Below are 72,089 nucleotides of genomic sequence, written 5' to 3'. Positions count from 1 at the left end.
TAGCATAGTAAGTGACATCCCAGTCAGCCGAACCTCAGCCTCCGGCTTCGATCCTTCAAATGTTGGCGGGTTGACTGATCGGTCACTATGATCTTATGAAGCACTCAATGTTGTGTACTATTTCTTTTTCACCCTTACCAACTCTAAATATCTTAAATGACCATGCCTATTTTTCATTCTGGTCAAACCCATTTCACATTTCTAGTGAAAGTTTCATCTGATCTTGGTCTTGCACTGGTTGCATAGCAGACTTAAGGCTAGTTATGTAACATGATACATACGGTTAATCTTGGTCTACACTTTTCGTTTGGTAAGAATAAACTACAACCAGCAGACTAAGTGTTAATAACGTGACTTTTATTTCATATTATTACTTTCTGTTTTATAAATATAACAGGATGAAAACTTACCCTTTGTTTGAGGACCGGGGTAATATCAATGCTTTCTCGTCCTTGGTACGGCTCTAACATATCATACAAGTTGATCCAACTTTGAGCCCACATGTTCCCTACAAAAATATTGATACATGTATATAAAACACACTTTTCTTTCATTCATTGATACGAGACAACCGCATCAATTGGAAGCAGTACTGTTATCGTCTGATGACAAACGGTTTGATTTTAGCGCTGATATTTTGAGCTCTTCTGCAAAACTTAAGCGGAAAGTGCATTTTTCTGCCATGTGTCTCCCTACATTGTCGTCTGCTGTAAAATGTTTTCATCTTATGATTCTTAGAAATAACATTATACATTTCCAAATTCTAAGATGAATACGCTCATTACAGAAAAGTTGGCGGTACCGGGTAAGGATTTTTTGTTATGTTTTTATTTATGTCAGACTTTTTTCTTTCTTTCTTTCTTTCTTTCTTTTTTTCTTTCTTTCTTTCTTTCTTTCTTTCTTGCTTTCTTTCTTTCTTTCTTTCTTTCTTTCTTTCTTTCTTTCTTTCTTTATTTATTTATTTATTTATTTAGTTAGTTAGTTATTTATTTCTATTTAGTTATTATAAGGCGGTGGGCGGGGCAAGTCAAACCGGCACTGCCAAAGCCATATGTTGACTTTCCAGGTTTAAATCATGAAGGAAAACCAGGTTCGAACAGTTGATTCAATACATTTTTTTAACATTTTCTAAAACTTATAACACAACATTCCAGAAAGAACTCATCAGCTCATCTCGATAGTATGTATAATAATTGATGAGCTGTAAATCACTCCGTTTCTGTCTAACAAGTATGTTTTATCGACAAGATCAGGCCATTAACGTATCGACTCCAGTCTAAATTGTTATAAAGGTACGCCCATTGAAAGCAAAATGTTTAGATTATCTTTTCTGTTAACAATAAAAAAATTGAAATCACAAAGTGTATTGTTGTTATGATTGGTATAGTTTTACTGCGAAAATTCGCCTTTACAGTCACACAGTTCCCTCCCCGCTCCAATAAGTAGTTGTTATTTTCATGTAATAAATTATATGTCTTTTAAATAATACTTGAGCACTTCTTTGGTACCATGGTCTCGCGTATTTATTTATTCGGACCCCACAAAATCTTAATTACAAAAAAATTAAAACAATCATGTTGCTTTTTAAATCACATAACAGGACATCGCTCTAAATATTTTCGTAACTATCTCGTGAGTAAATGACAATGTAGATCTGCAGGTGTTTTGTAATTTTAATATATTGTTAAACACCTGCTAAGAAATGTTTATCTATAGTCCAATCTCGTCTAAACAGATTTAGATATACGATTATAAACACAGGTGGCATTTAAGAGGAGAAATACCTTGTTGTTCAGAGTACGAAATATTTCATGCGAAGTATTACGTTTGTATACTTTACTTTCAGCTAATTTTCTGATAAAGTTCATGGTAGTTGATATTTATCCGTAATGCCAGTGTCATTTTTGTCAAATTGGAACAGTTGAAATTATTTTATGTTTAGTTACATAGAATTAAATATCAAAAATAATAAAACCAACAATACGTCTGCTAAGTCTGTTTATATAAGATACGACTGGCCTAGTTCTGTCCTCGAAATGAGGTGTGCAGTAATATCAGGGATTGATTTAGACGTTAATATCCACCTGTCACACATATATTTGGGACCAAGGTCCAAAATATGATTTGAGCCGCGTCACGACAAAACCAACGTAATGCGTTTGCGACCAGCATGGATCCAGACCAGTCTGCGCATCCGCGCAGTCTGATCAGGATCCATGCTGTTCGCTTATAAACCCTATTACAAGAAAAGAAACGGATAGCGAACAGCATGGATCCTGATCAGACTGTGCGGATGCGCAGGCTGGTCTGGATCCATGCTGGTCGCAAACCCACTATGTTGGTAATGTCGTGACGTGGCTCATTTAACCTTTGTCACCAGTATACAGCCAGGTCAGCCTGAACATCTGTGCATTCTGATCAGCCTCTATACTGTAGCTCATTTCTTATGTGTTTTGATATTGAAGCCCCTGAACATTAAATATACTGTTCCAAATTTTTTTTCAAAGCATGTCAAATTCATTTTATGGATTATGGGTAAATAAACTTTAAATAAAACAATTTTAAAACATATAAAATGATTTTTTCTGAAGTGATGATGATGATGATGATGATATTAATGATGAAACAAGTTAAGTTACCAAAGAGATGAGCTGGAATGTGACCACTAGCAGGAAAATGTTCGGGACCGTAATGTTCCTTCAGCCTCTTCCGTACGTATGCATGAAGTTTGCTATACAAGGGCTTTAACTCTTCCAGCAGTGTCTTTAGGTCCTCTTCAAACGTATCACTCTCATACCAGCTGCGCCAGTACTCGCCGGTGTCATTATGTCCGCCATCTGTGGAAGAAAATTACATATATTTGTGCCGCGTCACGACAAAACCAACATAGTGGGTTTGCGACCAGCATCCGCGCAGTCTGATCAGGATCCATGCTGTTCGATATCAGTTTCTCTCTGTAAGGGTTGGAACCCAAGATGGACCCTGATAACACGGGATGCGCAGGCGTTGGATATGCTAGTCGCAACGCACAAATGTTGGTTTGTGGACGCGGCTATTTAGCATGAATGTTTAAAAGAAAACATCTGTACCGGAAAGAAACCCAATTAATTAGGTTATATTTTTATTTCATTTCTTTTTTTGAAGCTTATCTGCAAATGTTTACAGAACCAACGTCACGTGAAAGCTCATAGAATTCTCTTTATGTAAGTATTCATAAACGTGTGTATGAGTGACCGAAGTTGTACTTCATGAAATTTATTGAACCCTAAGCCTGCAGGTCTCCGCTGATTCAAACCATATACCACCAGTGCAGACCAAGACCAGCTGGTAGTCGGTACTGTCTGATCATGATCTGATCTGCACGGCTCGCTATTCAGTCAAAATATACTTTTAAAAGTTTCGTGAAATAATTAATGGTTCTGTCAAGATTGAAAGACGGACAAGTCCATTTAAGATAAAAATCGGGGTAAGGGTTAAAAAAAAACATGTACATAAAGTTAGTTCCCTATTCCTTATTCATTTTTCCTTTTTCGAATAAGGAATAAGGAATCAGTTCCTTATTCCTTTTTCGAATAAGGAATAGGGAACTAGTTCCTGATTCCTTATTCAAATCTAAATAAGGAACAGCAGAATTAGTATTTATTAAAAATAAAATTATCAGAAAACTAGAACGGTTCTTTCTTTCACAAATCTGTTGAAAATGCACACATCAATCATCAAAATCATAGAATAAAGCACCCGCATCGACCTTTTTTTAAACAATATTCAAATCGAACAAGGATAAATGAACCCGTTCCTTATACCTCATTCAAATCATTGCATAAAAAAATCTGCATAAATTATTTTGAAAAAAATGTTAAAGTCGAATAAGGACTAGGGAACCAGTTCCTTATTCCTTATTCAACTCCGAATAAGGAACAGAAGAAAATACGTAAAGAAAGACACCAGTTGCAATTATTTTTGATAAATCTGCATTAGAATTGCCAGGATCAATCATTAAAATCATGAAATAAAGCATTAGCATAAAAATATTTTGGGAAAAAAATGTTAAAGTCGAATAAGGAATAGGGAACCAGTTCCTAATTCCTGAATAAGGAATCAGGAACTAGTTCCCTTTTCCTTATTCGAAAAAGGAATAAGGAACTGATTCCTTATTCCTTATTCGAAATATGGAACTAACTTTATGTACATAAAAAAAACATCCATTGTACATGTATCTATGTAACAGCCGTTTCGGTATTGCAACAGATATTTTAATGAAATATTTCTATTTCTCTGAGCTATAACGATTTTATATTCACTGCATAACCTTTGTAAATGTATTTTCATTGTTAATAATAAAGATGATCACCAAGGATAAGAATTTTATTATCTTACATGATTACATCAAATGAGCATTGCAGCTGCAGATGATGTACGCATGTAAATATGATCTCAATTCAAGCTTTAATTAATACTTGATTTGATTTTAAAGGCCCATTATGCCGAATTAATGCTTTTAATTTTATTTCTAAAAAAACTTGTTTATTTTAGTGTACTATTAAAATTTCCGAAAACTTACTCATTAGTCAATTATCTGAACATTCTTTTTCTTCTGTTGCTTTTTCTGGGGCAATTAGTACAAAGAAAGTGATTTAGTATTTTGTATGAAAGTCAAAATACTCCTTTTTGCTACATGTTTAACAAATTATTTCACATTACGTGCTAATTTCTGACTCCGTACGACGGTAGACTGCTATAGCCCCTTACAGAACTTCCGGTTCTAGTGACCTTACAGTCGCCGCACCCAGAAACAAAGAAATATTTCTCCTTGTTCTTAGGCGCGAACTATATATACGTAATGTGAAAATATTTATAATTTACTGCTTTTTTCAAATTCTAGTCAATAATCATGAAAAACCCGTGCAAGATTTACGCCCAGATTTCGCAGATTTTTAACATCATAGTTTGTGTCTGCTTACGTTTAATATGTTAGCTCCCTGATGGTTTAATCTCAAAATGTTACGATATCATTTTGATAAGAAGATTTATTTCGACTTTTAAATCACAAGCAATTAATCTTCGCTGACAATTATCAGGTTTTCTAATTTATGTTTTTCTCAGAAGTAAAATTAAGATTAAAGGTTCCCAGAGCTTTTTTTCTTTTCGTTTTTAAATGTTACCGTCATTTATTCGTTGATCAGAATTTATCGTATGTCTTGCGCACGAGATAAATAAAAAAACACACATGTCACCTTTGTGCCACCGTACGTATGTTACATAACCATTGGTATTTTTTAGGGTTTAGCCTTTGTTAATTACGCAATGATTTTTATTGATAGGTTAAGCAAATTATTACAGAGGGGACAACGTGATTTTTTTATTATTAGTAGTAAAATATAATAGTCTGACACGTGCGCACGAAAAATTTAACAAGTATGCACTTTGTAGATCATACGTGCACACGTGGTAGTTGAAAAAATATCGGTCGCTCTGTGCCACTGTAAAATGTAACATGATTCCACACTTTAAACATCACATTTTACAGAGATTTTTTCACAAATTTCTATTGTAATTTACGCAGCAAACATGAAATAATACTTCAAAAGAAAAATGGTTGTTAAACGTTCTTAAATAAGGAGCACTACAAAATCACCTTTGTTAAACGACCCTCTCTGGAGCATTAGCCTCTTTATAAAAGACAGTATCAGATCTTCCTAAAGTAAGACCCTTATTAGAACAACACTTTTCTACAACAAACACATAAACTTTGACTCCCAATAAAAAGTACATTGCACTGCAAAGGTCGAACTGTATATTGTTCCTTTCGTAACACTTTCGTTTTAATCTATTTATCTATTTATTTCAGTCATTCTTGAAATTTTTACACTAAATATACGTGCCTTTTTAAATTGACAACATAACATTAAAACAAAAAGGAATGCCATGTATTTCAACGACGTAATTTTGTTTGCAAAAAAAGAAACAATAATGGCTGTGTAATATCGAAAAAAAAATCATTCAGATGTGAGTCATTTCAAACCACTCATAATTATATCTTTTAATTTCATGTATTATATGCTAAACATAAGACATTTGCCTCTGCCTTTTATAAATATATCACTAGACGTTTGCCCATCTCTACTTTTTTCCTTGTGTCAGTTGTCCAAGGATGCATTTTTAGACGGGAGTGGGGCAAGTGTATTGAAGGGCACATTTCCCTGATTCGGTTAATATAAATACAATCTGAAAATATTACTTTTGGACTCTGAACTGTTGAAAGTGATACTAAATCTAACATATTCAAAGTAGATAAATCGCTCCTGAAAATTTAAAACGTTCGTTTTGAACCTATTAGAAAAAGAGCAATTTATTCATAAAATTAATTGGAAAAGTTAAGATGTAATAAAATAAAACATTATAAGATATGTTATTAAGAACCAATTAAGTCTATTTCTAATAAATTTCTAAATTGTGCACTTAGTAAGACTTAATTACTCACTGCACTATGGTAGCGGATTTGGGACATGCACAGTTTGCTGTTGCTGTTGATGATGAGTTCAATTGTATTCAGTTATTTTTGTCTGCTTTTTTTTTTTTTTTTTTTTTTTTTTTTGGTTGATTTTTTCTCTTAATATGTAGGGTCACATTCATGTTCAAGTCGGATAGGCAAAGGACGTAAAAACGAACGGTCAAAAACACAGTAAAACATGACTTCCACATTTTAGTTGTTTTTAATCTTTCACTTGTTGGACCTGCCCCACGAATATGCTGCACATGGCCTAAATAAGTCTCCGTACTATTTCATTTTTTTTTTACTTTATACATATACAATATTTTTTTTCAAAAACCACATCAAGAACATGAAGTTAAAGAAGGGATAAACAATCGTCTGTATGAGCGGCATTTTCCTATATTTTTAATGCTTTTGATTTTGTTTGCTTTTTATGCGATCATTTAGATACACGAAAAGTGGCATGGTATGACAATTCTTAAAAAATAAGATATCACAGTCAATACTTTTGTTGTCAGAATACCTTTAACGTGCAAAGCTCAAACAATACAGAACTCGTATATAACACAACGTTTCATTAAATAAATCAACCTTTCAAATGAACAGGGTTACCTTTTAGGAAAGGTAGATATTACTGCGGATACATATCTATATTTGAAAGGTTGATTTATTCAATGAAATGTTATGTTACTAGCAAACCCACGTTTTGATTTTAAACGATTTTTTTCTTCTCCAAAACAATGCATTCTTAACGTTTGATTCCTTACAACAAAAGTAAACATCAATTACTCCTACCTAACACGTATCATAAGATAAAACGATAGCAAGTTCATTTTGTTCATTCCTTGCACGAAATTCTCGAACTTGCTTTTCGGTCTTTAAGTATTAATAATTACCGATACTTATATTTCGCTTAAACATAATGAAATATCATTTTCTAAATTATGAAAATCACCAAGATCAAAAAGAAAATAACTCGAGAATTTATAAACCGCAATTGAAATGTTGAAGAACGATAAATGAGAAGCTACTTCGGGTTTGTTTACTTGTGTTTCGGTATTATTTACTTATCTATATATTATTATTTTCGTTACTTACAGTACATCTTGCATTTTCTACAGTACATCCTGTTTGTGGGTTTGCCTTTTATACCGCTGATACACGTAGACAAATCGCCCTTTGTCTGGATTGTAATCAATACCGTCTTTTCGAGACAATCGGGTCTTTGAGTATATTTAGTGTTTAGATGGGAAAAAGACCAACCCAAAATGCAGCAAAACCACGTAGTGCTGCAACAAACATTTTCAGATTGTTTGGGAGTGGAGTTCTTAAAAATATGTACATACACATGCATTTTAATCATACTAAAATGTATGGATTAAATCAACAAATTTTCTTAAAGGACCATTAAACCTTAAAAACGCAATTATTTTTATTCTTCAAAAAATGAGATTTTTTTTTAGTTTTGTTAAGTTTCCAAAAAGGTTACTAAATGACTGTAAACGTATCGTAGTCATCATTTGCATCTTATAGATTTTTTGCAATAAGTACATTTAATGTGATTGTGTAATTATGTATGGAAGTCAAAATTTTTGCTTACATTACGTGCTACCTTTATTACAGATTATTTCACATTCAATGCTATTTCTTTCAGGTGATAAGCATCTTACATGTTCTCAATCCGTTGTATAGTACATATGAGCCGCGTCATGACAAAACCAACATAATGGGTTTGCGACCAGCATGGATCCAGACCAGCCTGCGCATCCGCGCAGTCTGATCAGGATCCATGCTGTTCGCTATCAGTTTCTCTACTTGTAATAGGGTTGGTAAGCAAACAGCATGGATCCTGATCAGACTGCGCGGATGCGCAGGCTGGTCTGGATCCATGCTGGTCGCAAACCCATTATGTTGGTTTTGTCGTGACGCGGCTCATATATGTTTGCCCTTTCTTAGGAAGGAAAAAATATTCATTTCTGAGAATGTCTAAAATAAAAATGTACTGTCTAAAAATACAGATACAACTTACTGAAATACTTTTTTGCATAGAATAACCTTACCCGCAGGTTTTTGTAGCTTAAAAGGCCCATTATGCCCCAGATATGCTTTAATATTTCTCAAATGTGGTTTAATTTTGTTAAACTTTTATAGCATCCAAAATGTTACTCTTTGGCCAGTTACCTTAATCGATCTTTGTCATCTGTTGCTTTTTGGCAAAAAGTAGAGTTATAGTGATTTTTGTATTTTGTATGGAGTTCAAAATACTATTTTGCTTACATTTTGCTACTACTTTTATGACAACTTATTTCACATATATCGCTACTTTCTTCAGGTAGCAAGCATCTAACATTCACTAAAACCATTATTTAAACATTATAAATTGAATGTTTGCCCTTTTTAAAGAAGTAAAAATGTTTTTGTTTCTGAGGCATAATGTGTGTGCCTTTGAAAGTAGGCATTCGCCTTATATAAGTTAATATACCGTTAGAGAGTACATTTTTACTTTAAATAGTGCAATTGACAATAACGCTGATACTGAAATATAAATTCACACAGAAAGGAAAAACCTGTACAGGTGGAATGTAAAATGTACACATTTTTTCTTAAACGTGTATTTCTGTATTTCTAAATAGCTCAGCATTTTTTGCTGACATAATCTTAACAGCTCTGTGATATTATTTCGATTAGTCGATTTATTTCAGCACTATTATCTACAGTAATCAATCTTTACTGACAATAATCTGACAATATTCTGACAATAATCGCAGTTTCCCATTTATATATCGGTAGAGGAGATAACCTACCAAAAAACATAATAAAAATATCCTGGAAATAGTCTGCAAGGTCATTGAATCGTTTATATTCAAATAAAAAAAATCTTTATATCAAAAACAGAGGTGAAAACTTTTAATGCATTATTAACCGGGGCTTAAACTTTGGCAACAGTACATAGCCGTGCCAGCCTGCATATCCGTAGAGTCTGACCTTGCCCTTTACTGTTGGTAGCTCCTTTTTTTTTGGGGGGGGGGGGGGGGGTATTTTGGTATTTTGATGAAATCCCTATAACATCGAATGGACTGTTCCAAACTCAACAGGTTAAAGGTTAAACGTGCATTGAAATAACGAGTTTTACATTATTTATCTTAATTGTTAATGCATTACATTTTATTGACAATGCCTCAAGTAGAATGTCTTTAAACTCCAATTTATCTCCAAGTTAAATATCATTTTGTTATTTTTTTAAATGTTCACATATCAAAATGAAGTGTTATCGTCTAAATCAGTGCACGATGCCAAAAGAAACTGCTGTCTGAAATAAGGCTGATCATCTATTGATAAATTGATTGTAAACGTTTTCAACTTTTACCCAGGATTATTCGTAGAAAGATACTGTATGAAGAATTGGTGTGCGGTGTTTTTAAACCTGGAGATGTGCTGCTTCAAAAATGTATGTCGTTCAAATATAACAAATGGTAGGATTATGGTTAATGTTACTCAATTGAAAACGATGTTCTTGTAAAATGGCAATATGTCATAGTAAAATGGCGATGTCATAGTTAAAATAGCGATAAGCCATATAGTAAAATGGCGATTTCACAGTTAAAATAGCGATAAGTCAAATAGTAAAATGGCGATTTCATAGTAAAATGGCAATATGTCATAAAATAATGACGATATGTCATATAGTAAAACGGTGTTACGTCATATAGTAAAATGGCAATACGTCATAATAAAATGGCAATATGTCATAGTAAAATGACGATTTGTCATATAGTAAAATGGCGATACGTCAGATAGTAAAATGGCGATAAGTCAGATAGTAGAGTGTCGATAAGTCAGATAGTAGAGTGGCAATACGTCATAGTAAAACATCGGTACGTCATATAGTAAAATGGCGATACGTCATATAGTAAAATGGTGATTCGTCTTAATAAAATGGCGATGCGTCACACAGTAAAATGGCGAATCGTTATGGAAAAATGGCGATACGTCATAGTTAATTGGTTATAGGTCATAGTACAATTGTGATACAATGTACAAATGATTCGTCCCGTCTGCTGTAAACGGGATGTCTTCTTCTTTTTTTAAATATACATTTGTATTTTTACTATATTGATTGACAAATTCACAGTGGTTAAACGCGTCTATATCCTGCGCTCACAAGCAATGATAAAAGTTGAAATAAGGATGCAATAAATCATACTGTGATAGAAAGTAGTACTCAGTATACATAGAATTTTACAGGCTCGCAATAAATGATACACTTTTTTTATGTTCGTGTCATCAGGATGATTTCGGTGAGAACAACATTTTCAAATTAAACAACTTCAAATGTGTTTTTATTTTCATATCAGTTTAATTGTGATACCGTTGTACAAAACATGTTGGCAGTACATGATTTACAATCTCTTATAAGATATTTTAATATGACAAAAATTAAACCACACAACTTGCAGATTCGTTTCTACCACAAAGATATCTTGTTTTTGTTTGTTTGTTTTTGTTGTTGTTTTTGTTGTTGTTGGTTTTTTTTTGGTTTCTTTTTTTTTTTTTTTTTTTTTTTTTTTGTTCTTTTGGATTTTTGGTTGTTTTTTTTATCGTTTTTTTTTTTGTTTTGTCTTTTTTATCATTATCTTTTCTTTTTTCCTTCTTTTTTAGTTGGGGGGGGGGGTAATTTGTCTTTTATAATTATTATGTTGTTTTTTTGTTCGTTGGTTGGTTGTTGTTTTGTGTGTGTGTGTGGGGGGGGGGGGGTTGGCCTTCAGTCAATACCATTTTACGCATGAATTCTACGTTAAGTTGAAATCGTTTACTGTTAAACTGTTCAATAAATGATCAGCCTATTTTCAGACAAAGCAACTTGTCTGTTGGCATTGTGCACTGATTTTTTGACGATAACACTTCAATTTGAATATGTGAAAATTTCGTAAAAATAACAAAATGGTATTTAACTTACGAGATAAATTAGACGCTGAAGACAGTCGACTTACACCGTATACTCAAAAAGTCTTTTTAAACTATAATACGTTAATAATGGAGGTAAAAGAGCCCGAAAGAAGTATCAAATTTAAATTTAGTTCAATCACCATTTTAAATGAGGATTTAAAAGTTTTATGTACCTGTTAGCATAGAAAGGGGGTTATGTGAGAAGTTTAGCAGTTAAACAGTGAGCCAAAAGCAAAAAGGCATTACGATTTATATAGGGAAATCAATGATTCTGCCCTGTTATGCAACAGCTTGGGTAAGCAATCTTAAGCCGAGCATTTCCAAAATTGAAAGTGCTAAGAAATGCCCCTTTCTCTCAGGTATGCTCAGCTGGGTAAAAAGCAATCTAGCCCGGGGCCCGTTCCAAAATTTTTATAGTGTAAAAAATTACTCTTGCTGTTATACTAAGCTGGCTAAGCAATCTAGCGGGGCATTTTCCAAAAATACTTTAGCATTAGTGTTTACAAAGCTCTTCTGTTATGCCTCAAGCTGGCTAAAGCAATCTTAGCCCGGGGCATTTTCAAAATTTATGTGTAAAAATTTGCTTCTGCTGTTATGCTCAGCTGGCTAGGGCAATCTAGCGGGGCATTCCAAAAATATAGTGTAAAAAATGCTCAGCTGGTATGCCCTCAGCTGTCTAGGCAATCTAGCGGGCATTCCTAAATATAGTGTAAAAAATACTCTGCTGTTATACTAAGCTGGCCTAAGCAATTCTAGCGGGGCATTCCAAAATACTAGCATAGTGTACCAAAGCTTCTGCTGTTATGCTCAGCTGTGGCTAAGCAATCTAGCGGGGGCATTTTCAAAATATAGTGTAAAAATGCCTCTGCTGTTTATGCTCAGCTGGGCTAGGCAATCTAGCGGGGCATTTCCAAAATATAGTGTAAAAATGCTCTGCTGTTTATGCTCAGCTGGCTAAGCAATCTAGCGGGCATTCCAAAATATAGTGTAAAAATGCTCTGCTGTTATGCTCAGCAGGCTAAGCAATCTATCGGGACATTCCAAAATAAAGTGTTAAAAATGCTCTGCTGTTATGCTCAGCTTGGTAAGCAAATCTAGCGGGGCATTTCAAACAGTGTAAACATGATTTTGCTGGTATGCTCAGCTGGCTAGGCAATCTAGCAGGGCATTCCTAAAATATAGTGTAAAAATGCTTAGCTGTTATGCTCAGCTGGCTAAGCAATCTAGCGGGTCATTCCAAATATATGTGTAAAAATGCTCTGCTGAATTGCTCAGCTGGCTAGGCAATCTAGAAGGGCATTCCTAAATATAGTGTTAAAAATGCTCAGCTGGCTAGGCAATCCAGCAGAGCATTTCCTAAATATAGTGTAAAAATGTTCTGCTTGGCAAGCTCAGCTGGCTAAGCATCTAGCAGAGCTTCCAAAATATAGTGCGAAAAATGCTCTGCTGGTATGCTCAGCTAGCTAAGCAATCTAGCAGGGGCATTCCTAAAGTATAGTGTTAAAAATGCTCAGCTGGCTAGGCAATCCAGCAAAGCATTCTGAAAATTAGTGATGTAAATAGGGTTCTGGCCGGAATGCTGAGCTGGTTCTAGGAAAACTAGCAGGGCATTCTTAAATAAAGTATAAATTTCGTTGGTCTGCAACTGATTATTTGGCACTCGTAGACTTTCTGAAATATTAGTGCCAATGCAGATAATGACATTTTTGACTTCTACGGGACCCTCAAGTGTCCATTTCTTTGGTCTCCGACTGATTCTAGGACGATCGAAGACTTTCAGAAATTTTTGGTGTTAATGCAGATAATGACATTTGTGAATTTTTAGGACCATCCAGAGTCCATTTCGTTGGTCTGCGAATGTTTCTGGAACACTCGCAGACTTTCAGAAATGTTCGTGCCAATGGAGATAATGACATTTTTACTTCAAAAGGGACCCTCCTGAGTCTATTTCGTTGGTCTGCGACTGATTCTGAGTCACTCCGCAGACTTTCAGGAATTTTTGGTGTCAATGCAGAAAATGATATTTCTGACTTATTGGGACCTGTTCTGAATCCATTTTTTGGTCTACGACTGATTCTGAGGCACTCACAGACTTTCAGGAATTTTTGATGTCAAGGCAGATAATGACATTTTTTACTTCTAGGGACCATCCAGGAATCCATTTTTTTGGTCTGCGACTTAATCTTGGACAGTCATAGACTTTCAAGGAATTGTTGGTGCCAATAGAGATAATTACAATTTCAATGACATTATTGACCATGCCAGGAGTCTATTTCGTTGGTCTGCGACGATTATTTGGCACTTGGCAGACTTTCAGGATTTTTGGTGCTACCCATGCAGAGTAATGACATTTTAGGGTAAAAAATGCTCTGCTTATGACTAAGGGTCCTTTAAAAGTAAAAAAGTCATGATCTGACAATGCGCACTAAAAACATCTGAAAGTCTGCGAGTCTCAAGGAATCATCGCAGACCCGAGAAATGTTACTCTTGGTCGGTTCCCTAAAAAGTAAGAAATGTCATTATCTCTCCATTTGGCATCATAATTCTGAAAGTCTGCATAGTGTCCCAAAATCAGTCGCAGACCAGCGAAATGAAACTCTGGCTGGGTCACTAGAAAGTCAAAAATGTCATTTATCTCCAGTTGGCACCAGTAGATTCCTGAAAGTCCCTGCGGAATGTCCCAGAATCAGTCGTCAGACCATCAAAAAAATGGAACTCTGGCGGGTCCCTTGAAGTAAAAATTACCATCATCTCTATTTGGCAACCAAAATCTTTCCTGAAAGTCTGCGAGTGTCCAACAATACGCTGCAGGCCAATGCAATGGACTCTTAAAGGTCCCTTAGAAAGTCAAAAATATGATTATATTTCCATTTGGCCCCAAAACCATTCCTGAAAGTCTGTGAGTGTCCAAGAATCTAGTCGCAGACCGACCAAAAATGGACTCTTGAGGGTCCCTAGAAGTCTTAATTGTCAATATCAGCGCATTGGCACCAAAATTCCTAGAAAGTCTGCGAGTGTCCTTTTCAAAAAGTCGCAGGACAATGAAATAGTCTCTTTACGGTCCTTAGAAGTCAAAAAATGATCATTAATTTCTATTGGCACCGAAAATTCCTGAAAGTCTGCGAGTGCCTCAGAATTGCCTAGAAGTCGAAATGTCAATAAAAATTTGGCAACAATAAATCCTGAAACTCAGAATCATTCTGCCAACTGAGCATTCCACCAGAGCATTTTTTACTATATTGTGGGAAATGCCTCTGCTAGATTTGCCTAGCCAGCTTAGCATTCCACCAGAGCAATTTTACACCATATTTAAGTAAGCCCTGCTAGATTGCCTAGCCAGCTGAGCATATCCACCAGAGCATTTTTTCACTATATTAAGTAATGCTCTGCTATGTGCCTAGCCAGCTGAGCATTCCAGCAGAGCATTTTTACACTATATCTAGTAATGCTCTGCTAGATTGCCTAAAGCCAGCTGAGCATTCCCAGCAGAGCATTTTTTTTCACTATATTAAGGAATGCTCTGCTGATAGTGCCTAGCCAACTGGAGCATTCTGCAGAGCATTTTAACACTTTATTTAGTAAGTGCCCTGCTAGATTGCCTAGCCAGCTTAGCATTCCAGCAGAGGCATTTTTACACTATATTTCGTAATGCTCTGCTAGATTGCCTAGCAGCTAGCATTCCACCAGAGCATTTTTACACTTTATATTTTAGAAATGCCCTGCTAGATTGCCTAGCCAGTTAGCATTCGAGCAGAGCATTTTTACACTATATTTTAGTAATGCCTCTGCTAGATTGCCCCAGCCAGCTAAAAAGCATTCCAGAAAAGCATTTGTTCACTATATTTTAGTAATGCTCTGCTAGATTGCGCTTGCCAGCTTAGCATTCCAGCAGAGCAATTTTTTACACTATATTTAGGGAAATGTCCTGCTAGATTGCCTACCCAGCTTAGCATTCCAGCAAAGTGCATTTTTACACTATATTTAGTAATGCTCTGGCTAGATTGCCTAGCCAGCTTTAGCATTTCCAGCAGGGCCATTTTTTCACTATATTTAGGAATGGCCTGCTAGATTGCCTAGCCAGCTTAGCAATTCCAGCAGAGCATTTTTACACTATATTTAGGAATGCCCTGCTAGATGCCCAAAACAGCTGAGCATTACAGCAGATCATTACCTTCCCTATATAAATTGAAATGCCTTTTTGCTTAGCTCACTCTTCACTGCTAACTTCTCACATACAGAAAGGGGATAATATGTACAGTGTCCTGTTTGGGCCAGTTAAAAAGTCGCCAAAATACGTACGAGAGTTTGACTAAATCTCTTGTGTCCCCCTTTTTTATTTTAGCAGATCAAGTTTCAGAGATTTAAAATTCGTGAGAAATTAACAAAACATTCAAAGTTTAATTTGTTGCATATTTAACTTTTATCACGGTGTGTTTGTTTGAAACGCTGTCGAGGATTAATCTGATCTCTCGTCTGCTTGTTTTAATGAATTTCGACTAATTTTTCAGTACCAGGTTACACTGCTGAAGTTATCCGGAAGATAATTGTGAGCCTCGCAAAAGGTCCTTAAGAAACTCGAGAGAGAAAATTTGACTCAGCAGAAATCCTAAGATAAATCATGGAAAAAAATATTTCAAAGATGAGTGTTGTGATTTAAAAGAAAATGATAAGAAAATGTTATAGACGAACCTCTCACGCCTTCGTTGGAAAGTTCCACAAATTCTTCATACAACTGTTTCATTTCACCTTTTGCAACATCTCTCCACCTTTTCCATCCCAGCCCTAATGTTATTATTTCCCAAATTTTCCGCCAAATAAGGGGCCCCCCCCGTTTTTTTCAAACCTTTTCTTTAAAAAAAAACTTTTAAATTTAAAGCAAAAAAAATTTGTATTCATAATTTCTCCCTTTCTGTCATAAGTTGTTTTTAGATTTGGTAAAAAAAACCCCGGGAACAATAAAAAGCAAACAATGTATAAATTTGCCCAAACTTTTTCCCAAATAATGGTTCGTGTCAAACCTGGTAATAAAAATAACTGACAAGAAAAGCACCTTTATATCATATCCCCTACTTTCCCCATTACTTGTGTAAGACCTGGTTATAAAACAACTGACAATGTATCATAATTTCTACTTTTTGCCATTAGTCGTGTCAGACCTGGTAATAAAAACAACTGACAATAAAAGCGACAAATGTATCATAATCCCTACTCTATGTCATAAGTCGTGTTAGACCTGGTAATAAAAACAACTGACAATAAAAAAGCAAATGTAACATAATCCCTACTTTACGCCAGATCTGGTTATAAAACAACTGACAGTAGAAAAGCAAATGTATCATAATTCCTACTGTCTGTCATAAGTCGTGTCCGACCTGGTGATAAAAACGACTGGCAATAAAAGCGAGTTGGATATTTTTCAAGAGTTTTATTACTAATGATTTAATAGATTTTGTAAAAAGCTTGATAAAGCTTTTAATATTACATAAAAAATTCTGACCGCACACCAAATATTTACACCGTTGATTTAGCATGTGTTGCCACAATTTAGGTAATTTATGCGAATTGTACGTGCGTAAAGCTAGCTTAATTTGATGTTTACTGCTATCAACAACACTTGAAGCAATTCAAAATTTCATTTCGTGAAAATTGACATAAATCTTGATGCGTAATAAGGATTTAGTCTCAAAGTTTTATTAAAAAATATCCATTTTGTTCCATCTTAGGTTGTTGTTTTTGTTGTTCTTGTTGTTGTTGGTGGTGGTAGTGGTAGTGATGACGTTGATGCTGCTGCTGTTGCTGTTATTGATGATGATGTGTGTTGTTGTTGTTGTTATTGTTGTTGTTGTGTTCAACAACAATGTAGAGGTCAAATGGCGATTTTCCAGCTTTAAGTGATACAAAATCGAAAAGTCACTGCAAACAATTGAATAGATTGTTTATTCTATACAGATATTTTTAACGGGGTTATTATGGGGCCAGTTTTAAAGGGTTAAATTTGCAATATAAAACCCCCAATCCTAAATTTTTTTTCCGGTTTTTGGATATAGCAAACAAATGGTTATAATTCAAATAAAAATATGAAAATTTACAACTTTTTGGACTTTTCCTTTTTAAAAATTAAATTATATTTATACCGGGGGGCCAAGTGACATGCCCCGGTAGTCCAGGGGTACCCCCGGGCATACCTTCCCTTTACTTGAAAAATACCTTTTTAAACTTCGTTTTGAAAAAACAAACCCCAAGCTAAAAAATAAAAAAAAATAAAAAGATTTTCCGAACAAAATCAAAACCTGCTTATAGTTTTTATTGATTTCACGGATTATATTGATATTGGTATGCTTAAACAGAAACATCATCATTTAATAAAACATCCACGTGCCAACATATAACCAAACAACACTTTTAATGTGTTTTGTTTTTTTTTTCTCAAGAAAAACAGACAATTTCTGCAAATAGTTGAGAACGAATCACATTAGGAACACTGACGTCAACCAACAGGCAATAGAAAATAATTCATTATGCGCCATGTCCAGGACTCGAACTCTAGAATGCAAGGTTCGCTCTCAACTTTGAGGCTATGCTGAATCTCTTTATCAATCTGGCTTGACTTTTGCATCAATGATCGCGATGGCAAATCAAACTGAATCGAAACATGCTCGTTCACATTTTGTCACGTGACAAGGTCACCGTAGGGAACGTGTTACAGTATCGCGTTTTTCGGGTTACAGTATAGAATTTTCAAGATGGGAAGAGAGGTAGGTGATTTTTATTCAGGTCCATACTACTAGTAGTGTAGTTTCTTAAAAAATGTTTTTTGTGCTTTGCTTGTAAGGAACAAGAATCCGGTATCTAGTCATATATTTCTTCAGACCCTGCAACCGCAGATTAATCGCTATATTGTCTCATAAATGTGCAGATTTGACGGTTTTTAAAAAATTTGAATCGAGAGACCAACGCATTTTTCGTCCTTTTCCGATATTATCTAAGCATGCCTAGATAAAGTAAATCTACAAAACGTTAGTCCTTTATGTTCAGAAACGTTTATTATAGTAAATGACCAGTTGAACCTATTTTCCTGTTGGTAAAATGCGTTTTGAAAAAATAAACAATGTTACAGTATAGAGCGAGGTTAATTTTGAAGGGTTACAGCATAGACCTAGCGACTTTGATCCAATTTTGTTACAGTTTATACCCAGATTTCTGTTACAGTTTAGATACTTGCCAAATTTCAAACAAAGTTCGTGTATCCATTATCTTTATGAAATAACTCATACCTTTCTATTTAATACATTCTTGAAAGGTTGTATTACTTTTTTTCTTCAGCAGAAAAGTTTTTAGTTTGCTATTTTTCTTACTTTAAGTTTCAGATTGAGACTTTTTGCAGAATAAGTAATGTCCTAAGTAAGGACTGTTTTCACGAACTTTTATCGAATTGTAATGAGAGAAGAAAGATTATTGCTTGATTTCATTACACATTATAATAATGCCTATTAGTAATAAAATAGAGAAAAAAGAAAAAGTCCAACACGGGAAACATGAAAATGTTGCAGGCTCAGTTTGTCTAAACCTGTTCATGGACGGTAGTGGTAACTGCAAGCTACCGTTCACGCCTCCTAGCACCGGCTTCAGCAGAATTCACATTAAACATGAACTGGTACACTTCAGACTTTTTAACATCTGTGGATGTGTTCATATGGCGGTTATAATGGAACCGTCAATGTGACACGTTATTGCCATTCTATGAAAAGCGGCATATTACCCCCAGGTTAAAACTTGTGTGTGCCCTAAACAAGAAAACAATGAGTGAAACTAAACAAAATGAAATTTTGAGAGGAGATCGGAGGTTATGAAGCCTGCATACCATAGATAGGCTGTCAAAAGACACAAATTAACAAGCATGGCAATTACCCCTAGGAATGATTAAACATATTTTAAAAGTTTGGAAATACTGTTTAACCCTAAATTCTATTTAAGTTTGGGAATTTTCCCTGCCATCTACCATAATGGTTTTTTGTAAGTATTAAAAGGTTATGAACACTTTTTTCAATTTTGTTTGTGTTTGGAAATTTTTCTTAGGGGATTGTTTTAACCTTTCTATTGTTAAAAAATTTTGGGTTTTCTTGGTTTTAAGGGGTTTCCCACGACATTGAGGGTCATGTGAAAAATAAATTCCCTGTTTTTAGTGTAAAAAAAGACACCAGATACACATTTTGGTGAAAGCATTTTCAGACACGGAGCGGCCTACCGTGAGACACCCCCCGACCCTTCCGTAAATATGTAGGCTTTAATTAGAGTTCCTCAGCATGGCAAAAGAATAAAGTCATGATGTTGGATTTCAACTACACACAATTTTGGGAAGTTCGACTGCCTTATCCCGAATCTGCCACTATTATGTACCGCCATCAGGCTCACTAGAGAAGGTATTGTAATTGTCTGACCTTAATTTATACTCTCTTAATTTATAACTTTCAATATTATTTTCTTTTTCAGAAACATGAAAACTGTTATACAGGATGTCTGAAATAAAAGAAAGACTCTTTATTTAATAATGACAAAATAACTTCAACAAAGAAACATTCGAAATGACGCCATGATCATGATTTGATTTAAATGCTTTTGGTTCGAGATGAGAAGGGTCTTTAAACATTGCCTTTTTTTTAAAATCTATGTTTTGGGTTTTCGTATGAAACCATTTGAACAACTTAATTGGTAGAAAGTCATGTAAATTTCATCACATTTAGTCAAGTAGTTACTGAGCGGAAGAGATTGCACACACATGTGTACGACAGACGGACGAAAAGACATCGGGCCAATAAGCTCACAGAGATTTAAAAGTCTATGTAACATTCATACATTTTACCTAGTATACTTATATATATAATATCGAAGTCTAAACTGTAACAGAAATCTGGGTATAAACTGTAACAAAATCGGATACAAATCGCTAGGTCTATGTTGTAACCCTGCACAAATTACCTCGCTCTATACTGTAACATTGTTTATTTTTTCAAACGCCTTTTACCAACAGGAAAAAAGGTTCAACTGGTCATTTACTTTAATAAACGTTTCCTAACATAAAGGACTAAAGTTTTGTAGATTTACTTTTTCTAGGCATGCATAAATAATGTCGAAATTGCAGAAAAATGCGTTGGTCTCTCGATTCAAATTTTTAAAAATTGTCAAATCGGGCCATTTTTTATGAGAAAAATATACCCGGTAAATCTCGGTGAAAGGGTCTGAAAAAATATATGATAGTACCGGTTTCTTTTTCCTTACAAGCAAAAGCACAAACATTTTTTTTAGAAACAAAACACTTGTAGTATGGACCGGGAAATAAAAACCCTCTCCCCCCCCCAACAAATAACTTTCCTTTCTTAAAAATTTCTTTTTACGGGTAACCCAAAAAAAACCAATCTGTAACCCCTTTCCCCAAACGGTGAAGGTGGTTTTTTTCACTTGACGTCTTTATTTTAAGAAAAAAACCAAATTTTGGGGGCCTGGGAATTTGAAAGGGCTCACAGGAAAAATTTGGGCCAAAGGGTTTAAAAGAAAATTCATTTTTTAGTTAAAAAATGATGTGTTTTGGGTAAAAATTTTTTGAATGACCAACCCTGTTTCAGGGTCTTTTTATTGACGTTAAGAACATTGTTTTAGTACACAAAAACTGAACCGTTCTCGAACTAACCAAAATGCAGAAATCACGTTTTTCTATATAGGCGGACACTTGCTTTTATTTTCAAGCATCAGACTTCAAAAATGTATTAAAAATTAAGTCTTTGTTTGAGATAAAATCATAAATTGCGGCTTTTGTTTGAAGTGGGTTGGCTTCACGAAATAGATAAAAAGGTTTTTATTTTGTAATCTTGTTGCAATTTTCGGAGGGAACATTATTCTATTCATTTTAAATGATGGTTCAAAAAGTTCTATCTATAACAAGATAAGCTGGCTTTCAAGAAATCAGATGAACAAGATGTTGCAAAAATATATTTGTTTATTTATTTTTTTTATTCTCTATTTAAAGAGTATCAAAGGGGCGTAATCGTAAAATAAATAAATTTAAACAAGTTCAACTGTATGAAAGAACACGAGATTTATAGATATGATGACATTGTTTTTGAAGGAAGACAAGTAACGATTTGTGAAATATTTTGCGAAAAAATGTTTGCAACTTTTCCAGGAAAATGAAAAAATTTGAGGGGGAAAAAACAAACAAATAAACAAACAAAACAAAATAAGAATAAAAACCAGTTCACTCACACTACAAGTATTTTAGAAAAATATTAGGGGGAATATTGTACTTCGGTAAAAATACGTTACGTCGGTTACGATAAGGGTTTTTTCTGTTGTTGTTGTTGTTGTTGTTTTTTTTGTTGTTTTTTTTTTCTTTCTCGGTACTCGGAATGGACTCCCAGGTTCGACTATCAGTATATTTTTTTGCAAAATAATATACTTAAGTCTCATAGTATTTTGTACAATATTTCTTTTAGAATTCTAGTTATGTTGTAAATATCAAATCTTTAAAGAAGAAATATGTCTAAATCAGTTTACACTTAATTACTTTGAGATGCTTTAAAAATGCACGTGTTTTACTATGAACGCTGCAAAACGTGCAACATTCACGATAAGTTAAATAGTATAAATAAAACACTCAGATTTGTTCAAGTTTAAAATTTTAAACACTCGTTAACTGTTTCCAAATTCATTTAAAAAAATTTTGTTGTTGTTGAACTCTATTTCTATTTCGAATATTAAAGGAAAGCCCGGCTGTTTCTCCTTATAGCGTTTATTGAGATGAATTTATTCGTTATCTTTTTTATTTGACTCAAAGAAAAATAATTATGATAATTTATAGTCACGAAGTAAACCGAAATATTTCAATAAACGGAAGGTGGGAAAAGAACGGAAGGAAAGTTTAAGTAGCTATTCTTTTAAAATAGAATTGTCTGAAATGTAACCCGATGTTAAACAGGTGTTTCTGTTTTTTCTGTTTTTTCTTTTTTTTTCTTTTTTTTTCTTCTTTCATTTTTGTAAATGCTTTTGTTCCTGAGCTTTCATCATGAAGAAAGGTGTTAACATAAACTTTTTTCTTTTGAAGCTCAAGACCTGTGTAACATTTTGAAAATGCTTAGATCTAGAAACAATGTGGATATCTTAACACAGAGTACTTCTGGTGTTAATATATCGTAAAATGAGCCGCGTCATGACAAAACCAACTTAATGGGTTTGCGACCAGCATGGATCCAGACCAGCCTGCGCATCCGCGCAGTCTGATCAGGATCCATGCTGTTCGCTATCAGTTTCTCTACTCGTAATAGGGTTTGTAAGCGAACAGCATGGATCCTGATCAGACTGCGCGGATGCGCAGGCTGGTCTGGATCCATGCTGGTCGCAAACCCATTTTGTTGGTTTTGTCATGACGCGGCTCAAATAGAGATTATTCTATATCACACGCGTGTATACCTTGTCACGAAGTCTGATATACAATGTATATTACGAGATAAGATGAGATGTTAGATATAAGATATACATTAGATAATACCCCTCCCGTTTTCTTATATAAATGAAATGTTATTATAAGACGTTTCCCATAATGTTTTTATATAGGCAAAAAGCAAAAAAATTTAAACTCGTGTACAGAACGTTTTTAAACTTTGCAAGATTAAAGAGAATCACTTATAAATGATAATAAATGAAACATTTTTTTAATGTTCTATTTATCACATACCCAAAGAAAAGAGTGTTTAAACTGAAAAAAGAATCATTTTTCAATTACGCGCCTGTAGTGTAACGCTTACATGTAGCGCGTTCTTAACACTGTGTTTGTATAACGCAAACGACGTCACGTTAAAATACGATACCGTTTTTACGCAAAAGCGGCACGAGCATGTAGTGGCGCCGATATATGTCGCAAAGCCGCTAAATGTCGCACAATTGCCGCAACCACCGCTAAATATCGCAAAATCTTCTGCCGTTAAATGTCGCAATAGTAACATTAAATGTCGCATGATGTTATAGACTAGTATCCATCTACTTGACCATCGCCGCTGTGGGTTAGAATCCCGCAAGGGACTTAGAATTGTGATTATTTCACATGGGGAAGCTATCCAGTTAGCTTAAGGAACGTCGGTTCTGCTCAAAGTCCATTTCGTGCAAGGAGGGGCACCAGATGTCTTCCTCCACCATTAAAGGTGAAAAATTGTTATATTGCTATATGATTTTATTGTGTTGTGTGACGTTTCATGTCTTAAAGCTAATTAGGCCCTGCAAGTTTTAGAAACTTATTAGGAGAAATAATTATAATTCTTATTTGTTCTTTGCATAAAAACATAATTAGAAGGTACAAAGTTCAAATTAGGTTTCATTGGTTGAGAGCTGAGAAATAAAATCTTAATTAGGAGTTCAATAGACTAAACTTATATGAAATAGAAACCAGAGCTGGTTCAGTCTGCAAGGATAAGCATACATGTAACTCTATACTGGCAAATTCTATTCCAGCAGTTTAAAGGTGCAGTGTTGATAACAGTGGTCATATTTATACAACTGCTTTTGATCCAAGTTCATTCAAAGTTTAAACAAATTCTATTATTTTCATCCTGCCTGTATGTCTATGTAACGGTAGCATATGCCTTTAAACATTCATTTGTTATATTTTCTCAAGATAGAAAAGTTGTCAATGCGATAGGTGCATCGGAAAAAAAACATTGTTCAATGACACACATAAACATAATTTCAATTCAGATGAAGTCCATTAATTAATGCATTTGTCATTTCACATTACCTGAAAATATAACGAATGAACCTTCACAGTGAGAAACATGACATATTTCTTACATACATATAGAAAAATTTGATCGTACATTTTTTCTATATGGAAAAAGATTATTTGGATAAAAACGATTTTATAGGACTACTGATTTAGACGAATAATAAAAATATCATAACCGAACTTTTTTACGGATGAGTCATCAAATTAAGCACGCTGGCATATTAGGAGCTTTTAAGCGAAATGCACGTAGTATTTTCGGAACAGGTGATTCTTTATTCATTTCAAGTATATTTTGTACTTGATCAGCTGTCCCAGAAACCATAATTATGTATGTGCTTGTAATTTTAATGTATTACTGAACTCATATTACATTTGATTAAGAGAACAAGTTAATAATGAATATCCTTTGGGCAAAATAACATTTTAATAATCAATTTGAATTTTTATAAGAATTTAACTAGAACAAGAAGCATTATGAACCTAATTGGCCTATAGGAATATAAAAATCCTTCTTTGATATAATATCATGTAATAAGTTCAAATATAATATTAAGTAAGAACGGCTGAGAAATACAATTAATGATAAATGTTGTTTTAATAAAGCATTTTGTATTATGAGATTAATATACATTGTTGAGTACAATACTGAATTCTAATGAACGATTAAACAGCTGTCAAAACTATATTGGACGAGACGCTAGCTAAGTCTGATATCGGTTTGACAGCTGTGTACGAGTCCAATAGAATCAGTATTGTTCTCAACCATATTTAATGACCTCTTTATTTCATACCACCATTTCTTGACATTTTGACATAAACTTATTGTACTTTAAGTACAATATGGATTTTCGGAGTCTCAAAACGAAAACGAGGCTAGATGGAGCATGATATGCATTTAATATAGATAGTTTGGACTCTTAAAATGAAAAGGAGTTTATATAGGGTGTATTATGAATTTGATATTAAACTTTTGGACTATGGACATGAAAACGAGGCTATATGGGTTGTGATATGGATTTGACATGGGTATTTTAAGAATCAATTTGAAATTTTCAGCAGCTTTATCAGTCGGGAAAATACTTAAACTTATGTTATGCCAAAAAATGTCACTGACTTATTATAAATGACTTGTAAACTTTTCATGATCATATTGATATTCTTAGCTTGTTTCACGCACATTCGAAAATTCGTTCGTGAGAAAATGAGATATCTTATAAAATCACGAAAATTGACACGAAGATATACTTGCATTTTATCCTTCATACGTCAAATCATTCATGTCATTTTTATGCACCGGTCAACACGATAAAAGACTTGAGTTATCAGCATTCCGATGGTAAAAAAATTGACCGATGAACCATTTTAATAATTTTACAGTAAACGGAATTCAATGTGCTATTAATGACAAATGTTTACATGTTTCCCTGAAAAAAATTGCATGTATTTTATGAATTGATTTATGGTTTAAAGGCCTATTGTGCTTCAGAAATGCTATCATTCTTTATTTGTTTGGGTCGTCAGACCAAACAAATAATGGAAGAGAAATTTCAGACCCTGATATGCTTATTTGCAAAATCCGAAAGTAGTCCGAACTCCTCGAAGCGGTTACATCCCTTTATAAGTACACTAACGCCGAAAAATTAAGAAGAGATCACTGCGTAAAGATTGTCCAATGACAGGCGCATTAATTTTCAAGCCTTCTCTGGGAAGAAAAATAGTTCCCGATTTGTCGAAGATTTCTAATATTGAGTAACTCTTTACAGACAGATATACATGCTTATATCAAGCTCCATGACTATTTTCATCAAGTTTACCGTTTTACTCGTTTAGGAAGCAAGAGGTCTGGAGTTCAAATCCCAATTAAGGCTACTCATGTTTTTTTTTGTTTTTATCTATTTTTTAATTGTTTAGGCCAAATAAACATTGAATTGAATATCAGTGTTGCAATTAGCCTCATAGCCAATTTACTACAGTTATAACACTGGAAACAGCATTGGTGGCACTTTTCAAAAACAAATTGGTTTATAATCTCACAACCTTCAACTTTCTGACATTCTGAGACACAAACAAATTCAGCTCCTTCTGTGCTTCGATTTATCTTGTAACAGTTTATAAGAAATACTCATTGGCAACAAAGGCGAATTATATTTTGCTTCCTTTGCTCTTTTGGAAATTGGTCTAATAAAAGAGACTAAGTATTTTGTAATGTATGGAAGTCAAAATACCGCTTTCTTTACATTTTGCTACCGTTATGACACATTATTGCATGTTCAGCGTTGTTATAAATCTAACATAATCTAAATCCAGTATTTAACCATTTTTGAACACATATTTGACATTTCTAAAGAAATTGAAAACATGGATTTCTAAGGCAATATGTACCTTTAATGCGTTTTTGTGCAAGAAATAAGAGTAGAGACACCTGTTAGGGAAAGTTAATATGAACAAGAAAAATATGATAAAAATCTGGAAACAAAGTGATCCCTCAGAAGCATTAATCACAACAAAATTACATTAAAATTGTAGACTCATATTGATTGAGTCTGTACATGAGGGTACATGAGGGATAATGAAAATGTGCAACAACCCTCGCCCCCCCACCCCCACCTCGCCTCAGCACCGGCTTGAGCCGTACTCAATTCTCAACACTTAATAGTGCTGGCATCAATGATCCCGAAGGACCAGAAAATAACAACACTGAAGTCAAATGCGGGGCATCTTTTTACAGCTGCCACACAGCACTTGACACCTGCTGTTGTGAAGTAAAAAAATCTGGAAACAAGGTGATCCCTCGGAAGCATTTATCACAACAAAAAACAGAACAAATTAAGTTCATTTTATATTAATAACTTACTCTCTCAAGTTTTGCTGGATCTTTCATAGCCTCCCTTCCTTGTTCAGCAATAAATCTAAACATACGTTTCAAATCTTCATCTTTGAAATTTTTGTAGTCGAATTGAGAAGCTTCCGCGGCGGACCGCTTGGTGAAATTTGCCGACACAAGATCTTGGGCAACCTGGAATAAAGATATATGTATATCATTTGAATTGTATGCAGTTTGTACCATAAAAGAAATGGTTGGTGTGGTTGTTGTTTTCTGAGTCAAACCAACATTGTGTGTCATGGTCATGTGGCAACTGTTTTAGCTTTCCATGTTGAAGAGTTACTAATGTGCTCCCCTTTATTTGCTTATTTAAGGCACTGGCGGTCTGGATAAAAAACATCAAATGCCTACGTCTCGTACCCAGTAATACCAATGGTGATGAATGGCCATGACTGGATTTGAAGCGCAAGCTTAACAGCGTCGGAATAGTACGGCAATAATTTACTACGTTACACTACGTTGTATACACCACCCAGGTATTCTGTAAATGATGTTTTCCTCAAATGTAAACAAGATTTAGATTTCGTAATAACCATTATCTATTAGGTAGATTACTAGATTATATGAAACCAGATATTAATAAACAGTCGGCGAGCCTTATATAATTAGGCCATATCATAGCCAATTGTATGTATTACAACGTATACCATGTTCACCGTCATGTTACCCATAATGCATGTCAATAACTATCTAATGTAACTGGTGTTTTGAATGCATTTCTTTCCGTGTGTATAGCTAACGTTGATTGATTCGTATTTATCGTCTGCTTACGTTCTGGTACCGGTGCTAAATTACAGCCAATTTATTGGATGGAAAAAAAACTAAAGAAAAATATTTTTGATTTTTTAAAGAAATGTTTAGGCATTCACAATTCAAGTGGAACACACAATAAGACAGAGTTTACTAACTCTACCCCTTTAAAACAGATCAAGAAAATTGTCTGCATATTTTTCCACATCTTCGTTTATATGTTCTTATAATAATGTTATCTTTCTGTTAAAGACGCACATGTTATAACAAAAAATATTTAAAAGGCCTGATTGCAAAACGTCTTCAAAACAGGCAATGATGTACAAATCACCATCGCAGAAGACAATGAAACTGTTTTTAATGCAGACAAGAATGCAAATGGCATTATTACAGATGAGAGTGAATATGTACATTCAGACAACTTTAAAGATGTCTTCATCAAAGGCGAGATTGAAAATATCTCTATCGCAGACGACGATGAAACTGTCTTTGTTGCAGACGATAATGCAAATGGCATAATTACAGATGAGAGTGAATGTGTACATTCAGACAACTTTAAAGATGTCTTCATTCAAAGGCGAGATAGACAATATCTCTATCGCAGAAGACAATGAAACTGTCTTTGTTACAGACGAGAATGCAAATGGCATAATTACAGATGAGAGTGAATATGTACATTCATACAAATTTAAAGATGTCTTCATCAAAGGCGAGATTGGCAATATCTCTATCGCAGAAGACAATGAAACTGTCTTTGTTGCAGACGATAATGCAAATGGCATAATTACAGATGAGAGTGAATATGTACATTCAGACAACTTTAAAGATGTCTTCATCAAAGGCGAGATTGACAATATCTCTATCGGAGAAGACAATGAAACTGTCTTTGTTGCAGACAAGAATGCAAATGGCATTATTACAGATGAGAGGTAACATGTACATTCAGACAACTTTAAAGATGTCTTCATCAAAGGCGAGATTGACAATATCTCTATCGCAGAAGACAATGAAACTGTCTTTGTTGCAGACAAGAATGCAAATGGCATTATTACAGATGAGAGTGAACATGTACATTCAGACAACTTTAAAGATGTCTTCATCAAAGGCGAGATTGACAATATCTCTATCGCAGAAGACTATGAAACTGTCTTTGTTACAGACGAGAATGCAAATGGCATAATTACAGATGAGAGTGAATATGTACATTCAGACAACTTTAAAGATGACTTCATCAAAGTCGAGATAGACAACATCTCTATCGCAAACGACAATGAAATTGTCTTTGTTGCAGACACGGATAACAAGACCTCAGGCGCCCCTCCGTGCAGAATCTCAGGCTTTGATGCATTTGACAATCTAAACCTCTTCATTGCTAGCAAGATTGTAGATGTTTTAATTGCAGACGTGAATATTTTCATTTAAGTCTATATGTAAATGTGCATTTACTGTTTAATGTCTGAATTGTAACCAATAATGTCAATGTTCCGCAGACGAGAAAGTTAATGTCTTCACTGCATTCAACAATATAAATGTCTTAATTGTAGACGATGATGCCAGTGTCCTTATTGTAGACGAGAATTTACATGTCTTCAATATAGCCGGGAATGTTAATGCCTTTTTTTGCAGACGACAATATAAATGTCTTCATTGCAGACGAGATTGTTAATGTTTTAATTGCAGGCGATAATGTGAGTATTTTCATCATGTTGCACGTAAAAACAATGAACATAACTTTTTTTCAGATGAACAAATGTCTATTATTAATGAAAAAAACATGATCTGAACTAATCGAAGTACATGTAGTTACAACGCTGCGTTTTGCATAACCCAGATGTCCCGGAAATACCGTGCTAAATCATATCTTTAATTAACGCGCTGCGTGTATGCTTTGTATTACGAAAGGAAAAAGTGTTTATTTATTTGCACCAGCGGAGAAAAAAGTAAAACAATAAGTATGGTGTACAGTCTATGCCATCTCGAAAGAATAAATAGCTTTATGATATAATAATGATAACTATGTTACAATCTAGCTTCTTCTTTTTTTTTTTTTGATCGATATTTCATTTTGGAAATGATATTTATTTTTGCGCTCATGCGAAGATAAAGGCTCTCGTTCATTACCTTTAAAAATGATAATGTTGAAAATATCTAAACTGCACTTATTTGTATCTTAAATCTGCTGTTCAACCATGCATTCAATTAATAAATTTCCAAGACGTATATTGTAGAAAATTATGTTCAAATCTTTACAATCATTTTAATGGCAAAATATGAAAATTACTTACAGAAAGTATGAAAAAATAGAAGCATTACTTAATTTACAACACATGTATTGAGATGTTAATTCAGCTCGTAAAGTTACTGTATATCATTAGTTCAATCTCAATCACGCGGAAACAAACAAAAACTGATTTCCATCAAAGTTTAAAAATATTCTTATTTTGTAGAATATTTTAAATGAAACAGTTTACGTTTCAATCACGCGGAAACAAAGAAAAACTGATTTCCATCAAAGTTTAAACATATCTTTATTTTGTAGAATATTTGAAATGAAACGATTTTAAGTTTTAACAAAAATTAGAGTACTGTAAACTCAAATACATGTATTGGTATATTAAGTCAAGTTCAAATTCATTTAGATCAGGAGACACATTTTAGAGATCAGGAGACACATTTTAGAGATAATAATGGCCAATGGGTATCAAAATCAGTGGCTTGTATAAAGCCCATACCAATCAAGTTGAACAACATTTCGCTGTCCTAGATAAATCTATGAAATAACATCAATTTTGGTCCCGCTGGTACACCATAGTTATTAGTATTATCCCGAGTATGAAAAAATGTACCAGGATCAAAATGTCAAACTTTTCGAAGTAAAACATATATACATATGGCAGTTTTATCTTGACAGTTGTTCCATGAAGTTTGGTTTGTTGGCAGATTCATTCAGGAAATGATACAAAAATGAACAATGCAATTGTCTAAAATAGAGTCATAAATATATAACACTGAAAATATCCATCTGTTAAATGGAACATCCGCCCACCCCTTGCTTGGCCTACGTGTTCTTTTTTCCTAACTACTTTTGACAGAAGAACGTGTTCGAGTAATTTACGCGTTGGGTTTTTAATATAAGAATTGCTGGCCGCTTGGGTTCAAATCCCGTCAGGGACAAGCCGTGGTTCCCATGAGCAAGAAACTTTACACTCATTGCTTGGTATTGGTTGGTACCAGGAACGAGAATAAGTTCGTATGCACTACTAAAGAGGAACAAATAGTCACAATTCGTTAAATGATATATGCTAAATGCAGAAGACTTAAAGTACTGTTTTTTTTATTAAACATAATTTGCTCGATAAATTTTATTTGCATCATTGCAAAAAAAAAGAAGAAATGTTTCTATCCATGCCATTTGTAACGTCCATTGGTCAAAATATGAACGTCTAGCGTTGTGGGAAATAACATTTAGATCTATGTAAACTAAAAATAAAACTTACCATTTGTTCACTGTTGTAGTCAGTGATGTTGGTATTATAAATCCATGATTTCAGAGCCGATTCATATGACACTTCGACAGCTTCCTTATCATACTTTTCGACAAATTGACGCGCGCGCGCTTCTTCATTGTCGTCTGCGGCGAAAGAGCGACAACAACAAAAAACTAAAAAGAACAAACTATATCCAATAATTTTCATAATTCCTGGTACACTATTTTCACAACATCGATCACTTTTTTTCATTAAGTTAAATTTTAATTTAACTAAAAAAATATCCAGGGCAGAAGATTATGAAACGTTGTAATAGAACAATTTCTGGGACAGTCCAATGGCAACGATAGTTGGTGATACCTAAAGATAATTAACGAGTATTTCAACCACGATTCTTATTTATACATCCCGATAAAAAAAAGAAACGAATGGGAAGTAACCATTTGTTAGTACATAGGTAGAGATATATCTTTACGTGAAACAGGGTAGTCGAATACACAAGTAGCTTTTGCACAGTTACTGTACCACTTTGAAATAACAGAACAACAGAATCAGATGCGCTGATCATATGCGATTAACAGATTAATATTTCGATAAGATCATTTTCTCGAACGTTTTACCACTTAACATTTTTGTTCTTTTAAATGAATACGTTAAGCCGCTTATAATGTTATCATTCTGCTTTTCAAAAGAGTTAACAAGTTTATGTTTCAGGTTTATGCGCATATGGTCCGTAGACGTGATTTATAAAATATTTATCGAATTTGTCGGCCAAATTATAAACAATTGCATCAAAAATGCGTAGTTTTAGGCTCAGAAGGTCCTAAATGACTTAGACCTCGAAGAGGTAACGGCAAGCGACCTGAACCACTTAAACAAATAACCCCACCCTCTCAAACCCTCATTTCCACGCGTACGTCGACTGCACTGAAAAAAGTAAGATGAACATTTGAGCCGTGTCACGACAAAACCAACATAATGCGTTTGCGACCAGCATGGATCCAGACCAGCCTGCGCATCCGCGCAGTCTGATCAGGATCCATGCTGTTCGCTATCAGTTTCTCTACTTGTAATATAGTTGGTAAGCGAACAGCATGGATCCTGATCAGATTGCGCGGATGCGCAGGCTGGTCTGGATCCATGCTGGTCGCAAACGCATTATGTTGGTTTTGTCGTGACACGGCTCATTTTATGTATACACATGCACTTAAAATGCGATCTTCAAATAAAGCAGTTCATCTGCACGAGTACGTCTGCTCTGAAATTTACATTAATTACACTCATCAATAAACAAACACATAAACAAGTGTTGTTAAGTGTATCATGTAATATACATAAGGTTAAAAGAGGATTGGTCTGCAATGGGCACATGTTCCATAATTATTTCGAATATTGATAAAAAAAATGTATTATTTAGATACCGTATTCTAAAAAAAATAGTAATAAAGAAATATTGGATTATAGTTCTACGAACATTAAAGGGACTCCACTGAGAGTTTTTAACATGAAGGGACTGGAAATATTTTTCAGATATTTGATAAGAATTGACGTTGGTCTGGACGAATAAATTTTGTTCAAATTTTCAAACGATTTTTATTCAAGTCTGACCAAAAAAACAACGATTTTTTTATTCAAATCTGGCTATGAATTGGACAAAAACTCAGTTTGCAAATTAATTCTGGGTATATTTCTTTGTTGTCTTTTACAGTTTTTTTTAATTTTAAGTCCGTAACGTAATATTTCCAAGATTTTCAAATTTTAGTTTTTATGTGACCAATTGTTTTAAGTTGATAGTGAGCAATCAACCAATAGGAAGTGTTGGTTCAGCTTATAGCAGCATGCCTCCATATTCATGATTATCTTCATGAAAATTTTGAAAATGTATTAAAAAGTAAAATTTTGTGAATTAAACAAATATAGTAATTTACACATTGAAAACGGCACATTCAGTCCATCAAAATTACGAAATAAATGCCAAAAGATGCCAAAAGCCCTCACTGAAGTAGTCACACAGTAGAAAATATGGATATAAATACTGTAAAATTAGTCATTAGTCATTCTTTGCATGTAACATGTAAATAATTATTTAAAATGTAAATATTTTTGCTTTTCTTAAAACCTTAGTACAATTTTCTTTAGGTCGATTATCTTGTAATTCTTGGTCTCACCTGGAGGCATGCACCTTTAATAAACATTGTATATTGTAAGGAAAACAGTTCACGTTCCATCACTTATTGAAAAGATAATGGTGCTTGAAAATGAAGTCATAAACCGCATCTGTTTCGTTGTACAATAGTATTACATTTCAAATTACAAGTTAATTTTTCTTAATATTTTTTTTCAACAATACCTAGTGATCTAAGGAAATACTCTTATCACCATAACATTTTTTTTTTGATGTACAAAAACATCAAAGTGTCAATATCGAAACAACAAATATCGTCTTGATGGTGAAACGTTCCTACTACTCGTGGCATCGTGATCTAAAGATTGAAACATTTATTTAACTACTCATGGCATCGTAATCTAAAGATTGAAACTTTTGTGAAACTACTCATGGCATCGTGATCTAAAGACTGAAACTTTTCCTTGAAAAAACTCATGGCATCGTGCCTTGAAGATTGAAACATTTATTAAACTACTCATGGCATCGTGATGTACAGATTGAAACATTTATTAGAATACTCATGGCATCGTGATGTAAAGATTGAAACATTTATTAGAATACTCATGGCAACGAGATGTAAAGATTGAAACATTTATTAGAATACTCATGGCATCGTGATGTACAGATTGAAACATTTATTAGAATACTCATGGCATCGTAATGTAAATATTGAAACATTTATTAGAATACTCAAGGCATCGTAATGTAAAGATTGAAACATTTATTAGAATACTAATGGCATCGTGATGTAAATATTGAAACATTTATAAGAATACTCATGGCATCGTGCCTTAAATATTGAAACATTTATTAGAATACTCATGGCATCGTGATGTAAAGATTGAAACATTTATTAGAATACTCATGGCATCGTGATGTAAAGATTGAAACATTTATTAGAATACTCATGGCATCGTGCCTTAAAGATTGAAACATTTATAAGAATACTCATGGCATCGTGATGTAAAAATTGAAACATTTATTAGAATACTCATGGCATCGTGATGTAAAGATTGAAACATTTATAAGAATACTCATGGCATCGTGCCTTAAAGATTGAAACATTTATTAAACTACTCATGGCATCGTAATGTAAATATTGAAACATTTATTAGAATACTCATGGCATCGTATGTAAAGATTGAAACATTTATTAGAATACTCATGGCATCGTGATGTAAATATTGAAACATTTATAAGAATACTTATGGCATCGTAATGTAAAGATTGAAACATTTATTAGAATACTCATGGCATCGTGATCTAAAGATTGAAACATTTATTAGAATACTCATGGCATCGTGATGTAAAGATTGAAACATTTATTAGAATACTCATGGCAACGAGATGTAAAGATTGAAACATTTATCAAACTACTCATGGCATCGTGATTTAAAGATTGAAACATTTATTAGAATACTCATGGCAACGAGATGTAAAGATTGAAACATTTATTAGAATACTCATGGCATCGTGATGTAAAGATTGAAACATTTATTAGAATACTCATGGCATCGTGATGTAAAGATTGAAACATTTATTAGAATACTCATGGCATCGTGATGTAAAGATTGAAACATTTATTAGAATACTCATGGCATCGTGATGTAAAGATTGAAACATTTATTAGAATACTCATGGCAACGAGATGTAAAGATTGAAACATTTATTAAACTACTCAAGGCATCGTGATGTAAAGATTGAAACATTTATTAGAATACTCATGGCATCGTGATTTAAAGATTGAAACATTTATTAGAATACTCATGGCATCGTGATGTAAAGATTGAAACATTTATTAGAATACTCATGGCATCGTGCCTTAAAGATTGAAACATTTATTAGAATACTCATGGCATCGTGATGTAAAGATTGAAACATTTATTAAAATACTCATGGCATCGTGATGTACAGATTGAAACATTTATTAGAATACTCATGGCATCGTGATGTTAAAGATTGAAACATTTATTAGAATACTCATGGCATCGTGATGTAAAGATTGAAACATTTATTAGAATACTCATGGCATCGTGATGTAAATATTGAAACATTTATTAGAATACTCATGGCATTGTAATGTAAATATTGAAACATTTATAAGAATACTCATGGCATCGTGCCTTAAAGATTGAAACATTTATTAGAATACTCATGGCATCGTGATGTAAAGATTGAAACATTTATTAAACTACCCATGGCATCGTGCCTTAAAGATTGAAACATTTATTAGAATACTCATGGCATCGTGCCTTAAAGATTGAAACATTTATTAGAATACTCATGGCATCGTGCCTTAAAGATTGAAACATTTATTAGAATACTCATGGCATCGTGCCTTAAAGATTGAAACATTTATTAGAATACTCATGGCATCGTGATGTAAATATTGAAACATTTATAAGAATACTCATGGCATCGTGCCTTAAAGATTGAAACATTTATTAGAATACTCATGGCATCGTGCCTTAAAGATTGAAACATTTATTAGAATACTCATGGCATCGTGATGTAAAGATTGAAACATTTATTAGAATACTCATGGCATCGTGATGTAAAGATTGAAACATTTATTAGAATACTCATGGCATCGTGATGTAAATATTGAAACATTTATTAGAATACTCATGGCATCGTGCCTTAAAGATTGAAACATTTATTAGAATACTCATGGCATCGTGATGTAAATATTGAAACATTTATTAGAATACTCATGGCATCGTACCTTAAAGATTGAAACATTTATTAAAGTACTCATGGCATCGTAATGTAAAGATTGAAACATTTATAAGAATACTCAAGGCATCGTAATGTAAAGATTGAAACATTTATTAGAATACTCATGGCATCGTGATGTAAAGATTGAAACATTTATAAGAATACTCATGGCATCGTAATGTAAAGATTGAAACATTTATAAGAATACTCAAGGCATCGTAATGTAAAGATTGAAACATTTATTAGAATACTCATGACATCGTGATGTAAAGATTGAAACATTTATTAGAATACTCAAGGCATCGTAATGTAAAGATTGAAACATTTATTAGAATACTCATGGCATCGTGATGTAAATATAGAAACATTACTAAACTACTCATGGCATCATGATGCAAAGATTGAAACATTTATTAAACTTGGAAAGTTATTATCATCTTTTTAAAAAAAAGGTACAAAATTATAAATCTATTACCTTTTTTACCCCCTTTACTAGCAAAACCGTTTGATTATTTATCATGAAAAATAACATTTAAAACATTATAATTCTATCTGTTATAGAATATGCACTTTTATTGTATCTCATTAACAAACCAAATGAAACGAGTAGGCAAGTTTCATAATAGCTCTAGATGGATACATTTTTCCCTCTCTAGAATATTCTTAGGGTTATTTATCTTGGGATTAGACATCGTGGTGTGGTACATCATAGTATATGCAACGGTTTGGATAAACACAAAATAAGACCATCGCATATTTAAGTCATCATTCGACAAGTTTTAGCCCCCCGCCCCCAACGCACCCCTCACGTACACACCCACTTTCCTCCTCTCCCGCCGTAGGTTAAAGCATTTCCTGAAATCTAATTTCGCCTGACTCTTCTTTGTGAAACACACTTAAAGCAGGCAGTTCAAAGAAAATGACAAAATTACAAACACATAAAGATGGTATGCTATACAACAGTGTAACAAATTAAAATTTGTTTTGTTTTATAAAGAAGGCACATACGCGCACAGTATATAACGAAATTTACAAAATATTTTAATTTAAAAGTGCATACACTCACCCGACACTATGTCTAACCTATGGCTATAACAACGTAAACACATGTCTCATGGACGTAGTTCTCATGAAAGCTTGAGGAATATTTCTCCATTATTGAATAAGGGCTTGCTCGAGTTCCAGTAACTCCTGCCTCCCAAGTCACCAGATCTAGACATCACACTTGTGGGCTAAATTGAACACGCTTGTGAGAAAGCGATCAGAAGCTTCTTGCAATTTGCTGGAACTCGAATAAGCCGTTGTTAAGAAATGGAGAACTATGAGTCAGAGGGGTTTACGTTGTTATAGCCAATTGACATTTCTCCAGAGAAGAGATTCCTCCGCCCACTGATTCACGTGACCTGGTCATTCAGCACCTTTGACAAAACACGGTACTCACGTTTACAGGAAACTATTATGCCACTTAAGTGACTAATGAATTACCTTATATAAATTCACTGAAATTGGTATATATAAAATTTAAATGCTTTTATTGAATAGTTCAATGTATTATGGTAATTAAAAAAGTAACAAATAACTGCATTCGTGCATTAGTTATGAATAAAACGTTTGGCAAAGATCTTGTTATATTTTTCGTTGACTTCAAAGAAAATGTTGCCGACAAAATATCATTTTAGGTTACAAATTCAAAGATAGTTAAAATTTAAGTAGCGGAACACATAAATAGTAAAATTATATCAATAACACAGTAACATTTAAACATGTTTTAGGGTTTTATGTGCGAAATCACTTGTATATAATGCATGTGTGCATAAATTGTTGAAACTGAATGAGAAAATTGCCATTCCGTAACTTTGTAGTATGATATATGAGTATATGTATATTTGTACATTATATATGTTTCGTGATAAAACGCAATACATCTATTATTCACTTCAAAATAAGTTTCGCATACACCAGACGGTGAGACATCGGTTTTAAATTAGAACTGTGATCAGGTATGGTGTTATTGAAGCAGATGTATTTAAATATTTAACCTTAATTCGTTGAGCTTTCATAGAAATATTAAGGTAGGATAATTTCACATAAAATATTCATTGCATATTCTCTCATTTTATTTGCAAGTACTTTTTTCTACTGCAGCATTTTATAGACACTATGTTAAGAACGAACAAAAAATGTCATATCAGACCTTATAATATATTATGTGATTATGAATAGGCATAATTGTAATAAAGGCAGAAATAGAGTATTTGTTTAAACTTTTTTCTTGTTTAATGCATTGTGGTATAGCCAGGCTTCAAAATTTCATAATTTAGGGCAAACGCATTTTTTTTTTTTTTTTTTTTTGCTTGGGATGCCGCTTTTCATGGAATGGCACTAACATGTCACAATGAATGTTCCATGATAACCGCCATATAAACACATCTGCGGATGTTTCAAAATTCCAAATTTTACCAGGTCATGTTAAATGTTGAATACTGCTTAAACCGGTGCTAGGGGTCGTAGACGGTTACTTGCACATTCCATTACCGTCCATGAACAGGCTCAATCAAATCAAGCCTCGCAATTTTCAATTTTTTCGTTTTGTATGTTCTTAAGGGATTTTTTATTTCTCTCTATCTTAACTTTCGTCAGAGATGTAGATAACATCTATATAATATCTACGGTTCTGCCTGCTATATAACTTATTATTTTCATATATACAAAGTTACTGAAATAAACTGACTCAAGTTTTGCAAAATTAAAGTAATTTTGATATTTACAAAGAATGAAAAGTAGAAAAAAATTTAAACTCAAAATTTTCGAAGAAGTTATATACTATGGTTTTAAAATTTCATAGCGGACTTAAAAAGACGTAAACTGACAACCCGCTTGGTTTGCGTTACTTTTGTTGTATATAAACCAATTTAAGTCATAACTGTGAAAATTAGCCTCCTTATCAATATTATAAGGCAATGGCATATTTTTAAGTCTGCCCTTTAATAAAAGGGCGGACAACTCTTTGTCCCTTTCTCGTAAGAGGAGGGGAATCTTGTGATGCGTGTATGTGGTCGCACGGTCACTTTCCTACAAACATGTCATCGATGCATGTATGTGGTCGCATGGTCGAAAGTCTCTAATATTATGACAATCTTAACATCCATATTTTAAAACTCTAATAAAGGGAAACAAAATATTATTAGGAATTAAGAAATGAAACCTTATTTAGGAGCCTCCAGTTACCTCCCTTTTGAACCATTACCCCATTTGCAATGTTATCAGGGGAGGTCACTCTAATCGATTCTTTTTGTGTGAGCAACAGTTACCTCCCTTTTGAACCATTACGCCATTTGCAATGTTATCCGGAGAGGTCACTCTAATCGACTCTTTTTTGTGTGCAACAGTTACCTCCCTTTTGAACCCTTTCGTCATTTGCAATTAAATCAGGGGAGGTCACTCTAATCAACTCTTTTTTGTGTGCAACAGTTTCCTCCCTTTTGGACACTTACGCCATTTGCAATGTAATCAGGGGAGGTCACTCTAATTGACTTTAATTTATTGCAACAGTAACCTCTCTTTTGAACCATCACGCCATTTGCAATGTTATCAGGGGTGGTCACTCTAATTGACTCTTGTTTTGTGTGCAACAATTACTTCCCTTTTGATCTCTTACGCCATTTGCAATGTTATCAAGGGAGGTCACTCTAATTGACTTTTTTAACGCAACAATTACTTCCCTTTTGAATCCTTACGCCATTTGCAATGTCATCAGGGGAGGTCACTCTAATCTACTCATTTTGTGTGCAACGGTTACCTCCCTTTTGAACCCTTATGCCATTTGCAATGTTTTCAGGGGAGGTCACTCTAATCTACTCTTTTTGTGTGCAACGGTAACCTCCATTTTGAACTCTTACCATTTGCAATATTATCAGGGGAGGTCAGTCTAATCGACTCTTGATTTTTGTGTAACAGTTACCTCCCATTGAACCCTCATACCATTTACAATGTTATCAGTGAGCCCGAAGAGGTGGCCCGAATGACCTGCAAAGCAAGTTTTATGGTGAAGCGAGTACCTGCTTGATAGTGGTGGTTTTGAGTACTGAATTGACATATCGCAACTTTTCTAATTACAAGATAACGATAAAAGCAGAGGAATTCTGATTGAAAACGGATACAAAGACTGGAGTCCTGCGCACTTTTATAGGAACCATAATAGGACAGGCAACCAGAATAAACAGAAGCAGTGCATGACAAAAACCATGGCAAAATAAAAATGAACAATTATTATATGCTATTTCGAGGTCGCTTTAAGGCTTTGCTTTTTTCATTATCATATAAGGGGAAGTCACTCTAACCGACTCTTTTTTAACGCAACAGTCATCTTCCTATTGAACCCGTACGTCATTTGCAGTGTTATCACGAGAGGTCGCTCTAACCGACTCATTCAGTCACCTCCCTGTGGAACCCTTACACCATTTGCAATGTTTTCAGGGGAGGACTTTTTTTAGTGCAACAGTAACCTCTCTTTTAAACACTTACGCTATTTCAATGTTATCAGAAGTGGTCACTCTAACCGACTCGATTTGTAGCGCGTCAAATTTTTTATTGATCTTTAGGACAATGTAGGAGTCTGAAAACGAAAGATCTACATTCATAAGTTCTGCTCTCTTTCGGTGCCCTTACGAATTTTAGGTTTCTTTCGTTGTTTCCAAAGGGGTTGCAAATCAGTTTTTGTTTCGGGTATTCGTATCAACAAAACGTTGTCATTTATAGACTTTCAATTAAAATTTTGATTGGAACAAATTTCAATAACTTAAATGTTTTTCTTTGAGCTAAAACGACATTCACAATAATATAAATAAAAGAGTAACATGACGGTAAAAATGAACCGAGACGAAAAAATTGTGTACGAAATAAATTGTTTTGTTTGTAGTTCTTATTTACTTCTTCTATAATTCTAAAGGATTCACTTCAGACTTAAGATTTTGTTTTATTTTAAAATACTTAGTATTTGCCAAAACATGCACATGATTTAATATTACGAAAATTTAAACGTAAAATTCAATATTAGGCTCAAAATCATAATTTTTATCATTCTTTCCCTTGTTTCCCTTGCCCTAGTTACAAGTAACAAATAAATACATGTACATGTATTAACAAATAACAAATACTTATTAACAAATAACAAATAAGTATTAACGAAAAACAAATAAGTATTAACGAATAAGTATTAACAAATAAGAAGTAACAAATAACGGAAGTGATGTTTAATTAACTAGAAAATAACCCATGCCTTAGGGAGTGTAATAAAACTGATGCTCCTAAAGTTTTTTTTGAAACAGTATTGGAATTCAATTTTAGATATTCATTCATTTATTAATAGTGATGCCTGAGCAGATGCTCATTTTAGTAAACGCAATTAAAAACACGTGCATATTTCAAAACGAGGCAATTTTCAAACTATTTTTTCCATTATCATAAGGCGAGTCACACGTCTATGAATATTGAAATGATACAGAAAAATTACTGTTATTATATTTCGGTTATAAAATGTAATAAATGTAAGTGATACGTGTTGCATTAAAGGCTCGTTATACCTCAGAAATGAATACATTTTTACTTCTTTATAGAAAGGCAAACATGAGTTAGTTTTATACTAAATTAATGGTTTTAGAGCATGTTGGATTCTTATCACCTGAAGAAAGTAGCTCTGAATGTGAAATTGTTTGTCATAAAATTAGCAAAATGTAAACAAAGTAGTATTTCGACTTTTATACTTTTAATCACTATAATTAACTTAATGACAAAAGGAACAAAAAAAAATAATAAATGGTCCAGGCAGTTGGTCGATAAATAACAATTTGAAAAGTTTATAACAAAACTACAAAATAAAAAAAATACTTTTGTAAAGAAAAGATAAGAGCATTTCTGTGGCAAATTGGGCCTTTAAAGTAGTATATATACACATATATACTTTGATGTATCACTGTTATATCAGGCAAATATTATTTATTTAAACATTTGCTAACATATGAATATTTCAAAACGACGATTTTTTATTCTCAACTTGAAAGCTACATCAAAATTTTAATATCGGCTTTTGCTTACCGTCGAAATATTGCACGGAATTTGACTGGTAACTGGTTGTCCAGAAATTAGACCAGACCCGTTGTAGTCTAGAAAAGTAGTTGTTTTTTTTAATTTTCAAGTTTAATTTTCAAGTAGCCCATTCCGAATCATCCTTAGTTAGACATATGATATTCTAAGAACGTGAATATACGTATTATGTGTACGTGAAATATCGTTTCTTTAAAACTTTTAATGTGTTACTTCATTTCCAGGTGAACGGTTCCGCGAAGTACCTTGCGTAGTAATATATATCAATTGTTTTTAATTATGACCATTTTACAATCATTACAAAAAATTAAAAGCTATAGGAAAAAATAGTTCACGGGCTGTTTTATTTTCTTCCGTTCTAAAATAAATAAGCTTTAAAAAATCTCGAAACAAAGTAGTTTTTTGAATTCCGTACAAAATACTTAATCGTATTGCCGAAAAGCAACAGAAGAAGAAGACAGTTGGGGTAATTGACCAATGATTAACTTGATGAAAACTGTTATAAAAGAATACAAAACAAGAGGGCCATGATGGCCCTAGATCGCTCACCTGACTTATCAAACTCATCCAAACAATTACCTAGACAAGCATTCTGACCAAGTCTCATGACAGGTGAGTCAAAAATGTGACCACTACAGTGTTAACAAGGATTATCCAAATTTGAGCAGTGCGACCTAGTTTTTTACCCAGGTGACACATATTCAAACTTGACCTAGAAATCATTAAAACAAACTTTCAGACCAATTTCCAGGATACTTGGATCAAAACAGTAGCAACTAGAGAGTTAACAAGATTTTTCTATTTTTAGCTCTGGTGACCTAGTTTCACATGCGATTTCGAACTCATCCAAGCAATTACCTAGACAAGCATCCTGACCAAGTTTGATGATAATTGAGTCGAAAATGTGACCACTAGAATGTTAACAAGGTTTTTCCATATTTGGGCGGTGTGACCTAGTTTTTCATCCAAGATGACCCATGTTCGATCTTGACTTAGAAATCATCAAAACAAACTTTCAGACCAATTAACAGAATATTTGGATCACAACAGTAGCCACTAGAGTGTTAATAAGATTTTTCTATTTTTAGCTCCTGTGACCTAGTTTTTCATCCGAGATGACCCATGTTCGATTTATTCCCAGCAATGACCTAGACTAGTTTCCTGACCAAGTTTGATGACAATTGAGTCAAAATTGTGACCACTAGAGTGTTAACAAGGTTTTTCTATTTTTAGCTCCTGTGACCTACTTTTTCATCCGAGATGACCCATGTTCGAACTCATTCGAGCTATCACCTAGACAAACATCCTGACCAAGTTTGATGATGATTGAGGCAAAATTGTGACCTCTAGAGTGTTAACAAGGTTGTTCTATTTTTAGCTCCGGTGTCCTAGTTTTTCATCCGAGATGACCCATGTTCGAACTCATCCGAGCTTTCACCTAGACAAGCATCTTGACCAAGTTTGATGATGACTGATGCAAAAATGTGACCGCTAGAGTGTTAACAAGGTTTTTCTATTTATAGCTCCGGTGACCTACTTTTTCATCCGAGATGACCCATGTTTGAACTCATGCGAGCTATCACCTAGACAAGCATCTTGACCAAGTTTGATGATGATTGATGCAAAAATGTGACCGCTAGAGTGTTAACAAGGTTTTTCTATTTTTAGCTCCAGTGACCTACTTTTTCATCCGAGATGACCCATGTTCGAACTCGTCCGAGCAATCACCTAGACAAGCATCTTGACCAAGTTAGATGATGATTGATGCAAAAATGTGACCGCTAGAGTGTTAACAAGGTTTTTCTATTTTAAGCTCCGGTGACCTACTTTTTCATCCGAGATGACCCATGTTCGAACTCATCCGAGCTATCAACTAGATAAGCATCCTGACCAAGTTTGATGATGATTGATGCAAAAATGTGACCGCTAGAGTGTTAACAACTAAATGTGAACGGACGACGGACGGACGGACGGACGGACGACGGACAATCATCGATCCTAAAAGCTCACCCTGAGCATGCTCAGGTGAGCTAAAAAAAGAAAAAAGATTTTGAGAAATTAAAATGAAAGCATTTCTTAGGCATAATGGGCCTTAAGCCGAATTCTGCTAGATGATCGGATGCTTGGCGTTTACCACTACTGTCCATCAGACCAAACCAATTTTGCCTGTTGCAGATTCATTTTTTGACTTTTTGATTACATTAATTTTAGCATAAGACAAAGTGTAAATAATGTCAAAAGAACTAAATATAGAAACATTATTTATAACTTATTTGAGAAAGCTGACTAGATAGTGCACAGGATTTTTGTCAAAAGTAAACGTCAGCCTTAAAGTAATGCTACACTTGCTTGGACGATTTGGAACGTTTTTGGAACGACGGTATCAATAACTAGGGTATTAGACATGCCTGGTTACGGCGGAGTATACCAACACAATTCACACGACATCAAAGGAACTTTTAATCCAAAACTTTACAGAAAAGGCGTATGACACAGCATGCAGCATGACATTTTCTTAATGGACTATTTGTGTGTGTGTTGCAATATCCTCACCTATCTCTTGTCAAATTAAGCGGCTTTATATTTGTAATAAAATTTTGCAATAAATGGATTGTCAAGTGTGGATTATATAATGTCAGTTACCGCTTTTGAAATGCATTTTATATAATAACAAGAAGTATCTTTTAAAACGATACTCAGCCGAAGCAAATCTGTTTATCATGCAAAATTATATCATTTCTAAGTTTTCAATACAAAAAAGAAATGTAATAATTATTTTTGTAGCTATTAAGAAAATACTCATTTTGTAAACATTGAAATTAAATAACAGCAGATTTATATTGACGATTTTTCAAAAGATAACAGCTTCTATTTAAGGTGTCCCTTTTACTTGTTTTACGTTTGACTAAATTTGGTTATAATTTACAAATAAACCTAAAAAATTAAAAGACTATCCTCATTCCTGTATATTTCATTTTAGAACTATCCTTTACATTTTATTTTATAGTGGCAATTCTGTGCGATTGAGGCGGAGCCTCACAGGGGCCAGTCAGAATTGGCGAGATTTGAGTTCAAATGACTATTTATAGCACGATCTTTGGCTCCACGTCGGAAAAATACTAGAGCATTCCCGACGGACAAACCTTTGCCAGCGGACCCACAGTCACACTTTGCACGACACAAATATTCATCAATTTGTTCCTGGATTTTTTTTCTTCATCTTTTTGGTTATTCAGGCCAGCCGTAATAGCCATGGATCGAGGTGATAAATAATTTTAAACTACATTGTATCTTCTCCGGCTAGCCGATCATGCAGGAACCGGATTCCGGCTAGCGGGAGAAGCCGGAACAGCCGGACAAGACAAAAATTTGTTCCTGCTGCTCCGGCTGTCTGGCTAACTTCACGAACATACAAAACTATCCCTTACATTTTATCATACAGCCATCCTTAAAATTTTATTTTAGAATGGTAAGAACTATCCTATATAGGTTAGAACTATCCTGAACATTTTATTTTAGAATGACCAATGAGTGTCACCGATTTCAGTTTGTAATTTTTAAATGACCAATGAAAATTCTTACCATATTCAGTCCCTCACTGTAAATTTTACAGGAAGTCAAACTGATAACAGACGGACTTTGTCCGAAAAAATATTGTTAGAATTGTCAAACCCCGGCGTAAAATTTTGCAATAAATGGGTGGCCAGGTCTTGTGTGTTTTATTCAGATTTCAGTTGACGCATGTTGATAATACGATGCATGTTTGTTTTTTTATTTGCTTGTAGGAATAAAAAAATTGAGAGCAGAATCATTTATTTTCGAAACTGTTTTGGTAATGAAGATGTGTGGCTGAAGTGATTATACATTTGCTCTGGGCAGAAAAGAAAAATCACAAACTGAGGGAGGCTACTCTAAAATTGGCTCACCAGTTACGAGTCTTGGTCACATTACTTTTCCAGATGTCTTTTATTCATTACCCAATTTTCTATAGTTTTGGAGTTGGGCTTTGTTCAAGATATATTTAGAAACTAATAAAAGGGAGATAATTAAAGAAAAAAACATGAACAAAAATTAAATGATTTCCTTCTCTAATATTGTATCTGTATCATAAATTATTCCTTAAAAATTTGATGACCTTTTGAAGAGCGTCACGACCTGTAGCTGTCCTCGTGTATGAAACCACCCCGTGCCAAGCACCGTACAAATGCTCGTGCGTAACCTCGACTCCAGCAGATTTTAGTCTGGCTTCATACATAAAACTTTCATCTCTTAAAATATCAAATTCTGCGGATAGAAAATAAGTTTTTGGCAATTTCGATAAGTCGTCGGCCATTAGTGGTGAAAAAGATGGATCTGTCACACACGGCTCGAGCTCACGTGCAAGATCTTCGTTGTATAAACTGCCTGGTGGGTCAACGTGTTTTACTTTGTACCTAGGATGCTGTATCAAGCTGACGTCGGCGAACTTCCAGTACTTTGATTTCTTAAATTCATACGATGTGTGATTGTTGGCGAGAAGTTCTGCAACAGGAGGGGTTGATTTACCCGTGCAGTAAATATACCACGCCCCCGCAATAGCGCCACCTAGCGCGAGCTCGTTGCTCTGTTTCACATATGAAGGGACTTGGAAGTTATTGGCTTGGAGCATTGGGTAAATAAGGACTTGTAATATAGGTTGGACTATACCAGTTGTGCTGTATGCCAATAGCCAAGACACGGCTGCCGCTAAATTACCACCAGCGCTGTCACCTTAAATAACAATACAATGTACTTATTAATTTAGCAATGTTAATTTAGCATTAACGTATTAGTTACACAAACCTCATTGATAAAAATACAACAGAGTAAACTCCAAATTAAGACCACGAATAGTTTGACTGTATCTCCAAATATTGATGATATGGAAGCTGGTCATGTCAATTAAAGAAATACGGCAGCTTAAAGGGTGAAAAAATATCATAGAATGTTTTAATGTCCAACCCACAATGATAATACACGTTATCTCAACAAAGAAAATAGAGTATGTTAATCTTTGTCCCGCAAAAACACATGCACGGAGATTCAATTGAGAACTAAGGTATGTAACTCCAATCTACATTTTTCCTAAATATGCCATAAATTATCGAACATGATTTATATTTCGTGTGTCTCGTTTTTTCGATTACAGGTCATGTCCTTTGTTTGTTTGAATACCTCAAACTTTATTAATTTACACTAAAGTAAAAATAATGACAGAAAACAATATTCACGGAGAAAACAAAAAGGCCAAAAAAGATAAACCAAATTTATAAGAATATTGAAATTCCATGTGCATATATCTTATCACCATAAACAAAACTTTATTATGTTTCAATTTCTTCTGCTGGATCTTTTTGATACTACTGGACACGCAGCAATGATGGCTAGAACGTGTACAAGCTATTTGAAATACTGACAAAGGCATGTTGCAATTGCTTTGTAAATGTACCTACCTTTATATACGTGTATTCACATATATGTTATAATATAATGCATTGAAAATAATCTATGGTTACATGTAAAACAAATCATTAGTATATAGTAGTACAACTGACGTTACAATTATGCCTTAAGAATTGTTTACTTGGGCATTCGGTCCAAATGTCTGTTTAATAATAATGGAATATTTCTCAAATATCATCCTCAAAAATACAATCCGGGGCCGCCAAAACTGACCTGATGCCTTTGGTAGTTAATCACTTTAAAGACCGATCATTTTGGATTAGAAAGTACGTCCAAGTTGTTTAAGTTATTTTCGCTCACCAGCTATTGCCACTTTGGTTTTATCCCCTCCGTAAACGTCTGTTTGCTTAAGAACATTCAGCGTTACTGTGTAACAATCGTCTGCTGCGGCCGGAAACTTGTGTTCTGGTGCCAACCGGTATCTGTAAGATAAAATGATAGCGTTATGTGACAACAATGCGAGCGGGGTATACATGATTTGAAATGCCTATAAAAAGTACTTATTGTAATTCCATATTTTCAATAGCTTTCTAAATAATATTTCAAAGAGCACTTCTTTTCATTGCATGACATTTTTATGTGACATACAGTCTATGGAAACCTACGTCATTATATACATCAATAAGAATAAAAAGTAACAAGCCACTGCATGTCTACCAACTGATTCGAAGGCTCGCGTTCGGCAAGCCTTGTACCTACCAGTCCGAGTCAATAATTAATATGTTTAATAAAACTGATGTCGAAGGACAGATGCCTTTTACTGTCTATGTATACCAAAAGAAGAAGCAAAAGCTAAAATAACAAAATGAAATCATTTACTAGTATTGGAAGAACAACAAGCTATGCACACTAAATATTCTAAAGGATGACGTCATACAAAATGGACGCCCCTTGATACTCACCCTACAGAAATGATGATAATGTCCAACTCCTTGGCCATTTGTCTTAAAATGTTTTCATAACAATCTGAAACAAACGGCAACAAAAGTTTATCAAATTAATGTTCTACCTCAAAATTCATTTATTATTACCGATTTCTCCCAGTTACAAAAAAGCATCATATCTATTCTATGTAAAAAAGCATGATAAAATATTTGGAATGGATCTAAAAGAAGGGTAAAATCTATGTTCATATCACTTCTAAGGTCCTTCGTAGCTGAATGACGAACAACTCGAATTATTTTATATAAAAGCTTGAAGAAGACCAGGTCCATCAGATAATGTGCCCTTCCTTCTTATAAAAGCATGAAATGCCATCAATCTAGCGGGGGTTATTTTGAATCATACAAGTCGCACTAATAATTATACAATACGGTTTGTTTCTTAATATGAATTTCTCTTTCACTTTTGATATTTATATCTTTTTTTGAAGAGGGGCGTTCGTGGGCGCCGATTGTTTAAGGTCGTTGACTTTAAACCCCTTGCCCTTCACCACTGTGGATAAGAATCTCGCCAGGGACTTTAGACTCATTAAAATAATGCATGTCTTCCCATGTCTGTAAAACGAAAATCTTCATTTAACCTCTACTGTGTTGGTGCGACGTAAAATCTAATCAATAAAAGTAACAACCAATAATAGTAAAATCGAACCAATTGAAAATATTATGAAGAGATGTATTCAGCTGAATCATAAAGTAACGCATAAACAGAAATATTAGTTGAGTGTCAAGGCCACAACTGACAAAAATACTACCATATGTTTAGCAATACAATATATTGTACGAGATAATACGTATAATATCGAGGTAATACAATATCGAAGTACAAATGTAATACAATATCGAGGTAATACAATACCGAGGTAATACAATATCGAGGTAATACATTACCGATGTAATACAATATCAAGGTAATACAATATCGAGGTAATACAATACCGAGGTTATACAATACCAAGGTAATACAATACCTAGGGAGAACGTTATCATGCCGCCGCCATGGTAATACACTAGGACGGGTAAAAGTTTCCCATCCAAACCATTTTTGCGGTATATACGGACTGGTACTTCTTCTATAGTGGTGTCACGGATCTGAAACAGAATGTCCATTTATTACTTGCATGTATATGTATACCTTTGAAATGTGTTGAAATTTGTTTGTAAAAGTTGTAAGAAGTTTGCAAAACCATGAACAATCCAAACCTTTCGTATCAAGCATTGCCAGAAAATACAGAATATGATGGAGAAAACACTCTAAATCGGTTCCTCTTTACTCCGCATCTTTCAACAAAATGTGTACTGCAAATCGCATTTTAAACACACTTTTAAATTGTTAAAAAGAACTGAGTATTGTTGAAATAATACTTTGTCTCAACTGAAACGCTTTCTATAGTCCGAATAACACTTCAGTCAGAAAATAACTTTGTCTTGATTGCCGTCCAGTTTTGAGAGGTTCAACGGTACTGAATATATCACGAGAATCAACATAATGATATGTACATGCTTTACAATATAATGGAAGACTTCTTCTGTATCATGTTTAAATCTGAATAAGAAGGTAATATGTTCTTAACCGGTAACCTGCTGATTAGTACTTGTCACCAGTATATAGAACCAGGCCAGAATACACATCCATGCAGTCTGATCAGGCTCTATACTGTTGGTAGCTCAGTTTTTTCTTGTTTTTTTTTGTATTTTGATATTGAAATCCCTTAAACATCAAATGAACTGTTCCAAACCAAAAGCAGGGTAAATCTACTACATAAATCCAGTAAGTTCATAGTTAATTTTGACAAAAAATATACCTCTAATCCTTCAGATGAAATAGGTTGAGATGTCCATGCAAACATTGTACCAAACGTTATTCTGGTGATATTCAAATTGCTGCCATATCCAATACCGCTGCCAACCGACCCCTTTAAAAGTAAATATTGATAATTATGCATAGGATTGAGTAAAATGAGATGTGTCGTCTAACTGATATGTTACGTCTAAGGGGTGAATCTTACTTAAAGCCCAAACACAAATGGAAAGGTATTTTTTTTAGAACTTGCTATGTCAAAAACAAAGAATACATGTACTGAAAATGTTGTTTTGTTGTTGTTGTTTTTGCATGATATGGATCTTTAGCACGTGCTAAGATTAGAAACAGTTTTTTCTAAACATTATATGCCAAAAATGTCCTATGGTTGTACAATTAAAACTTTAAATATATATATATATATATATATATATATATATATATATATATATATATATATATATATATATATATATATATATATATATATATATATATATATATATATATATATATATATATATATATAGAAATGAGAGAATATATACACACATATTTCTATCAATTTATCTGCACACTTGTATCTTAAGTGATCCCACGCAGGGGAAAGTATAACTGTATTGAATTTAATTATCTCCCTTTATATATATATATATATATATATATATATATATATATATATATATATATATATATATATATATATATATATATATATATATATATATATATATATATATTATATTTCTTTAATGTTCAGAAATGTATTAAAATGGATTTTTCATAAATCACCAATTCATACTTTCGATGATTTTATTCAAATTTAATTTGAATAAATATACAAATATGTCATCGGTTAAAACATTAAAGCCAAAATATTTCATTGGTTAAAACGCTGAAACCAAACTACATGTATTTCATTGGTTAAAACATTGAAGCCAGTACGCTTTTTACAAGTTGACTGAGATTTAGTGTTTCAGTGGTATACTATGCTTGACTATACATATTGAAATCCATATTTCTCAAACCCGGATTGACAAAAATTTAAATAGTCTCTTACTCATACAATATATAATTTGTGTACTTTCGAATTCAAGGATGCTTAATTCACGTATATTAGAAAGAACACGCAGTCCAAGAACATATGTATGTGCTATGTATCATCATGTCAAAGAACCAGCTCATAAACCAAGGATGGCACACAACTTACTAGCATCAACAATGATTTAGTTCATCAAATTATGGCATCTCTACACCATTATATCGGACCTGGATAAGTTTTAATCAATCTAGATAGCTTTTCGTAAATTAGCTTTTCGTAAATTAACAAACCATCAAATGTGCAACTTTAAATCCAGCAAGGAATGCTTTCAGTGTCCATTTTTCTTGTATGCCTTCGGGAAGCGGAACGTTTAAATAAATCCCAAGATATGCAAACAATAATGCAAACAATATTAAAGCAAACTTTACACCCATAGTGAAATACGGAACCAGTACGTCACAAAGCGATCGTGGATTAACTATATTTTCACATTGACACTTCAATATATTTATCACAAGAGTTAGTTATCCTGCTATAAGAGTCTTAGAATGAATTTAAAAGTCTATTCAATAAATAATTCGCGTTTATATGCCAACTTCCACGCTGTCAAACTAAGTATGGAAACTAACCATGTCCGACTGTGTGTAACGGGAAAATACGGACATTAGCATATCTTAATTCCAAGCGCATGAGTGACTGAGATTAAATTTTTATTCATCATGGCTGGAAAACAACAAATTGATATCGGTCAACTACCGATTCAACAATTGAATGCTCTTACTCAGCAGTTTCAAGAGGTAATATATCAAGTTTCAAGAGTGGTTACGCACACACTTTCCCGTAATATTTTGTAAAACTTGTGTTAAATTATGAAAATTTATCCGTATCGCATAGACGCTCATTTAAAATTACCTGAAACATGCATGAACATCACTATGGAAGTTAAGAATAATATTATAATTCTTTTGCGAGCAATAAAAATTTGCAAGACCTGAGGTTAAGTGGTTTGTGATTCTTGAACAGGTCTAGGATTTCATTACATTTATCAGTTGATTTTATCAGTCTATGAATTTATGGACCATAATGAATCTCTAGACTATCCATAAATATCACGAGAAAGCGAGCTCTTTGCCTGAATTCATATTAATAACATAAAATATTAAATCCAGGGTTCCCGCTGTCGCTCGCCAATGGCGCCAAATGCGACAAAATAGTAATTCTGGCGCTTAAAATCTTCAATTGGCGAATTTTTCAATTGGCGAATTTTACTGGCGCCAACGTAAGATAAAAGCATCCGACAACTAGTACACTTAAATATCATAAGCGGCCGCGTCAATTACATAAGCGGCCCTAATGTGAAAGGTCACGCGCGATTAGTTTGTTTATCAAACTGTATCATCAATTTTGTCATCAATTGTGTGACACTTCAGGAACATAGCAAGATAAAAGTGTCAATGTGTTAATTGGAACAATTTACGTCTTTAATCCTCTGACTTGGAGCACTGATAATTACACATGTGGTCAAATGGTGTTAGTAGCGAATCAGAGAAATGAAAGATCGTCCGTGATGTTGACAAACATTGAAATTTTAGGTAAGTTAATAAAAATTAAAGTTGTGGTTCTATTTTAAAAAGGATAGTTATCAATATACACTTAAATGTATCAGTTTATTTCAGAATCCTGATAAAACTGAAAAAGTTTTATATAAATGTAATGTTTATTTAATCAGCTGCTTATGTTGTTAATCGCTAATTCGTAAATAGTCCACTGAATTTTTGTTTGGGCTATTATTTTTTTAAGTTGAAAATATTGGCTATCATTTTATTTGAGCCAGTGTGAGCCCTGCATATCTAAATGTAAAGTGCTGAAATGTTTAATCACATGCAAAACCTATTTGAATAAACAATATTCTTCATTGTTAAAAAGTACTTAGTATCTATTTCATTTTTTGTTCTTTTTGATTTTTAGATGAAGTCAATTTACAGTGATGTTTTTTGTTTTTTTATTTTGTATCTGTAGATCACCAGAATGTCAGGAAGAAGCTGGAAAGATCTTGGCCCAGCCCAGTCAGTGAGAATGAATAAGTGATAAGAACTGCTATAGACAAAACAGTGGAAAACAGGATCTCCCAACCTCATAACTAACTTAAAATGATGTTTTTGATAACATTTATGTTGTCACATGTATTTATTCAAATGGAATTTGAAAACCACATAATACTATGTCTATATTTTAGATAATAAACATGTGCAGCTGTAATAAAATGAAACATTATAAATATGTGTTTTTAATCTTAATGATATATAACTGCTAAAGATAGGCATGTCTCCCTTGCAGAATTACTGGCTCCATATTGGCTCCAACTTTGGAGCCATTGGCTCCAACTTTTTCTGATTGGCGAATTTGGTGGCGCAAACTAATTTTGACCCAGAGGGAACCCTGAAATCGTTGGATGCCTTAAATTCGTCCCTGCTGTAGGGGTTACTCACTTACTGTGTATTTCAGAAACATTTCAACAAATGTTTAGAAAGTTTAGTTGGATGTTTATAAACATCAAAGTAAATTTAATGTTTTTTCTAAATTCCTTCAACATTGAACACTTGGATCTTTAAAAAATATACTGTATTTATATATCCAAAATAATAATTCCATTTCAGGGAGAGTTATTAATATTCAGATTGACCAACACAAAGTATCCAAAGATAAATTTCATAAAAACTTACAATCAGTGACCACAAACTAATTTCCTTAAACTAGTTACACTTTTTGCATCCAGTTTAGCATATATTAATGTTGCGATACTTCGATTTTCTTTAAGATAATATACTTGGCCTCCTGATATGAGTCAGAGTGATCTAGGTCACTATGTTAACAGTTCATGTTATTCGAAGTATTAACATTGGAAGTTGCTAACGATATCCTATACTTATGGCCATTTTTTTTCCTAGACCATAAATTTTGTGTCATCAATATTTTCAAGAAAAAAGGTTTGTTTATATTGAAATATTATAATGATTGCTGTTGGAGAATGGTTTAAATAAAATCATGAATATTTATTTTTTTCAGGAGATAGAGTTTTTCACCAACTCGTTGAATCAGTTGAAGTTGGCACAGAGCAAATATGTAGAGTCTCAAGAAAGTTTAAACAAAGTCTGCCCAGAGAGCAAGGATAAAGAAATACTAGTACCACTCACCAGTTCTGTATCCTTTACTAAAATAGTTTTCAAAAATAATAGCGTCAAATACATGGGTAAAAGATTTCAGGTTACTGGTATTGACCTGAATTTTTCAGGTTTTACTACTCCTGAAAACTCTTTTTTTATTTATAACCAATGAAAAATATGATCATTGTTTTTAGGGTTTTTTTTAGATTTTTTTTACTGTTACTCATGCAAATAGGAAATTTAACTTCCATGATTTAATAACAGACTATGAGGCTCCTAGGTGTAAATAAGGGTTTAATAATGTGCTCAATTCATGATAAAAATATATATAAATGTACCATGATAGAAGGCTAATGAAACTATATGTATCATATGATTCTTGGCATTATTTGCTATCTTGTCACAAAGTGACAAGATGAGCTTTTGTGTCACAATTTGTCCGGCCGTCCGGTGTCCATCCGCAATTTTTTTTTTTTTTTTTAACAACATCTTCTCATAAGCCGCCAAGCCAATTTCATCCAAATTTCACAGGAATGTTCTCCTTTGGTGGTGACCTTTAGAAATTGTTCAAAAAATTTAATTCCATGTAGAACTCTGGTTGCCATTGCAACCAAAAGAAAAACTTAAAAGTCTTCTTTTTTAAAAACCCAAATAGCTAGAGCTTAGATATTTGGCATGAAACATCTTCTAGTGAGTTTTACCAATTTTGTTTCAATAAAATCTTGTGGCTTTTCTGAACATTTGAAATCCTTAACTATATTTGTAGATGTATGTACCTGGACAGTTAAGTGATGTAGACAATGTGTTGGTAGATATTGGGACAGGATACTATGTGGACATGGTAAGAGATATGTACAGCTAATGTAAATTAGTTAAATATCAAATAAAACAAGTGTGAAAAATACTGTGAAAAAGGTTTCTTGAAATTATCTTTGAATATAGATAAAGAAGTTATAGGTCAAAAAGTAAGGTCATTAAAGACCTACATGTATTATTATAAAATCTTTACATATATGATATATTTTGATTTTTCCCACTAAACATTTCATATATTCTGATCTGTACATTTACCTTCAGACTATACAAATATCTAAATGTGTGTAATAATTGAAAGTACTATTGATGTTGTTTATAACACTAAAATTAAATAGAAAAAGAACAAAAAAATTTTCATTTGAAAAAATAAAAAGGAGAAAAAATAGCATAATTGAACATCGAAACAGGCTTCACAAAATTTTCTCAACTTTCTAACATGTCCAGCAAATAGAGAACTTGTACAGTAACATTTTGTCAAGGCATAGACCAGTTGTCAATCAGAATTTAAGCATAAATTTAGATATTAATCAAAGACTGTTCCTTTTTTGCTTGGATACAAATTTCAGGTTAGCTTGATCAAATGTTAGAGGAGCTGTGATCTTGTGTTCCTCATATGACATGAAAAATACTACATGAAGAAGAGTATTTCAAATAAGCCACAAGCTTTTTACACAATCCAGCTTAAATGTTATAGATATTTAGACTAGGGCTGTCATTGATGGAAAATTTTGTATCGAGATATTGACAGACAAACATTGACAATATATCGACTTTGACAGATACAATGAAAAACATTTCAATCTGTGTTATAAATTGGGATCATGGTCTTATGCATGTTACAAATACTACAAACCAAAAGAAAGTGTTTTTTCTGTTATTTTTGTCACTAACATTTGAAAACAGACTTTAAAGTTCAAGTTAGCCAAGAAAACTGGAAAAAAGTGACTTCTCTTACTAGGTAAAATAGGGAGGTATATTCACTAAGAGAAATTAATTAAAGTTTACATTGTAGCTTGTATTTGAAAGTGTGTTTTGATATTAAATGGGATGATGAATATCAATAATATATCAATATTGCGATATTCAATGACAGCTCTAATTTAGACTATATGTCAGCATATAGTATAATCATTATCATGTAATAGTGTTATTGCAGTTTGTCATTCTAAACTTTCAGGGTGTGAATGCGGCAAAAGAGTACTTCAAAAGAAGAATAGACTTTCTGACAAAACAAATTGAAAAAATCCAACCTGTCCTTCAAGAAAAATATAAGATGAAGCAAGGTAAAACTGAGATATTTATACACCCAGAAGTGAGAGCATATAGCCTTGCTTTTGAATATATTTTATATTATATTTACAAATACTAAGTGCCATAATTTAGCATTTACTTTACACACGTGTGTACAGCGCAACAAAGTTTCAGCTCAATCAAGATATAAAATATTGTTTTGGTTTTGTCTTTCTTGCATAATAACCAATATAAAATGTTTGGTTTTTGCAGTTTTAAAGGCCAGGGGTTGTTGTTAACTGTCTTTCAGTTAAGTACTGGCAGTCATTTGACCCTGGATCTATTTCATATACACTCAACAACTTTAAAAACATACCTGTCAGTGATGATTTTAACATTAAAATGAATTAGTCCATAATGGAAAATCTGTAATACCATAGAATTAAATTTTCATTCCTTAAAAAAGGCAAACATATAGAATAAGTGTTGAAGGGCATGTAAGATGCTAAGCACCTGAAAAAAGTAGTACTGAGTCATAAAAGTAGCAAAATGTAAACAATGTAGTATTTTTACTTTCATACAAAATACTAAATCACTATAATTTTACTAATTGCCAAAAAAGCAACAGAAGCAAAAGATGATTCTGGTAATTGGCCAGTGAGTAATGTTTTGGAAAATAAATAAAGGGACACCAGAATTAAAAAAAAACTTCGGAGAAATAAAGACCATACTGGGGTATGATGAGCCTTTAAAGTAGTTAAATATTTACCTGTTTTATGACAATTACTTAGTCTCAAGGTGAAAGCAACAAGTTCACAATAGTCAGTATTGTGTGATATAACCCATTTGCTAAAACACTGCTGTGAAAATAACAGCCATAAAGTATTGCTAGCAGTTTATATTCCTTAAACACAATAAATTATTGACTTTTGTAAATTTTCACCACAGGACTTTTTAATTAAGTGTCATTTAAAACATAATTGTTTATCTATTAAAATGAAATTCTAACTGATGTTTTTGAAATTGATTATTATCTACTCCAAATTTAATGCAAATATTTTCTACACAAAAATTAATAACATGCACTAGATGTTTGTCGCCTATACAAAGTAAAGAGTTATGGCCCTTGAATAAAAATGTGTTTTGCCCTGACAATGATTTTTGTGTCTCCTGCTACACAGTAGCTGCATCATGCAATTGGCTATTATGATCACTGATTGCTCTTGTTAAAGATGTTGAGAATAGTCATTTTATGATGTGAAACACGTAATTATATGTAGTTTTATTTGTTTATTTTCAGTGACAACAGAGATCTTACAGATGAAGATTGCCGCACAGTTACAAGCTCAGCAGTCGGCAAAAACATAATATGAACAAACTTATTTTTCACTCTTTCATGCAATTTGCTGTGAACTTTGAACTATTTAAAATACATTTATACATAGCAAATTATTATCTGTTTGACTCTTCTGTTCTGATATTATCAGTTGTAGTTGTAGAAATTCATAAATTAGTGATTTTGTTGTATACAAGTGCCCTATATTTGTTGTAAGCTCACCTGAGAACAACTTGCTCATGGTAAGTTATTAGTGTGATCCCCCTTAGTCTGTTGTTTGTTGTCAACAATTTTTTTTATTTAAACAACATCTTCTCTAAAACCAATTACTAGATATTTACTAAACTACTTAGGAATGATCCCCCATCAAAGTTTTTCAAATGGTTCCTTTGGGTTGTATATGAAGGTCATAGGGTCAAAAATTGGCTTCTAAAAATATTTTACTCTGAAACCTCAAGGGCTAGAGCTTAAATATTTGTGGCCTTGCTGAGTCATAGGTTTGCCTTATATGTATGTAGTGAAACATTAAAAAATCTTTGAAAGGCCAAGGGCTAGAGGTTGAAAATTAAGCATGAAACCCCAATTTATCTTGTGAACCTATACCAAGATTGATGAATTTATGGCCCTGGGGTCAAAAATAATCCCTGCCTCTGGGAACATTGTTTTCCTTATATGTATACAGAAAGCTTCTAAAAAAACCATCTTCTCTGAAAGTTCAAAGGCTATGGCTGAAATTATTTTCCAGTTGACCTCTTCCAAAATTGTTAAAATTATTATTCTAAGGTCAAATTTGGCCTTGTCTTGTGTCATGGGTTTCCTCTTTATGTACATAATAAACAAAAATTCATCTTATTTTAAACATCATGGGTCCTTACAATCCTAAGATTTGGTGAGGTTGTCATAAGCAGTAGACAACCCCTATACATGTAGATTTTTAGATCAGTCGGCCACAGGTCAAGATTATAGTGGCCTATACCTTTTTCTGCTCTTAACTACCGGATACATGTATAGAGAATATTAATAACTTTTTGTCCTCGGGTGAGCACTTTGGTGGCCAATGCCCACATGGATAAGCACTGTGAAATCACTTTATTGTATTTGTGTTCATGAATCTAAAACTTGTCAAGTTCTTGCATTCTCTGACAAATTCCTCTAATAGTTACCAGTGCAAGTATATACCTTTATTATATTCCTATAAATTTACATGCAAATCATGAAACGCTTGGACAATCAATGGATAGAAAAACTATGTTTTAGTGCGGTACCATATATGGAAGTGCCAGACTATTTTCTCTGTTTGCTCCCATCTTAGCAGTGCATTATTTAGTACATATGTATTTGGAAACAGGAACCGATGCTACTGGGGGCGTGACCTCTTGACAAAATGACATATTCATTGGTGAATATTATTTCTTGACAGCTATATTTGTGTTTGTAAAATAACTTGTAGAAAGTCAGTGATTTAAATATATTTTTGTCTCAGAATTAATAGGTATATTACAAAAGGAACATTATGTTGTACTAGCTTTCTGGGGCGATGTATTTTGCTGCTTCAGCATGTGAAAATTGGTATTTAATTTTCCAACGCTGCTCATAGCAAAATACAAAGCTTCAGAAAACTAGTACAATGTATACTCATACTACTTAGAACTCGTGTAACAATTACCTTTTTTAAAGCCTAAATTCCCATTCTACTTATACAGGTTACATTTTATTGTATAGCAAACTAGAGTTTTGTAGTTGTTCGGGGGAAATGTGATGTTGGTGTATGATGAATCACATGTTTTAAGTCTGTTTGTATAAATAAGGTGTGTGTAATGCATTACATCATTTCACCACCATTTGACGATATGAATGCAAATGTTAATTTGTTTGCTACTTATTAAATTTTAGTTTTTGTAATTTTGTGCCCCCACTATAGGGGAGGCATTAGATTTACCTTTACGCCTGGGGTTTCGCTTGTGGATTATTGGGTGTTGTCAGAGTAATTGCCCTTGACTTAGTAAAAATTTTCAATTTGTGTTGTGTGAAGCTCAAAAAGTATTTAACCTAGAGTCATGAAACTTAATAGGAATGTTGGTCAGCATGTGCAGTTGTGCACCTTGGATTTAGCTTGTGGATTTATCCAGTATTTCTAGAGTTATTGCCCTTGACTTAGTAAAAGACTATTACTTTTCAACTTGTGGCCTAAAAAATATTTGACCTAAAGTCATAAGATTGAAAAAAACAGAGGAGTGTGGGGGCACCCACACATTTTTAGTTTTAACTATAATATAAACAAGAAAAAGAAACACAGTCTTCTAACTTTAGGTGTACCAGTGAGTGTATGTGTACAAGTGACTTTACGGGTTACTGTCTAGCTGAATAATTTGTATTTGCATTGTATGTAAAAATCTTATTTGTCATTATTCAGTAAAAATACAAAGTAAAAGTTGCTGCCTTTATATACATTTTCCTACAATGGTTTCCAGTACAAGTAAATGTACTCTTACTACATGAATTAGTGGGAAACTATCCAGCTAGCTTATATACTGAGGTTTGTGGTTCGACTTGGGTTATTCTTTCATAATTCACAGAAGGGCACTTGAGGTTTTCCTCCACCTGCAAAGCTTGGATGTTGCCCTGTGACTTTAACAGTGTTGATGTGACTTAAAACCAAAAAATATAAAAACTACATTTTAACATTGCTATGTTGAAACAACTATATTTTGCTAAACTTAAAATCCTTCCATTGTGTCTGATAAATAAAATGACAATATTGGCTGAAAAGCGAGAGACATTTTTGTTGATCAATTTCAATATCAATCTTGTATTGTTCATAGTTCTCTTGAGAGAAGTAATTCAAAACATATACAGTTATCCTCTGGTCTATAATATTAGAAGTCATACATAACTATCCTCAGTTCTGTAACATTTAAAGCGTAACTTCCGTTCTATAACATTACAAGCCATACACATTTATCTTCTGTTCTATAACATTACAAGCCATACACAGTTATCTTTCGTTCTATAACATTACAAGCCATACACATTTATCTTCTGTTCTATAACATTACAAGCCATACACATTTATCTTTTGTTCTATAACATTACAAGCCATACACAGTTATCTTCCGTTCTATAACATTACAAGTCATACACATTTATCTTCTGTTCTATAACATTACAAGCCATACACAGTTATCTTCTGTTCTTTAACATTACAAGCCATACACAGTTATCTTCTGTTCTTTAACATTACAAGCCATACACAGTTATCCCCCGTTGTATAACATTACAAGTCATACACATTTATCTTCCATTCTATAACATTACAAGCCATACACAGTTATCTTCTGTTCTTTAACATTACAAGCCATACACAGTTATCTTCCGTTCTATAAGATTACAAGCTGTACACAGTTGATCTTACGTTCTATAACATTACAAGCCATACACAGTTATCTTCCGTTCTATAACATTACAAGCCATACACAGTTATCTTCCGTTCTATAACATTACAAGCCATACACAGTTATCTTCTGTTCTATAACATTACAAGTCATACACATTTATCTTCCATTCTATAACATTACAAGCCATACACAGTTATCTTCCGTTCTATAACATTACAAGCCATACACAGTTATCTTCCGTTCTATAACATTACAAGCCATACACAGTTATCTTCCGTTCTATAACATTACAAGCCATACACAGTTATCTTCTGTTCTATAACATTACAAGCCATACACAGTTATCTTCCGTTCTATAACATTACAAGCCATACACATTTATCTTCTGTTCTATAACATTACAAGCCATACACAGTTATCTTCTGTTTCTATAACATTTCATGCCATACACAGTTATCTTCCGTTCTATAACATTACAAGCTATACACAGTTATCTTCCGTTCTATAAAATTACAAGCCATACACAGTTATCTTCCGTTCTATTACATTACAAGCCATACACAGTTATCTTCCGTTCTATTACATTACATGCCATACAAAGTTATCTTCCGTTCTATAACATTACATGCCATACACAGTTATCTTCCGTTCTATAACATTACAAGCTATACACAGTTATCTTCTGTTCTATAACATTACAAGCCATACACAGTTATCTTCCGTTCTATAACATTACAAGCCATACACAGTTATCTTCCGTTCTATAACATTACAAGCTATACACAGTTATCTTCCGTTCTATAACATTACAAGCCATACACAGTTATCTTCTGTTCTATAACATTACAAGCCATACACAGTTATCTTCCATTCTATAAATTACAAGCCATACACAGTTATCTTCCGTTGTGTAACATTACAAGCTATACACAGTTATTTTCCATTCTATAACATTACAAGCCATACACAGTTATCTTTCGTTCTATAAATTACAAGCCATACACAGTTATTTTCCATTCTGTAACATTACAAGCCATACACAGTTATCTTCTAGTCTATAACATTACAAGTCATACACAGTTATCTTCCGTTTTGTAATTACAAATAACATTGCAAGCCATACACAGTTATCTTCCGTTCTTTAACATTCCATGCCATACACAGTTATCTTAAGTTCTATAACATAAGAAGACATACACAGTTATCTTCCATGATATAACTTTACATGCGATACCCAGTTATCCCCCGTTGTGTAACATTACAACTCATACAAAGTTATCTTCTAGTCTATAACATTACAAGCCATATACAGTTATCTTCAATTCTGTAACATAACAAGACATACACAGCTATCTTCCATTCTATAATATTACAAGCAATACACAGTTATGTTTCGTTCTTTAACATTACATGCCTTACACAGTTATCTTCCATTCTATAAAATAACAAGCCATACACAGTTGTCTTCCATTCTATAACATTACAAGCTGTACACATTTATCTTCCATTCTATAACATTACATGTCATACCCAGTTAGCTTTCATTTTTTAACATTACAAGCCATATATAATTATCTTCCGTTGTGTAACATTACATGTCATAAAGAGTTATCTTCCATTTAGTAACATTACAAGCTATACCCAGTTATCTTCCGTTCTAATACATTAAAAAACATACACAGTTATCTTCAATTCTCTATTATTTTTAAAAACATACACAGTTATCCCTTCCGTATACTAATAATTGCTCATACTTGGGCTTGCAAGAATTTTCAATCAAAATAAAGCCACAGGCGTCGGCACATTTATATGTATGGATTTAGTAGCCGGGTGCTGGATAGTAATTACATGTATGTTCTTGATGATCAAGAGGAGATTATTTTATGATAATTTGATCATTACTGGCAAGACAAATGTGCCGAATGCAGTTTCATATACACTTGCAGAGGTCTTTAAAAATCTTTAAAAAAGGAAATTGTCAGAAAACCATAAACTCAAACGACTTGGCATTTCAACGATATTTTGTTATTAATTTAAATCATGAATTACATGTAAATGATTTATGCACAAACACCCATTGCATCTCATGTTTGCATATCTAAGACCAAGGTTAAATATTTAGGTCAAAGGTCAACTTTATCTGTGTCAACGCTTTGTCATTATTCAATATACCATTTTATCAAACAACATTTTTTAATTGTTATGGATGACAATTTAGAGATATATTGATCTCTATAGAGAAATATGATATATTATTTATTTAGATTTCACGTGAAGAAATAGATAGTTCTAGTTCCTAATTACCATATATCAATAATGTCATGTTTCAGTCTAACAACACTGCATTTCTTGATAAATTACTTCCTGCAATTTGAAATCGATTTTAAAATGATATATTCAAAGTGTTAATTTATCATTTGTATAATGTGCAAATCCTGTAACAATAAATCATTTTAAAATAGTGTACAGTGTTTTCTGCCATATCCCATGATTCATAACTTGTTGATATATAGGCTTAAAACAGTCAATCGATATAATTTTATTTTTAAAAAGTGGATGTAGAATTCTGAAAATTCAAATTTTCTTTAAATGAATATTCAGCAAGGCAGATTTTTTATGCTGCATCAGGTCTAATAATGTCATCTTGCAACATTCTGTTGACCGTCTGTTTGTACCCATTTGTCCAGTATTTCAGATTTTAAAGCCCACAAAAGGGTGCGCAAATAATTTCAGATAATCCATTGAACACAAATATAACTACTTGCCTCCGTTACCCGAAACATTCATGAAAAAAAAAAGAATTATATAGAACGAAAATTAATTTTATACTTTGCAAGATTAATTAATGCTTACACTAGAAATCTACGGATTGCACTTGTACTTTAAGAATTGTTCAGTTTAATCATAGTTTGTTGTATGATTATACAAATGTACACAATATACAATTGAACAAAATTACAAACATTTCCATCAAGCGTGTATACAAAAAGGTTGGGCCAAACTTAAGTTCTAACAACATTATCGTGGGCCCTCCCCTAGTAAGTCGCGCTGGTTTTCATTCCCGTCTTGGACCAGCAATTTGTTTCCTTGAGCAAGACACTTAATTTACCGTACACTCATTGTTAACTACTGCAGCGTGGCTTCCTTCGCTATCAGACAATCAAAGGGCTGCAACCTCTGTGGTATTTTCTGATCTTTGCAATCTAAATCATACTGACTATCTGTATGTATTTTCCTATATAAGTTTATTTTTATATACTATAATTAATCTTACGCAGCGACTGCGTCTATAACAGTTTGAGATTGATACATATGGAATTTTGCATGACTAGAGTTGCATCAAAAAATCATTTTCATTTTTTATGACAGCCATACTTTATACTTGCATATCGTGGCTACTTCCTTAAAAAAGACACTTCAAAAAAAAATTGCCTCGACTAGGATTTGAACCTTGGGCCTCTCACACCCTAAACGAGCGCGCTACCTCTGCACCACGGTGAAGTAATACATATGTAGCTTGAATAATAACAAATACATTGTAATTCTAAATTGAGAATTTCCATTCCGTGTTTGTAATCCTTACTAATTTCGAGGTATTTTCTTCACTATAAACCTGTTGTTTAACACTGATGAAAATAATTTAGCGAAAATCTTCTCGCCAAAACATGTCGTACACATGTAAATATTCCACTACTCGACAGTCAGATTTATGTGTACTACGCTCTGGAGTATTCGGTAATCGACATAGCTAAAAATAGCATTTTCATTGATTAAGCTTTACGGAAATAGCCGAACATTTTTCATTGGGTTAAAAAGATATTCATCCGCGAAATTTGTGATGGTAACCTCATATTTCTATTGACTACTCTAAACTTTTAATGCACTGTAATTCGTTAAATGCATACATTGAAAATTATTCTTGATTTTAAATTGCTGGTTTTTAAGCAGTTCTGAGTGAGAACTACTTTGCGTTGTTAGGTCTGTTAGGAAAATTTGTGTTAGACCGTGGATGTTAGCTATGTATTTACTGATCTTGCGATCAGAAAATACAAAAACTAAATTATGCATAAACTAGTCAAGCCTAAAAAAGTACGGCAAAAAATCACTCGAGACGTCACTTGCTCTTGATGTAATATAACTGTAATATATTTTATTATTACACACTTATAATTATATAACCATTGCATAACTTAATCAATTTTATCTGTTTTTAATATGAAACAAAAATTATTGAAGGCGTAACTTATGTCAGTACTGTCGTTACTATTAATTATGTGGTTAAATGTAATTTTAGCTAATAAAAGATCAAGAAGTACTTGGAATGTGTTATTCTTTGATGGAACTATTTGTCGGAACAATTTCTAGTGCGCTCTGTTAGATGACTATTCATAAAAGAGAATTAACTTAAAATTCTATCATTTTATCAGCTATTAACCTGCGTATTAATTGCTCATTTTTATTGCAATGTTTTTTGTTTTGCTATTCATAATTTATTTCAAACAAAAGTCCCTCCCGTGCAACCACTGTGTATAATAGACTAAACTTCACAATTAATCCATAGGTAGTCTTCTATTATTAAAATTATATAAGTGTTGTTTTTTTCCTCATATAAATGTACTTGTAATAAATATGTCAATGGAGCTTAATGGATCGATCGTCAGAAATAATGTCAAGTGTGCCTGGAACGAAGATATTTGATATGTACATGAAATAATGTCAAGTGTGCCTAGAACGAAGATATTTGATATGTACATGAAATAATGTCACGTGTGCCTAGAACGTAGATATTTGATATGTACATGTGGCATTGTCTGGTCACACCGTACAATCAAATCGGCAGCCGTACTAGTATATACATTTCGGTGTAGAAAAACAATTAGCGCGGTAAGTATTTATCTATTTTAACATATCCTAACTGTGTTCCGGTAAATCAATGTTATGGAGTTATGGTCAACATCCAAAGGAGCAACCTAACATTCTTTGACCCTGTGCAAGTTTACTAAACGTGAATTTTGACTGAAAATAACCACACTTTCCGACGAGATGCCGCCTTTTAAAAACATTTTCTCATGAAAATAAATCATTTTAAGCAGAGAGTAAATTCGCACATACCACCAAATCGATATGCCAGTCTAATAACGACACAGTGCTTAGCAGAACAGTCATGAAAGCATAGCCACTGCAAAGCGAACCTGCTATTTCAGAAAATGTAACTACAACCTGCCATTTCAGATAATATGACTACAACCTGCTATTTCAGATAATAAAGCTACAACCTGCTATTTCAGATAATAAAGCTACAATATGCTATTTCAGTTAATACAACTACAACCTGCTATTTCAGTTAATATGACTACAACCTGTTATTTCAGATAATATAACTACAACCTGTTATTTCAGATAATATAACTACAACCTGTTATTTCAGATAATATAACTACAACCTGTTATTTCAGATAATAAAGCTACAACCTGTTATTTCAGATAATATAACTACAACCTGTTATTTCAGATAATATAACTACAACCTGTTATTTCAGATAATAAAGCTACAACCAGCTATTTCAGACAATAAAGTTACAACCTGCCATTTCAGATAATATGACTACAACCTGCCATTTCAGATAATAAAGCTACAACCAGCTATTTCAGATAATAAAGCTACAACCAGCTATTTCAGACAATAAAGCTACAACCTGCTATTTCAGTTAATATAACCACAAACTCTATTTCAGATAAAATACCTTCAACCTGTCATTTTAGGTAATATACCTACAACCTGCTATTTCCGGTAATATATCTACAAGGGGCAGGGCGTGAAGTGGTTGCACACTTGGTTCAAGCGAGCGAATTGGTTGCAAACTTGACAAAATGGCAAACACGGCGTGATTTTTTGAAACGGGTGAACGAATTTTTGCCAGGCAAGTAGGTTTCTTTGTTATTTTGAAGTTCATTAGTATGTCTATTCCATAATGCAATATAAATGCCACACTCGGTTAAAAGGTTTCAGCATCCTAGATTCTGTTTTGACGAAGTTATTGAAGATATAAACTGATCATGTAGATATTTTGAAATTTGACATGTGACTGTTCTGGTCGGTTTTTTTCCTAATTTATTCGAATTTGTAAGTTTTGAACTTCGTTTAACAATAACAAAATATGTTTCTGTCAATGCTGTACAAATGGTTTAGTTCGCAAGTCCGAAGATAACGTTCAATACACAAAAATATATTGTTCAAGCACATTTTGGTTGCAGACTTATACTTCAAGCATTTTTGGTTGCAAACTTTTGTGTCAATAATGTGGCATGCATATTTTAGCGAGGAATAACTTATCTTTTTAAAAAAAAATAATTAGCAATATTAAGGCAATTATACCCGTTCATCTAATAAGAAATATATATACAAATTGTGCATGCGTGCAGATATATCCTAACACAGGGTCTTTCAAATAGATATAAAACACAATATGCTAAATTGAAGTTCAGTTGTGTTTATCTTCATCATTTTTTTCTCCTCGATATACTTCTTTTCTTTTTACATAGTCTTAGGACTTTTTTTTTTATCTTGGCATGACTAACAGTAAAGGAAAAGAAGAGAAAAATAGCAACAAACAGCTTTCATTATTGTTCTTTTTTTGAGATTTGAAATAAATTTGATTCTATAGTAGATACAAACTATATTAACATTGACACAAGGGCATTATTCACATGTGTCTTTAAATTGTTCCTTATTATTGACCAATCGAAACATCTTCCGAATTCCCTAACTCGAAAAATGACTTTAAGTAGTTTTGTCACATATCAGTCAATGTAAATTACCAATCGTATATCAGTTATATTATGATCTAATAGTCAAAATAATTTTTAGAATACCAATTGACATATATGATATGTACATCAAATCCGAAATATTGTAAACAAACATGTCATTTTAACTTTTGGTTTATAAGTACATTTACATACTTTATGTCTAAAGCAACTGCTGATCTTTACATACGAAACAAACAAAATAACATTAATTGTGGTTTTGATAAACTTTGGAAATTTTGCCGAGTATATCGTATGTGTGCACATGTCCTTATGTTTATGATGAAAATAATTCACTTACATACGTACAGCAGTACTCTCACATACGTTTTTTGTATGTAGTTTTCATTTGCATTTTACATATGATGACATATTTTAGAATTGAAGTATCAATAAATATTTTTCTTCTATGTGCTATTTTTTTGTTTGCAGGCTTTTACTGATGATTATAGTATTGAACTGAGAACCATGTAATTTGAAACATAAAGTGCATACTTGTTGTAAAAGAAGAAAGTATAAATAACACATATAACAAAAACAAGTAAAAGAACATAAATGTCAATAATTGCCATTGAAAATAGGTTAATAAATATAAACTACTACAATCCTTTTGCAAAGTTTTACTATGGATTTCAATAGAATAAGAATAAGTTTGCAACCAAAAATGCTTGAAGTATAAGTCTGCAACCAAAATGTGCTTGAACAAGATATTTTTTATGTATTAAACGTTATCTTCGGACTTGCGAACTAAACCATTTGTACTGCATTGACAGAAACATATTTTGTTATTTGTAAAATGCAGTTCAAAACTTACAAATACAAATTCGAATAAATTAGGAGAAAAACCGACCAGAACAGTCACATGTCAAATTTCAAAATATCTACATGATCAGTTTATATCTTCAATAACTTCGTCAAAACAGAATCTAGGATGCTGAAACCTTAAATCGAGTGTGGTATATATATTGCATTATGGAATAGACATACTTACTAATGAACTTCAAAATAACAAAGAAACCTACTTGCCTGGCAAAAATTCGTTCACCCGTTTCAAAAAATCACGCCGTGTTTGCCATTTTGTCAAGTTTGCAACCAATTCGCTCGCTTGAACCAAGTGTGCAACCACTTCACGTCCTGCCCCTTGATCTACAACCTGCCATTTTTAGGTAATATACTAACAACCTGCTATTTCAAATAATATACTTACAACCTGCTATTTAAGATAATATACCCTACAACCTGCTATTTCAGGTAATATACATACAATCTGATTTTTCAGATAATATGACTACAACCTGCAATTTCAAATAATATAAATACAACCTGTTATTTCAGGTAAAATATCTACAACCTGCCATTTCAGGTAATATACCTACAACCTGTCATTCCAGGTTATATACTTACAACCTGTCATTTCAGGTAATATACCTACAACCTGGTATTTCAGGTAATATATCTACAACCTGCCATTTCAGATTATATGCCTTCAACCTGCTATTTCGGGTCATATACCTACAACCTGTCAACCTAAAAAAATGCCATTTCAGGTAATATACCTACAACTTGCTATTTCAAGTAATATATCTATGACCTAACATTTCAGGTAATATACCTACAACCTGCTATTTTAGGTTATATACCTACAACCTTCCATTTCAGGTAATACACCTACGACCTGTCATTTTAAGTAATATTACAACAACCTGTTATTTCTGTAATATAACTACAACCTGCCATTTCAGTTAATATACCTACAACCTGCCATTTCAGGTAATATACCTACAACATGCCATTTCATGTAATATACCTACAACTTGACATTTCAGGTAATATATCTTCGTCCTGCCATTTCAGGTTATTTACCCACAAACCTGCCATTTCAGGTAATATAACTGCAACCTGCCATTTCAGGTAATAAACCTACGACCTGCCATTTGAGGTAATATATCTACAACCTGCCGTTTCAGGTACTATACCAACGACCTGCCATTTCAGGTTATATACATACAACCTGTCATTTCAGGTAATATACCTATAACCTGTCATTTCAGGTAAGATACCTACAACCTGTCATTTCAGGTAATATACCTACAACCTGCTATTTTAGGTTATATACCTACAACCTGTCATTTCAGGTTATATACCTACAACCTGTCATTTCAGGATATATACCTACAACCTGTCATTTCAGGTAATATACCTACAACCTGTCATTTCAGGTTATATACCTACAACCTGTCATTTCAGGTAATATACCTACAACCTTCCATTTCAGGTAATATACCTACAAACTGTCATTTCAGGTAATATACCTACGACCTGTCATTTCAGGATATATACCTACAACCTGTCATTTCAGGTAATATACCTACAACCTTCCATTTCAGGTTATATACCTACAACCTGTCCATTTTAGGTTATATACCTACAACCTGTCATTTCAGGTTATATACCTACAACCTGTCATTTCAGGATATATACCTACAACCTGTCATTTCAGGTAATATACCTACAACCTGTCATTTCAGGTAATACACCTACAACCTTCCATTTCAGGTAATACACCTACGACCTGTCATTTTAAGTAATATTACTACAACCTGTTATTTCTGGTAATATATCTACAACCTGCCATTTCAGATAATATACCTACAACCTGCCATTTCAGGTAATATACCTACAACATGCCATTTCATGTAATATACCTACAACTTGACATTTCAGGTAATATATCTTCGGCCTGCCATTTCAGGTTATTTACCCACAACCTGCCATTTCAGGTAATATAACTGCAACCTGCCATTTCAGGCAATAAACCTACGACCTGCCATTTGAGGTAATATATCTACAACCTGCCATTCCAGGTACTATACCAACGACCTGCCATTTGAGGTAATATACCTACAACCTGCGATTTCAGGTAATATATCTACCACCTGCAAGGTCAGGTAAGATACCTACAGCTTGCCATTCAGGGTATATATCTACAACCTGCCATGTCAGATATAATACCTATAACCTGCTATTTCAGGTAATATCTTCACCTACAGGTAAGATACCTACAGCCTGCTATTCAGGTAATTTATCAGGTCAGATATATATCCTTCACAACCTGCCATGTCAGGTAATATACTACAGCCTGTCATTCAGGAATAAACCTACAACCTGCCTGTCAGATATAATACCTATAACCTACAATTTCAGGTAATATATCTATGTCATTCAAGGTACTAAACCTACAACCTGTCAGTTCAGGTAATATACCTACAACTTGCTGTAATATATATAATGACCAACATTTCAGGTATATAACCTACAAACAGCTTTTTTTATATATATCTACAACCTGCCATGTCCAGGTAAATACAACAGCCTGCCATTCAGGTAATTTATCTACAACCTGCCATGTCAGATATAATATAACCTACAATTTCAGGTAATATATCTACAACCTGTCATTCAAGGTAATAAACCTACAACCTGCCAGTTCAGGTAATATACTTGAGACCTACCACAACCTGCCATTTCAGGTAATACCCTACAAACTGTCATTTCAGGTAGATTCCTATGTCATTTCAGGTATAACCTACAACCTGTTTTTTCAGGTAATATACCTACAACTTGTCATTTCAGGTAATACACCTACAACCTGCCCATTTCAGGTAATACATATTCAGGTAAGATACCTACAACCTGTCATTTCAAGGTAATATACCTACCTGTCATTTCAGTAATACTACAACCTGCCATGTCAGATATAAGAT

The 72,089-nt window shown here is 33.4% G+C and overlaps 4 protein-coding genes across 5 annotated transcripts; 1 reads left to right on the top strand and 3 right to left on the bottom strand.

The window, feature by feature from the left end:
* Window positions 1-347: 347 nt before the first annotated feature.
* On the bottom strand, window positions 348-16,223 carry LOC132735587 (angiotensin-converting enzyme-like). Its single transcript, XM_060722563.1, has 3 exons — window positions 16,130-16,223; window positions 2,640-2,837; window positions 348-508 (listed from the first exon to the last, which is right to left on the bottom strand). The coding sequence occupies exons 1-3, from the start codon at window positions 16,179-16,181 to the stop codon at window positions 363-365; spliced, it is 396 nt and encodes a 131-aa protein (XP_060578546.1). The 5' UTR covers window positions 16,182-16,223; the 3' UTR covers window positions 348-362.
* A 7,986-nt stretch (window positions 16,224-24,209) lies between these two features.
* Window positions 24,210-32,123, bottom strand: LOC132735578 (angiotensin-converting enzyme 2-like). Its single transcript, XM_060722535.1, has 3 exons — window positions 31,338-32,123; window positions 27,061-27,222; window positions 24,210-24,218 (listed from the first exon to the last, which is right to left on the bottom strand). The coding sequence occupies exons 1-3, from the start codon at window positions 31,578-31,580 to the stop codon at window positions 24,210-24,212; spliced, it is 414 nt and encodes a 137-aa protein (XP_060578518.1). The 5' UTR covers window positions 31,581-32,123.
* Window positions 32,124-45,310: 13,187 nt separating this feature from the next.
* On the bottom strand, window positions 45,311-52,249 carry LOC132735575 (arylacetamide deacetylase-like). Of its 2 annotated transcripts, none has more exons than XM_060722533.1 (6): window positions 52,207-52,249; window positions 50,540-50,650; window positions 49,706-49,826; window positions 48,699-48,762; window positions 48,097-48,218; window positions 45,311-47,064 (listed from the first exon to the last, which is right to left on the bottom strand). In XM_060722533.1, exons 1-6 carry the CDS (start codon window positions 52,246-52,248, stop codon window positions 46,421-46,423), a joined length of 1,104 nt encoding a protein of 367 aa, XP_060578516.1. In that variant the 5' UTR covers window position 52,249; the 3' UTR covers window positions 45,311-46,420. The 2 variants fall into 2 exon arrangements, with proteins under 2 accessions (XP_060578516.1, XP_060578515.1); XM_060722532.1 differs by lacking the exon at window positions 52,207-52,249 and adding an exon at window positions 51,868-52,063 and having other exon boundaries at window positions 45,317-47,064.
* On the top strand, window positions 52,216-58,239 carry LOC132735576 (prefoldin subunit 5-like). The gene is made up of 5 exons (XM_060722534.1): window positions 52,216-52,374; window positions 54,644-54,778; window positions 55,508-55,582; window positions 56,735-56,840; window positions 58,088-58,239. Exons 1-5 carry the CDS (start codon window positions 52,297-52,299, stop codon window positions 58,153-58,155), a joined length of 462 nt encoding a protein of 153 aa, XP_060578517.1. The 5' UTR covers window positions 52,216-52,296; the 3' UTR covers window positions 58,156-58,239.
* Window positions 58,240-72,089: the final 13,850 nt, after the last annotated feature.

Source organism: Ruditapes philippinarum, unplaced genomic scaffold (assembly GCF_026571515.1).
Source record: "Ruditapes philippinarum isolate M1 unplaced genomic scaffold, ASM2657151v2 ctg1366_1_1_1_1, whole genome shotgun sequence".
NCBI classification, from domain to species: domain Eukaryota; kingdom Metazoa; phylum Mollusca; class Bivalvia; order Venerida; family Veneridae; genus Ruditapes; species Ruditapes philippinarum.
The sequence above is the reverse complement of the archived record's forward strand: the minus strand, read 5'-3'. Positions and strand labels throughout refer to the sequence as shown.

What these genes read in the sequence shown, in the direction of transcription:
- LOC132735587 (XM_060722563.1), bottom strand. Translation starts at nt 16,181, where the DNA reads ATGAAACAGTTGTATGAAGAATTTGTGGAACTTTCCAACGAAGGCGTG. An exon ending in TTCCAACGAAGGCGTGAGAG is followed by an intron (nt 2,838 to 16,129) that starts GTTCGTCTATAA and finishes TTTCTTCCACAG; the next exon opens with ATGGCGGACATAATGACACC. An exon ending in CATTCCAGCTCATCTCTTTG is followed by an intron (nt 509 to 2,639) that starts GTAACTTAACTT and finishes ATATTTTTGTAG; the next exon opens with GGAACATGTGGGCTCAAAGT.
- LOC132735578 (XM_060722535.1), bottom strand. Translation starts at nt 31,580, where the DNA reads ATGAAAAAAAGTGATCGATGTTGTGAAAATAGTGTACCAGGAATTATG. An exon ending in ACTACAACAGTGAACAAATG is followed by an intron (nt 27,223 to 31,337) that starts GTAAGTTTTATT and finishes TCTTTATTCCAG; the next exon opens with GTTGCCCAAGATCTTGTGTC.
- LOC132735575 (XM_060722532.1), bottom strand. Translation starts at nt 52,011, where the DNA reads ATGGGTGTAAAGTTTGCTTTAATATTGTTTGCATTATTGTTTGCATAT. An exon ending in CATGATAACGTTCTCCCTAG is followed by an intron (nt 48,763 to 49,705) that starts GTATTGTATTAC and finishes CGTTTGTTTCAG; the next exon opens with ATTGTTATGAAAACATTTTA. An exon ending in AACCAAAGTGGCAATAGCTG is followed by an intron (nt 47,065 to 48,096) that starts GTGAGCGAAAAT and finishes TTGTTATTTAAG; the next exon opens with GTGACAGCGCTGGTGGTAAT.
- LOC132735576 (XM_060722534.1), top strand. Translation starts at nt 52,297, where the DNA reads ATGGCTGGAAAACAACAAATTGATATCGGTCAACTACCGATTCAACAA. An exon ending in TAGTACCACTCACCAGTTCT is followed by an intron (nt 54,779 to 55,507) that starts GTATCCTTTACT and finishes CTATATTTGTAG; the next exon opens with ATGTATGTACCTGGACAGTT. An exon ending in CAGGATACTATGTGGACATG is followed by an intron (nt 55,583 to 56,734) that starts GTAAGAGATATG and finishes CTAAACTTTCAG; the next exon opens with GGTGTGAATGCGGCAAAAGA.